This window comes from Candoia aspera, chromosome 1 (genome assembly GCF_035149785.1).
Source record: "Candoia aspera isolate rCanAsp1 chromosome 1, rCanAsp1.hap2, whole genome shotgun sequence".
In the NCBI taxonomy this organism is placed as follows: domain Eukaryota; kingdom Metazoa; phylum Chordata; class Lepidosauria; order Squamata; family Boidae; genus Candoia; species Candoia aspera.
The window spans coordinates 293,150,974-293,223,062 of NC_086153.1; the positions used below are offsets into that span (position 1 = coordinate 293,150,974).

At 41.9% G+C, this 72,089-nt stretch overlaps 1 protein-coding gene across 1 annotated transcript; it reads right to left on the bottom strand.

The window, feature by feature from the left end:
- Positions 1-31,791: 31,791 nt before the first annotated feature.
- NKX2-8 (NK2 homeobox 8) lies at positions 31,792-36,618 on the bottom strand. The gene is made up of 2 exons (XM_063293535.1): positions 36,456-36,618; positions 31,792-32,309 (listed from the first exon to the last, which is right to left on the bottom strand). Exons 1-2 carry the CDS (start codon positions 36,616-36,618, stop codon positions 31,792-31,794), a joined length of 681 nt encoding a protein of 226 aa, XP_063149605.1.
- Between the last annotated feature and the right edge of the window lie 35,471 nt (positions 36,619-72,089).

The window sequence follows — 72,089 nt, forward strand, 5'->3', positions numbered from 1 at the left end:
TCTCTGCCTCCTCCAATGTTGCTAGCCATATGACAAATTTTAAATTCAAACTTCTCCATATGATAAATGATGATATAAATAGTAATAACAGAATAACAAAAACATTTTGCTTTTATTTTTGCAAAATATGTGATAGCTTGACTTCAGACAATCTTTCTTGTGAGAAACAAAATTCACATACTATACACATTGGGGGTGTGTGTGCGTGTGTGTGTGTGTGTAACACACAATATCATTTTTCTTTGATGAAAATTAAGAAATTGTACAGAAGATTCATAGATGGTATTTAATCCAAGTAATGACTTGATATAGATTTGCTTTGCTTGAATAACTTTGTTACATCTTCATATTACACTTTAGAATATAAATTGGATATATTAACGAGCTCAGTTCATATTTGCTTTGTTTCATGTTTCATATATGATTATTTTAGGAGCATAATTAATATTTTTCTGTGTTTATTTGAGATCATAAATAGCAGAATACAAGTGTATTTATCAGCCAGCATGAAGAGAAGTTTGAAAAAGATTTTTTTTAACTAAAATGGGAAAGGAGCAGATGTTAATTGAGTGGTTTAGTTTAATTTAGGTCATGCTGCCCTCTAGGGGAATTAGTCATATATATCTTGTTTAATCATATATATCACCACACTATTTAGGAAAAAAGCAACACATATATCAAAAGTATTTTCAATACATTTAATGTATTATATATTTAATACATTTAATGTTTTATATAACTTCCATAAATAATTTTAAACTGTTGTTCATTTATTTATTTATTTATTTTAAGATACTGGGAATTGGTTCAAAACAGAAGCATTATGGTTCAAGATCCAGTGAGGTATCAATCACATGATTTCATTCTCAGCCTTAGTAACTGATGGGTATGCCTGGACATTTTTGGTTCATTTTTCCATTTGCAAAATGGGGGCAATAATTACTAGGGATGGTGGCTATATGTCATAAACTAACACACATTGTTATTTTGTAAGGCTGCGCAGAGATTGCCCATCCCTCCTCATCCCAAATTTATTTTTCCAATTTACCTCATATGGCGTCCCCCCAAAGGATCAGACATGACTCGGTGCTTGCACAGGGGACCTTTCACCTTCAGTCTAGTTATGGTCTGGAGCATCATTCGGGGGGGAAAAAAAGACCTTTTAATCCAATTTTCATTAGGGATTATTGCTACTCATAATATAGTACCTGAGGTGCTAGCTCAAAATCAAAACTGTTGCATGCTAATTAATGTAGGCTCAAATCAGCCATGTAGATGAAAGAATGCAAAAGGTCAGCTACCATCTCTTAGAAAGATGTCAAAAAAACCTAATGAGAGCTTAAGCCTATTGATGGAATGAAAGACTTTCAGCTATCTATACGATTTGATGACCCAGAATCTGTCTCTGTAGTCAGTGAGAGGTTTCAATGAAGGAATAAATTCTCTTTTCCGTTGCTGTCTCCTATGCTCTCCAAAGATTTGTGCCACAGAATTGGGGAGCATTTGGAAAAGTGAGAGGGTAGTTTTCAATCCTGCAGAGAAAGGGGGAAGTCAGCAATAATTGTCTAATCCCACCCCAAATTTTAGTAGCAAGTTATTTGGTGAGGAACTCTATTCAGGGAATACTCCCACCATAGAACCAGCATAGAAGCTGGCTCCAACCAGTTATATCAAATCCCTTTCAAATTGTATACTACTTATGTCTGACCTCTGCTATTCATCTGTCCACATCTGTTCCAATTTGGGAAAAATTCTGGAACCAGCAAAAATCTTTCCATCTATATTATCTGTGAACAATGCCAAGGCAAGGGATTGCCCTAGACCTGACACAAGGAGGGGAGAGGGCTATAAAGGATGCTTGAAATGATCCAATAGATTAATACTTTTCACTGAAAGTAGTTAAATTACACAGTTAACTATAGCCCTGGGTTATTTCAAGATTCTGGGCTTCCCCAAACAGTCCTATTTGTTAGACCATTGACATAAGCAAAAAACAATGGAGGTTATTTAAATTGACATAAGATGCAGTAAGAAGAAAGTGGGGAGGGGGGCTCTGGTAGGCACTCTGCCCTTAGGCTTCTCAATTGCCATTTTGTGGCTTAGTGTGGCTGATTCTACAAATCATGGATAAATGAATCCTGGTTTAGTGAGAGTGTACACCCAACCTTTAGAAAGTCCTATCAAATCAGAATTTGTTTTTGGAAGTGTTCCATTCTTTTGAATGAGGTTTTTTTTTGTTAAATCTGTGTGCTGTAACACAAACCTATTATTAAATGCCATAATAATTATTTGTGTTGGGGAGAACTGACATGCTCTCTATTGCTGTTTGTAATGGCAAATTTAAATTCTTGAGCTTCCAGCATGATTAAAGCTACAGAGGTTAGTTGTAGGTCTCTTCCTGCCAGCTCCTTCAAGAAAGCATTGATAAGAAGGGAAATTAGTGGAAGATAGTTCCTTGGTTCATGCAAAAGCTGCACTTAATTGCTTTTTACCTCTGTAATCATTAACATCATCCTGTCTTTCTGGTCAGGAAGATCTAGAGGCATATAAAAGTAAAAGTAGTAGGTATATCAGCATAGATATGACAAAGACACCCACACACATGCAATAGAAAATAGGCAAATAATATTTTGCAGAAAGGTTCAAAGCCTTTTTGATGAACAACAAAGTTCAATTTTTCCTGATGTATGTACATGTGGAGAAAAAGTCTGATGAGTGCATTTCCAGACCAAAACGTATCCTTGATTACAGTGTACCTACAGTTATTAATCCCTTATAGAAAATATTTTTCACTGTCCAAGACAACATGTGTTACAGACATTTTAAAAATTATTCTTACAGTACTGATTGATTTGGAATTGAACTGATAGACAGAGTGGCTTAAACTGACATCCGATACTTGGCAAATGCCTTGTGCGATGCTGTCTGCCGGTTGCAACTCTGGGTCTGCACTGGTAATGAATTGTGATGGTAGCATGAAGTTCTGAGACTTCTAGTCTGAGATCAGTGCATATTAAGAGGGTGCATGAAATGACATTTGTATTCCAGAAGTTCTGTCAGCCCATTCAGATCAGTGGAGGTTCAGGAAAAAACAAAATATGGAACAATTTCCTTGTTCTGGGCTGAGCTGAAACAGTATTTTAAACAAGTTCAGATGATCTGGCCATAGGAACAGTGGGATTCTGAAGAAGCCTCTTTGGCTACAAAAATCTGGACAACCACCAGAGAGCAGCAAAGAGATTCATAACACTTTAAATCTTTGCTCTAATCTAGACATTGCCCCGATGTTTGCAACCCAAATCTGGGTGGGTTCAGCCCTAACCTTTCTTGAACTTAGAGCAGTTCTTTGCTCTGCAGTAGAGGTACTGTAGTCTAAATGAAAGAAATATGAGAAGATACAGGTTGGCTGTATCATTTTGATCTTTCCCACAAGACGCAAGCCTTTCAGTCAATTACTTCTTTCAGGGCAAAAGGACATATGGCAGAAACTGTTAAATTAATTCCAGTCAGTCCATTAGTGGATCACTTTTTAAAAGTTTTAAAATAAACCTCCTCCTCTAAATCTGTGTTGTCTGTGCCTAAACCTAATCTTGCAGATGGTCAGAACATTGATTGTCTCCCTCCATCCCTCTGTTGAAAGGTTCACCTGCAGATTTTTTTCTGGCTGCCTGCCAAAAAAACCTTGTAAATTCTACCTAGTAGAATGAACAAACAAGCAAGCAAACAAGCAAGCAAGAGAAAGCTTGCTCAGGAAAAAGGCCCCACTATGTGAAACAAAAATTTCCCTCTGTCTTGCTGCTATTATTTGCATCTTAAATTCATATTAAATTACAGTTACACTCTTAGTTCACAGTAGCAAAGAGGACAAAAGAGTAATCATGGGTCACATACACATACCCTGTTCAGCAAAACAACACTTTTTTTCATCACTTTAACTGCTAAGGAAAAAATGCAGTGAGTTCAAACATGGCTTTGCTGCAAAATGCCTCATGGGCAGCATCATCAGTGCACAAGAGCATGAACGGAGTGTACCAACACTCATACCCATGAAAACAAAGTTAGCAGGCCAACCACACCATCTTTCTTTTGCATTTTTCAATACCTTCTAAACTCTCTGAATAAAAGGGAACTCAATATGCAGAGTGCAAATATGAATGAACAAAACTCAGGAACTCAGGAGCCAACCAAACCAGTGCAAAGCATCCGTACAGAATCTTTTGGGGGGGAAAGATAACATTAAAGAGTTTAGGTGTGTATGTGCACTCCATGCCTTGCTATAGCATGCATGGCCATCTGCTGCTTGGGAAGCCACTTGAAGAACAGGTAGGTGAAGTTCCATGTGAGGGGGGCATCCTGGCATTGGTCTAACATCCACCTCCCCTTTCACACTGTGGAAATAACCAGTGATCATATGGCACTTTCCAGTAAGAGCACTGGTGGCAACTTCAGTGCCAGCTGGAATGATCAGCATGTGAACAGTGCAGCTGATGCCAACATGCTGTTTGCCAGTTGGACTTATTTACTGACTACGGAGTCTAGGTTGATATTTGACTGCAAACATGGTTTGAAGCCAGGTTCACCTCATCTGTCTCGTAAGGCACATCCAGCACCTTGGCAGCATGTCCTGTGCCTCCTTCTCACCTCCACCAGCACACACTCCATTCCAGCTGGATCAAATGTCTGATGTGAAATGTCAGACTCTAGGGCTGAAAAAGAGGGAGCTTCAGGGCTGCATATGTCCCAGGGCCACAGGTTGTCCACCCCTGGTTAGAATAAGTTTCCATCTAGTCCAGATTTACAGATTAACCATGCTGTAGAAGAAGGCAAGAACTTATTAGCCATTCACTGCTGTTTTCCCTGTGAATAGAACATGAATGATATTACTAATATAAAGGTTAATTCCAGGTTATACAAAATTCAGGCACAGTAATATATTTAATACCATCATTCTCAACACTAGTTTATATCTTTTTGACATGTTTAGCTTGGATAGCTTAAGATGTTGCTCTTGAAAGCTCCTTTTATTATTTAACCCCAGTAATATGATTACTTTCATTTAAGAAAATGATATGCATCCCAATTACGATGTTTCCAGACAATTAATTTGCTTCTTGATTTCCATAATCGTCTCATTTATAAGATTTCTCCTTCCTGATTAGTCAGGTAGTGTATTCCCTTTCCTTTAGAAACATTTGGCATTCAGAAATTCCAAACAAATCTGCAGCAAGTATGTTTCTGCATTGTGCTTGGTTTGGCTGAGTACAACCCCAGCAAGCCACTTCTTGCGAGTGCACGTGTGTGACATAGCTTTGAGGTGGAGATCTGAATTCAGAAGGAGCTCATTATATGATGTGCTCCTGAACATATGCAGAGTGTGAAAAGAATACAAAGTAATTAAGTAACAGCAGTCCTACTTTAAAGATGCTAATAATATAATTGTCTTGGGTGTAGAGTGTTAGCTTTGTCCAGCTATCAATGAATGCTAACAGACATTCATTACTTTTCCAGTAAAAATAAGATTTTTAAAGAAATACTGTCCTAACAGTCAGGAATCACGCTGAGACGAGGAGTAGGTCTCTTGTGTTTATTACCGCTACATTAGACAGAAACTCCTAACACACTGAAGAAGCATGAGAAAAACCCAGACAGATAAACCCCAAAGGTTAAGGCGGGTCTGATCTGTGTCTCTTTGAATGGCTGCTTAACTCCTCAGTACTATGCATGCGTTTTCCCCCCTGGATAGGGGCCCCCTCCTGCTCACCATCAGTGCTCATGACAAATACATAGGATAGGAAAGCCTCACATTTATCCGAACTACACCTTGAAGGGAGAGAAGCACAAGAGAGGAGTAGGGGGAGAGGAAATCCCCTTTGTCTCCTAAACACAGAGACTCATGTAATCAATAGTAGGCTGGATGAGAGACCTTCATCTACTGTATCTCTTGCCATTTGCTCTAGTGGTCAAAAGGGTCCGGGGGACAAAGAGGTGATGCAGCCTCAACCCCTCCCCTTCTCATTGCTCAGGTACCTTCTTGTGACTCCCATCTTTCCTCAAAGCATCTGGAACTGATCTCAGGACAGTGGCCTGGTCGGTACATCAGTCGGCATTTATTCTGTAGGAGAGTTGTGCACGCTGATCAGTCCTTCTTCCTGTACATCCAGTCAGCATGCATTACTCTCAAATTAATCCTTCAGTTGTCTTTCTGGGACAGCTGAATACAACTTTCAGACACTACTAACATTACTTCAAACATTCAGGAACTGCAAAGTCCTCTAACAACTTGTTCATCCACACGACTTCACAAATAGCTCCACTAACTGAAAGATACTCAGACTTGGAGGAGGACAATGTCATGGTAGCTTGCTTTCTGCTGACCCAGTGATTGCTCCACCACTATAGAGGAACAGATAGCTGCTTGTAGACCTATGCTTAGCTCCACCTTTGGTCCAATCTGAATCCAGTTTGTTCAGGGTAACTGCTCACTGGCAGCTTTAAATTTTAAGTCAACAGTGCCCTTGAGGTATCTACCTAGCTTCTTGACTAAAGTCCAGTCACTGTGGGTTGGTGCCCTTACTTTTCTGCATAGGATTCTCATTGCTGTATCAAAGTCTTTTTTGCTTATCATGTGGCAGATAGTTCCATAAGTTGCCAAGTGTTATTTTGTAAAGAGACTTTGTCTCTTCCTTGCCATTTTTCCACTTCTCAGTTTTCTGCCTCTGGCTCTTTCCTCTTGACTATGAATGACAGTTTTATTGGGGGATCCCTTTGTTAGATCTCTGTGAATGCTTTCACTCAGGCTCAGCTGTGAATGCTTTCACTCAGGCTCAGCTGCTGCCTGCTGCAAATCCGTTTCTGCATCTTGCACCACCTCAGCAGGTGCTTGTGAGTCCCTCTTCTGAAACTGCCTATGATGCTGATTTGAAACTAGGAAATAGCTATGGTAGCATGGCCTGCTGGTGGTTGCTGGGTTCAAATAGCGATGCTTTATTCTCACCTGGCCTTATCCCCTCTTATGTCTCTGAAAGAAAGCCACATTCATTCCTTTAATCCATCCAATGGAAAGATCGAGGATCCTGTATTCCTTTGTGCCAACATGATACCCTGTTCAACTGTACAGTCCAGTTTCTTTCTTTTCTCTTTAGAAATACAAGGACATACTTTAGATCCAAAAATTCTAATGTGATTTAAACTGTGTTTTCTGTTTATAAATGTATAAGGAAAGCTTTTTATGGCTTTGGTGGGCAGCTGGTATTGAAAGTAGTTAGCTATTCAAATAATATCACCTTTGACCCAGGTTTGAGTTAACTAGCATACAACTACATATGTCCAGCAGAGAATGGTTATTTTTTCTGCTAATCCATTTTATTCGAGTATAAGGGAAAAAATATCTATGAATAATTCCATTTTCCTTTAAATAATCAGGCAAATGTGCCTTCACAAATTCTGTTCCATTATCTAAATGTAAGATCTGAGGTCTTTGCAAGGTAAATATCCTCCAATGACCTACTGTATATATGCACTCTCTAATATTAGTTTCACGTTTTGAAATGTATTTTAAAATTTTGTGATAATATTCTTGTTAATAATCATTTTATCTTTTTATGATTATTGTTTTTATTTATTCACTGTTTTTATCTCATTGTTGGACACTACCCAGAGTCGTCTTGTGTGAGATGGGCAGCCATATAAATGTGAGCAATAAACAAACAAACAAACAAGGATGTACAGTGCTATTTTTAAAGACCTTATATTGATTTAGAATGTTTAAAATGAGTTAAATATACTGGCTGGTGTTCTATCTCTCAGTATTTTTATGACTGTCTGTAATGGTATGGGGGAATGACCTTGGGAGACAGGAGGAAGAGCTGCAGCCTAGAAAATGGTGTGATAAACAAAATTTGAGATCGAAGGAGGAAGGCTGGCAAAAGCATCTCAGAAGGGACCCTCCCTAGTTTTCAGGAGAATAAAAATGAGGGATAGGAAGGGTACAAGATAGGAGGGGTGCAAGATTCTGTTAATCTAACCTTACAGTAAAGATATAGCTGGTACTCCTGGTTGTGCTTCTTGCCTGGGCTACCCCACTAAGCTAACACTGGCAGAATGTGGTCTTCCTTCTCTTCTGCCTCCCCAAGCCATCTGCACCAGGTAGATTATGTCCCACACTAGTCCCTATCTTTCTACAGTATACTTCTCCAGATCATGACCTGCTCCACTTCAGGAGTCCTCAGACTCTTCTCACTCCTGAATAGATCAAAACTGCTTGGTCCACCTCAGGATCACCAACTGACATTGCTCCTTAGAAAAACACAAATTGTCAACAGCCAGTACAATCCATCTTAGGTTGACAACGATTGCACCTTCATCACCCAAGTTCTTCTTCCCCTTCCCAGAGTTCCCTTTGTTTTTTACTCCATCTTCATTTGCCAGCTTATCAGCCCCCATTTCTTTCTCCTATGGGAAAATCTTTCTATGGGAAACTAAACTAACTCCTACTTTCAAGTACTATTTTATCAGCTCACCAGAACTGTTTGGTTGTCTGGGTTGCCTCCATGCCTCCATAACAGATTCTCTGAGAGGCATGGCCTCCTGTGGACTGTCACAGTTCCTTTCAACAACAGGTCTCCACCCTTAGTTGTTACTGAGCAACCTCCATCAACAAATTCAACTCTATGGCCCTTTCTGACAGGGTAATTAACACTTAGTAAATTGGAATCTGAGTCTAGAAAATACAGTGCATCCTTAACATGCAAAACAATGGACTCTTTATCATTCAGTATGCACTTTATTACAGCTACCTCAATCCTTTGTGAGCTTATTTGCTTTCCATTCACTCTATGATTTCCCTTTGCATCAAGTACAAAAAAAAGAGAATTCTTTACTTTTAAACATAGGAGTTGTTCTGCTGTCAAGATAAATTGAGTTCAAATTAGCACCACCTTCAGTGGGTAAGGCTTCTTTGAGTCATCCCCTTCTCTTCCTCAGAATGCAACATTTCCCAAACTTTGGGCTTAGCTTCGCCTTCTTCTCCAGCTTTTTCCTACCTTGGCCAATTTCTCTTTCCCTGCAGAGGAGAAACCATTATCTTGGCTAGCTCTCCTTCCATTTGCATCTCTAAAGTGCTGGCCTTTGTCCCCTTTGTAGGCAAGATACCCTCAGATGTGATCTGCTTTTTCAGATAAAGCAGGTTTTTATCTCTAGCTTTGAAAACAGAGGCTTCTCTTTGCACAGAGCATGTCTCTGTTCCCATTAAGGATTCCTGCTCATGTGTTTTGGATATTAACTGATCCAGAGTCAGGTTTTCCTGAAGCATTACTGCTTGTTCCAGCACATTAAAATGTTGGAGTAAGGACATCAGAAGGAAAGTAACTAAAACTTAATCTTGCCATTTTATCCTATTACGTTTAAGTAGCCTACTTCAATCAAGTATTTAATTCTCTATCCTGGGATGCTACTTTTGCCATCCTTCCTTCTGAAAGAGCATATTCTTTCATCAGACACATATTAAAACCTATATGGTCTTTATATGTAAGTTTTCTTTAATTTGTCTCAAACCTCTCTCACATTTCTCAGTTCCCTGATATAACCAAGCACATGGCTACTTATATATCACTGATAAGCACACCGACTTTGCCATTTTTGGCTTCCCAGGCTCTTTGCTCCTCCCTTCAAGAAAGTCTTTCTATTTCCAGAACCTGCCATAATCCAAGTGTTTCTAAGAACATCTTCATGCAGTAAGTCCATTGTTCCTAAGTTTCTCAAGGTACAGTAAAAAAGGTCTGGGGCACATGGCTTTGTGCAGTCTGCATCTTTGTTCCTTGAAGCTGCTTGCCAAAGGTCAAAAAGGGTTTTTTTTAATTCATCAAACAAACAAAAATCCAGCTGGCTGTCTTGCCTCTCTAGATTTAGATTGCTGCATAAATTGTTGTAACCTTTTATTCCTGGTTATCCAATAGCTCACAGTTTAGAAGCTATTCTGGGCCCATAAACCTGCTGGAGATCTGAATTCAGCACCGACACTTCTTAGAGTATGTGCTCTTGAGGATATATAGACTGCTTAAGGAATACTAAATAATTAAGTAGTAGCAGGTCCCATCTAAAAATAATAAAATGCTCATAATATAATTGTCTTGGATGTGGGCTTACTCCAGCTGTCAATGAATGCTAACAGACATTCCTTATATTTGAAGTAAGATTTATTAAGAATTACATAGGATAAGAAAACTTCACTTTAATTACATTTTGAAAACAGAGAAAGGAGGGAGGGAGAAAGAAGGAAGAAAGATAGTTCCCTTTGTTTCTTTAACATTGAGATTCAGTAGGCCAGATGAGAGAGAGAGACAAGGGCAGTGTGTGAAGACACTCAGGTACCTCTGCCATTAGCCCCAGTGGTCAAAAGGCTCTTAGATACAAAGAGACAATGCAATCTCCAACGTTTGAGCTGTAACAGAGCTCAAGATTATTTAAGAAAATATTCTGTGAGTATATTCTGAAATGGCCTTCAGGTATAAATGACAGGCATTCAAGTAAAACATCATCAGATCACTTAGATTTCTGGCAGGAAATCACCCATAAGATATGAGTTAAATTTGTATCAGGGTCTTAAAATCCATTCTGCTGGAGGATAGAAAAGATGAGTGAAACTGTAGATTAATGTTTATGTTATTTAAATTGTGGATTTTCAATTTTTTGTGAGCATGGTTGTGGCCATTTTTAAAAAAACGACTGGGAAAAAAAAACATTTTGCTATCCTGATTGCAGAGGAAGAAGATTTTAAGGCATATGATAAATAAGCATTTTTTCGTATTAGTCCATAAAAAAAATACTAAAATTTACAGTTGGGTGTAATAGAACATTAACTGACCCAATTTTAGCTTACTTTAATTGAACTTACCTGAACTGACATTTACCTAAAGGAGTATCCAGACTTACTTTCTGTAAAGACTGCAGTACATATTTCTATTCTCTGCTCAGCAGGCAGTCTGTAATCTTGCTCCAAGAACCAGAGACACTGTGAAGTACGCATGACATTTGGGTTTTCAGAGCTAAGGAGGGAAAGGAAACAATTTTCTGTCTCATAAATCCTAAAAGTAAACTGACATAAGTAACAATTACTAACACATTTATTTAGTCCACAGTACCCATGGGACAGATTTTAAACTGCACATCTCACACCTGAAATATGTGGCCCAATATTTGATATCCCCTGCTTCACCATCTGTTTTTGTATGAGCTTGCAAACGTTTTGGAGAAATTGAATGTTTGCATGTTCTTTTGTGCTGTTTTGGTTGCTCCTGGAGAAGGTTATAAATTATGGACAATTGCTCTTTCATTAAGATGGTTACTATATTCTAATATTCTAAAGCAAAAGCACGCTTCATCAGGCAAGGCATTCCAATTTATACTGAAGGCACTAGAAATGTTGAAAGTCCAAACGATGAAATTTATTCATTGTTTGTGAATATTCTGTTACCAAATGCTATGTGACGGCCAGTTTGGTGTAGTGGTTAAGGCACCAGGTTAGAAACCAGGAGACTGTGAGTTCTAGCCCCGCCTTAGGCACAAAGCAGCTGGGTGACCTTGGGCCAGTCATTCTCTCTCAGCCCTAGGAAGCAGGCAATGGCAAATCACTTCTGAAAACCCTTGCCAAGAAAATTGCAGGGACTTGTCCAGGCAGTCTCCAGGAGTCAGCACGGACTCGAAGGGGGAGAGCCAGTTTGGTGTAGTGGTTAAGGCATCAGGCTAGAAACCAGAAGACCAGGATTTCTAGTCCCATCTTGGGCACAAAGCCAGCTGGGTGACCTTGGGCCAGTCACTCTCTCTCAGCCCTAGGAAGGAGGCAAGGGCAAACCACTTCTGAAATCTTGCCAAGAAAACTGCAGGGACACTGATTCAAAGGAATTCAAAAAGAAAAAAAAGCCATGTATCCCCATAGTCTGAATTAAGTATTGATCAACTCAAAACATAATCTATATTTGCACTGACCTTCAAATCTGTTCATCCCCATTTGAGAATGAATACATGGAAAATAACTGTTAAGAGCATTATAACAATTACTGCATTTTGCCCCCTTCCTGTGACAACCGCTATCATTTCTACAGAATCCTAAACAGGACAATTACTGTACTCTGAAAAAGAAAATGCTTATGATCATAACTTCATAATACAGCATTCATTCCTCTCACATCCAGGATCTGCTTTACATTTGGTAAAGAGGAACTCAATTATCATTTGCTCTAATGCAATCCCATTGACTTTCATAGGTCTAAACCAGCACAAGTGGTGACTGAATTGCATCTCTTGACTCTCTTGTTGAACCCAACTTTGATCAGACAAAGGAAGTAACAGTATTGATGGAGCAAAATACTTCCCTCTTGCATTGCTGAGCAAACATTCTTTAGGAAACCTTGTAACCATAATCAGCTATCAAACACATGTACTGTATGAATGTTGTGAATTGAACCCATTGTTCCCTTTGATCTGCATTCTTGATATCTATGCTTACCAGATGCTCAGAACTTCAAAAAGTTTCTTCATCCTTTTGTTTGAATTTTTATGGGCCAAATGTTTGAAGTGGTCTTTTAACCAATCTCTAAATTTGTGACCCATGATTGAATGAATAATCCAAATGAAAGATAATGAAGTATTAGTGTTTTAAAGTAGATTTTTTTCAGCACAGTTTATGCAATCAAAAATTACAATGTTCTCCTCCCCACCTCCACCAATTATCCCAACTAAATGACTCTGCACTTTATTTTACCATCTAGAAAAGATCATTTATCATTTAATGTGAATATTTTTGTCTTTTGTTTACAAAGAATCATTTTAATTCTAATTGTATATTAAATAGAGGAGCATCAAATGCTTCATTTAAAGGTAAAATAATTTTCTGGATGTTTATAAGCAAAACAGATTGAGAGAAAATGTGGTTAATTATAAGCACAGGTGTAAAAACCAAAGGCATTTTACAGACTAAAATAATAGGATAAGTTATAGAAAACAGGATAATTAAAACAATAGCAATATAAAGCTGGGATGGGAAACATATGTCTCTTTATCTGGCACCCATTTATTATTTTTAAAAGTCCTCTGCACTGTTGTCTGTAATAAGGACCAGATTTACCCCAATACATACACATGCCTTAATATTCCTCTAAAGTGGCATTTCCTATGGATATCACATCAGCTGAAATAACAAAAGAGGACTTTTTCATCTTAATGAATTCTCTGTGCATGCTCTTGAGCTACTCACACACAGCAAGAACTAAAGCAAGATACAACACAGCCTATCTAAGAGGAGGCAGGGAAGAAATCAAGGATCATGAGAAATGCATATATATCAGTTAATAGAATAATATGCAAAATGAGCTAAATATTAACACACATTTTTACAATGGACATAAGGCTTTCTCCAGAAATTCCTCTTTTTTCCTGTTTTTGGCTGTTTGCTACAACGTTTGCAACAGTCCCAGTATTTCCTTGTGCACGGTAACAGTAGTAGTCATAGTGGTAATAGTAAGTTTTCCTTTTACTGACCAGTTCTAAACAATAAATGATCTTGTCAATCAAGAATAACTTAGCCAGTTGAATGATGTCATTAAAGCAACAATACTGCCATATAACTAACCAGGTTCGGCTATGTTAGGACAACATGGAGCCATTTTGAGGACAGTATAGCCCCATGTAGCTGTCAGGTCTGGCCATAGGACTATGTCATTCTTTTTGTCCCCCATTCTCAATAGCTGAACACATTTACCATTGCTTACAGCCCTCCCAGCTACTGACTGTTTGGATGGACATTCCACAGTCATTTCTATAACAACGTTGAATGCATAATATTGTGTTCAGAACTACTAGCACTTTCAGTTAGATAAAATACAGGTATTGAAGTGCTCTCATGGGTTGAAAAGATGAAGTATATTATCAGACTATATTTCAGCTCGACTATATATTTAGTGTGATCATCCATTACTTTCCCAGAGTCCAACCCTGCTACATGAAAACCTTTGCATGGGGATATCATAAAACCTTGGATCCTATGAGTCAAAAACATGACTATGGAATATTGCTTGGGGTCGTCTAACCCAGTTTCTATAAAGGCTCAGTATACCGTGAAATAAAACTCCACAGGATATCCACCCAACATGAATGGTACAATACTGGGAGCACATCCTGTAGCCAAATAATGAAAAATTTGGAGCTGCCTAACTCCAGAAGTAATAAAGCTATTGAGAAAGAGAGTTGTGGATTTGTCCAGCTTCATATAAAAGGAGTTGCCTTAATATTCTAGTAGAAATAGTTAATTATGAAGCCCTTTCCTCTCCATGCAGAAGTAATGTTCATCTGAGATTCTGCTGCCACCTCATCAAGGCTATCCACCCAATCAAATAAAAACAAATGACAGTTTTCAGATCCTTCCCTCTTTGCGGTTCCTACCTATAATTTAGAAAGCTGGAAGAGATGGTTAGAGGTATAACCATCCTCAGCAAACACAGAACATTTGGTCTTACATATTGATCAGAGTATACTGTATTTTGAGTACTGTATACTTTCTAAGCAACAAATATTCAGAAAGATGTTGACAAAGTGGAGAAAAGTGACCAGGCTGCTGAGGAAATGAAGCAAAGTCCCTACAAGGAATCATGAAAATAATGAATGTGTTTATCTTGAGAAGAAAAGATGAAGAAGAATCATGACCGCAGCTTCCTAAATTCTGAAGGGCTGCTATTCAGAAGATGAAGCAGAAATGTCCAGATGACAGGTTTAGACCAATAGACAGAAAGTGCAGGGAAGCAGAAAGAGTTGGTTAACACTGAAACAAAAGGTTTCAGATGGTGAAGCCTCTTTTGCTGTAGGTAGAACAGCAAACAGAAGGTGGAACTCATCTGTTGGAAATTCAGTGCTAAGATAAACAGTAGCGTAATGTTCATGAACACCAACATACCTACGGATACCTCCCTTGGCATTCAACAAGTCTCTTGCCCCACCTCTTTTCTTTTCTTTCTTTCTTTAGATTATCTAAAAATTAAATTGGAAAGTAGCATACTGTAAGCCTGTTGCGTTATTTTTATTTGCATGAATGTTTCTGGGCCTCATATATGCCCTATTGCTGTCCTTGAAAAGAAAAGTTGTGGGTGGCTTTGTCTAAGTACTTTGTTTACTGTTATGCTTATACTTGCTGGAAGGAAGGAAGGAAGGAAGGAAGGAAGGAAGGAAGGAAGGAAGGAAGGAAGGAAGGGAGCGAGCAAGCAAGCAAGCAAGCAAGCAAGCAAGCAAGCAAGCTGGAGTGGTGGAAGGTATCCAGGGTTTGGGGAGAAAGTTTTCTATTGGTCTATGGCCATACTTTCCTCATGGCAATATCTTTGTGAAAGCACCCATGGCACGCTTTTAAAATCTGAACCTTTTCTTGACTTCTACTATAGGAGCATCTTGCAATGCAAATCCTGCATTGAAGGATTGGCGTAGCATATCATCGATCAAGATTTTGATTAGATAAGAAAAATGAATGGCAACACTGAGATGGGCCTCCTGTACTGGGATAACTCAGAAGAGTTAAACATAGAAGCAATGAGCAGCAAAGAAGACATCTGGAGTCTGTACCTAATTGCAAATGGGAACAGTGAACTAAAGAGTCAGAAAAGGTATTCCATCCACCCAGGCAGCAGCAAACACACACCAAAATAGGACAGGTATCAAGAAAAGTATTGACTGGGGACATGCTCAACCAATTGGACTATGTACAATGCATCTTTCAGTTTCAGCAAACTGCATCCTTGCATCTTGTAACATTTGCTTTGCATTTCATCTTCATGCCCCCATAGCCAGGAGCCCACATTATTTGCAGCCCACATGAAAGACATCCCGTCATCACATTTATTTCATTAGATACTGTTTTTATCAGCCCACTTGCTATTTTCCATACTCTCCTAGTCATACATAGAGAGAATTACTGCCTCTGCTGCAGTTTACTACAAAGATGGTTTGATCTGATACTCATGTCTCAGCCAGCTACTCTTCTATCATAAATGATAAGTTCTAATGGAAAAAAAAGACAGGAAAAAAACCTATTAAAATAGCACTAACAAAGTAGCTATTCCTTTTATCATTAAGTATCACAAATCACTCCACCTCTTGAAGCAACAAGGCTCAATCAGCATGTGGTTAACCTACCAGCCTCCCTCCTGCTGTTGTTATTGCTGACAGTGAAGACAATATTTAAATGCTTTGAAGCATGGGCAATCCTTCCATAGATGACAGGTAGCTGACTCCAGCTGCAGGTGCATGATTTTCTGAAGAAATGATGACAGCATCATAAATGTCTAACAAGCGCTCCTGAAATCAGTCTGCTTTTCACTTTGTAAATGACCATATAAAATAGGGCTTCAAAAACTACAATAGAAAGTTATCATTTAATCATGGGCAAAATAGAAGTGCCTGTCAATTTGATGCAACATCTTCAGAAGAAAAGATGGGTGAGCATAATGGTTAAGAGAAGCTAATGGCCTATGCTTCCCACTAGGAAAAGGCAGAAGAAAATGAATCTGCATCTATAGCACTAGTACTCTGGCATTCCCTTTTCTACACCTTTGATTATAATATAACTGAAAGTATTTGTGCAGAGGTTTTAATTGTATTAAGAAAATTAACATTTTTAGAAACATTTTGCACTCTTAGTATTTCATCCAACTGCATGGAAATTCTCTGGGCAAGCTAGAAGTAAAGAATTTGTGCAACAGGAACAAAAGGGAAGAGTTTGAATTGGGAATGGTAGAATGCATGGGCCTGTCTATGTCCTTCCTTCTATGCATTTGTATTGCCCGCTCAACTTGTGCCTTTACAGATTAAGCATTAAGAGACTAGCAATGGCCTTGTTTTCTACATTAAGCAAGCAGTTCTTCAACCCAGGAAGCAGTGTTACATGGTTTTCAGATCCTTGACCCATCAGGCTTGTCTACATCATCTTTTCCCAAAATAGTGCCCTCCAGATATGATGGACTACGATTATTGTCATCTTCAGGAAATATTATCATGCCAGCTAGAAATGACAGGTGTTCTGGTCTAACATGCTTGGAAGGCATCCAGGTAGAGAAAGCAAGTGAGTCTACTATGGCAGCAGTTCCTAAGAGTTTGAAAAAGAGGTCTTTATCCAGCCTAAGTATTTTTTGCCCAAAAAATGTATATCTTGCTGAGCTCCAGGTTGCTTCCGTTTCATGGAGACCAAAATAGACACGCCTTTTTAATTTTTTTTCAAGTCATTTTATTAAAGATCATATTTACAATAATAAAAACTAATACAAACTAAAAGAAAGATAGAAAAATAGAGTAAAAGTTGCAAGGGGGGGGGGAAGGCATAAAGAATAGAAAGAAAAAAGAAAAGAAATAGAAGAAAGAATGTAGTAAAGAAAAAGAAAAGAAATATATGAAGAAGTGACTTCTGTTAATATGTTTTCTACTACAGATTATGGTTACTATGGTAACTAATCATTTTGGCCGGGTGAAGAGGTTGAATTTAATTGTCCTCTTTTCGGATGTTAATTTTTGCACCTGGGGAGAAGAACTTGCCTGGACTTGTTTTAGTTTCAGTTTCCCTTCTGTGTAGGCATGTAGAGAGTTAAGCAGCTCTCACTGAGAGCCTGTAAGGATGCAGAAGCTTTTAAATATGTTTTCTGTAAATAAAATTATTTTTATAGAAATGCCTGGTGTGTGACTTTTCTGATCTCTCCTGGGCCAAAGGCTTTCCTAGCAATCTGCTAACAACTTCCAACCTTCATCACAAGTATAAACAATTTTAATAATTTTTCACCTCCTCTTAGATTACAACAACTGATCTCTTCTTCCCATATCCTATTTCTTATCTATAAACAAATCCATAAAGCATCATCATTTCAGTCCTGATGTCAGCAAAAGTCCATTAAGGGTTACCAGAGATAACAACATCTCTATTTTAACCTTGATCAAATAAACCAACTTTATATTCCTCCCTTTTACTTCTAACAAACTTAATCTTTAGTCCATTTAAATAATGTCATAGAACTTGACTTCTTTTCATTTCTTCTTTGTACCTTCTCACAAGATTCTTCAAAGCTTTAACAAGTCTCCTTTGTAAATCAATATAGAAAAATTATCCAGGTCACTCTCTTGATTTATTGTTTGCATGTTCCTTTTAATTATTAAGACATCAGCTGGTTTCTTTTGTATATCCAGTGTAACATTTTTTTTCCATGTCATTCTTGTAGCCTGTCATTTATAAATCCACTTTCAACTCAGTTTCTGTCTTGTCAGGTAAACTGGTTCCTCTTCCATAACATCTTTTAGATGCAGTCTATCCATAGAGAGACCCCCAGGTCGGAAGATGGTCAAAATGCTACTGGGGAGGAACAGAGGATGAGTTCAACTAGCCCCAGACGTGATGACGCAGCTAGCTCAAAGCCGAAAGGATGGCTAGCAGCCGACGGTGCTGGTGGTGAACGGCAAATCCGATGTTCTAAGGATCAACACACCATTGGAACCTGGAATGTAAGATCTATGAGCCAGGGCAAATTGGATGTGGTTATTGGTGAGATGTCAAGATTAAAGATAGACATTTTGGGCGTCAGTGAACTGAAATGGGCTGGAATGGGCCACTTCACATCAAATGACCACCAGATCTACTACTGTGGACAAGAGGACGACAGAAGGAATGGAGTAGCCTTCATAATTAATAGTAAAGTGGCTAAAGCAGTGCTTGGATACAATCCAAAAAACGACAGAATGATCTCAATTCGAATTCAGGGCAAGCCATCTAACATCACAGTGATCCAAATATACACCCCAACCACAAATGCTGAAGAAGCTGAAGTAGAGCAGTTCTATGAGGATCTGCAGCACCTACTGGACAACACGCCTAAAAGAGATGTTGTTTTCATCACGGGAGACTGGAATGCTTAGGTGGGCAGTCAAATGACACCTCGAATTACAGGTAAGTATGGCCTGGGAGAACAAAATGAAGCAGGACATAGGCTGATAGAATTTTGCCAAGACAATTCAATCTGCATAACAAACACTCTCTTCCAACAACAAAAGAGACGGCTTTATACATGGACTTCACCAGATGGACAACACCGAAATCAGATTGATTACATCCTTTGCAGCCAAAAGTGGCGGACATCTATACAGTCGGTAAAAACAAGACCTGGAGCTGACTGTAGTTCCGATCACGAACTTCTTCTTGCACAATTTAGGATCAGACTAAAGAGATTAGGGAAGACCCACAGATCAGCTAGATATGAGCTCACTAATATTCCTAAGGAATATGCAGTGGAGGTGAAAAATAGATTTAAGGGACTGGACTTAGTAGATAGGGTCCCGGAAGAACTCTGGACAGAAGCTCGCAGCATTGTTCAGGAGGCGGCAACAAAATACATCCCAAAGAAAGAGAAAACCAAGAAGGCAAAATGGCTGTCTGCTGAGACACTAGAAGTAGCCCAAGAAAGAAGGAAAGCAAAAGGCAACAGTGATAGGGGGAGATATGCCCAATTAAATGCAAAATTCCAGAGGTTAGCCAGAAGAGATAAGGAATTATTTTTAAACAAGCAATGCGCGGAAGTGGAAGAAGACAATAGAATAGGAAGGACAAGAGACCTCTTCCAGAAAATTAGAAACATGGGAGGTAACTTCCAGGCAACAATGGGTATGATCAAAAACAAAGATGGCAAGGACCTAACAGAAGAAGAAGAGATCAAGAAAATGTGGCAAGAATATACAGAAGACCTGTATAGGAAGGATAACAATATCGGGGATAGCTTTGACGGTGTGGTCAGTGAGCTAGAGCCAGACATCCTGAAGAGTGAGGTTGAGTGGGCCTTAAGAAGCATTGCTAATAACAAGGCAGCAGGAGACGACGGCATCCCAGCTGAACTGTTCAAAATCTTGCGAGATGATGCTGTCAAGGTAATGCATGCTATATGCCAGCAAATTTGGAAAACACAAGAATGGCCATCAGACTGGAAAAAATCAACTTATATCCCTATACCAAAAAAGGGAAACACTAAAGAATGTTCAAACTATCGAACAGTGGCACTCATTTCACATGCCAGTAAGGTAATGCTCAAGATCCTGCAAGGTAGACTTCAGCAGTTCATGGAGCGAGAATTGCCAGATGTACAAGCTGGTTTTAGAAAAGGCAGAGGAACTAGAGACCAAATTGCCAATATCCGCTGGATAATGGAAAAAGCCAAGGAGTTTCAGAAATACATCTATTTCTGTTTTATTGACTATTCTAAAGCCTTTGACTGTGTGGAACATAACAAATTGTGGCAAGTTCTTAGTGGTATGGGGATACCAAGTCATCTTGTTTGCCTCCTGAAGAATCTGTATAACGACCAAGTAGCAACAGTAAGAACAGACCATGGAACAACGGACTGGTTTAAGATTGGGAAAGGAGTATGGCAGGGCTGTATACTCTCACCCTACCTATTCAACTTGTATGCAGAACACATCATGCGACAAGCTGGGCTTGAGGAATCCAAGGCTGGAGTTAAAATCTCTGGAAGAAACATTAACAATCTCAGATATGCAGATGATACCACTTTGATGGCTGAAAGCGACGAGGAACTGAGGAGCCTTATGATGAAGGTGAAAGAAGGAAGTGCAAAAGCTGGCTTGCAGCTAAACCTCAAAAAACCAAGATTATGGCAACCGGCTTGATTGATAACTGGCAAATAGAGGGAGAAAATGTAGAAGCAGTGAAAGACTTTGTATTCCTAGGTGCAAAGATTACTGCAGATGCTGACTGCAGTCAGGAAATCAGAAGACGCTTAATCCTTGGGGGAAGAGCAATGACAAATCTTGATAAAATAGTTAAGAGCGGAGACATCACACTGACAACAAAGGCCCGCATAGTTAAAGCAATGGTGTTCCCTGTAGTAACATATGGCTGCGAGAGCTGGACCATAAGGAAGGCTGAGCGAAGGAAGATCGATGCTTTTGAACTGTGGTGTTGGAGGAAAATTCTGAGAGTGCCTTGGACTGCAGGAAGATCAAACCAGTCCATACTCCAGGAAATAAAGCCAGACTGCTCACTTGAGGGAATGATATTAAAGGCAAAACTGAAATACTTTGGCCACATAATGAGAAGACAGGACACCCTGGAGAAGATGCTGATGCTAGGGAGAGTGGAAGGCAAAAGGAAGAGGGGCCGACCAAGGGCAAGATGGATGGATGATATTCTAGAGGTGACGGACCCGTCCCTGGGGGAGCTGGGGGTGTCGACGACCGACAGGAAGCTCTGGCGTGGGCTGGTCCATGAAGTCACGAAGAGTCGGAAGCGACTAAACGAATAAACAACAACATCCATAGAGGCAGATATCACTGTTGACATTGTTAATATTAACTTTTGACTCCATTTTTCAATATTGAAGTGTCCTTCAGTATTTCCAATGTTAGAATATTTTGCGCTATTCTGTACCTGTTAGTCAAATGTATGTGTTCTTCTCCTTTAATTGAACTCTTTAGTTCCGTCTAGTGTCCAATGTTTAAAATCTTATCTTACTATGTTTTTTAAAAAAAATTCAAAACAAAAGCATTTCCCTTAGTTTGTAGCTTTCTAAAATAAAATTTTAATCAACCTTTTGCCACTCATTTCAAAACAAATTTTAAGTTCTTAAGCTTATAGTTAAAACTTTCTTTCTTTAATTGAAGGCAAACTCACTGGGTGCTTTCAAACTTGTTGATCCAAAGGTTTCTAATAGGTGAAAAGTAGTTAAGCAATTTCCAAAAGTGATTAGAAAAGGAAGTATGCAAATTTAGTGTCCTTTCAAAGACACCAACCATGGTTTGAGCAAGATGACTATTCCCTCATCTCCCAGTGCTTAAAACCCACCAGAGACCACTGTCTTGCAGTCTCATCACAAGGAGCAACTGTCTGGAGCACTTGTGGGTGACCTCTCATCCTCTCCTTTGTCTGGAGAGGTTCAAAGAGCCAGTCTACTCACCAGCTCTTCATTCTTCTCCACAGACGTTGGCTCCACTTTTTGCAGAGCAGTCTTCAGTCTGCCATTCTTCCTCTGGGAGTCAACAAGCCTTTTTTCTACCACATTCCTTCAGGGATAACCTGTTAGAGATTGCTTCATGGGCAAGTATAAATTAAGAGGTGGTAGAACCAGGACCAAAAGAGAATGTAGCCACTCATTCTCTCCCTGCTATCATTTTTCAATCTTTTTGATAGTTTCCTTTTTGTCCCAAGCAGCAGGCTGCAGGGAAGAAAGGAATAATAGGGCCATGCAAAGAATTTTCAAATTGAATTGACTTTGCAATATCAAATAGATGATTCAGATCAAATTGTGAAATCAAATCAGATGCATTTTCTTTAAATCAATTTGGAAAAGTGAATTAACTTGATTTTCAGGTAGATCTTTTAAAACATTTAAACAGATTAAAACAAGAGACGAAACCAAATTCAGAATTCAGACTGGACTGGAACTGATTCACCCTTTTCTAACCAACAACTCTTACAAGAAGTTTAAATTGATTTCTTGAGGTGAGAGATTTATTCTGGGGGGGAAAAAACAGGGTAGCATTAAAGTGAGGATGTCAGAAAATAATAAGAATGGATGAATTATTTTTCATAAGATTTATGAAAATCCATGGAAAAATATATGGAGCAAAGGCCTGAAATTCACACTGAATTATAATTTGAAAGATAATTTTTATAAGATGATATATCATTGGTATTTACTGTAACTCCTGATAAATTGTTGAAGACGTATAAGGGAATGTCAAATATATGTTGGAAATTTTCTCAAGGCAAAAGTACTTTTTATCATCTTTGGTGGACTAGGGCGGCGTAGGACGGTGCTACAGAGTACCATATGTCAAAACATCTAGACATCGAAACAGTTTTTTCCCTTGTGCCTTTGCTCTGTTGAACTCCTAAGTAATGTATCCTGATATAATGATTGATAATGTATGGTAAGACATGACTGCTAAGATGTGACCGGTAATGCTCTGTTAAATGTGAACATATGTTAGACAACAGATGCAGTACATTGTCCCTTAATTCTCCCTTTAAATATGAGTGGGTGTTAGTTAATAGCCGTAGTATTATTTTCCTTCCATTTTTTTTCTTTCTTGATTGTATAGTTTTAGTAAATAACATTATTACTTTACTATTTGTTTACTTTTGATGTTATGTAAATATATTGAGAGCTCTTGCACCGAAGTCAAATTCCTTGTATGTCTAATCATACTTGGCCAATAAAGTATCTATTCCTATTCCTACCTGTAAGAAAGCTAAGAACTATTGAGATCATCTATGTACTTTAATTCAAAGGATTCTTAGGGTGAATGTACAATTGAAGCCAGAGGTTTTTCTTTTAGGCTTGATGTACAAACAGCTTGAAGGAAAATCTGGGACTGTGATAACAGCAGCAAGACTTTTGTATGCACAAAGGCAGAAGGACTTACAAAATCCTACTGTGGAAGAATGGATGGTGAAATTAATGGAATTGGCAGAGATGGTGAAACTGACTAAACTGATTAAAGAAAATAAGTTGTCTAACTTTGTTTCTACTTGGAAACCACTTCTGGACTTTTTGCTAGAAACTGAAAAAATAGGAAGTTTTGATTTTGGGATTTGATGAGTGTATAAGAATATAGAAATAATGTGTACCTTAGTTAAAAATAGTAAGAGGTTAATATAGTTTTATTTTTTTATCTATACCGAAGATGGTCAGAAAGCACTCCTTTTTCTATGTCTCTCTTTGTCATGTTCACCGTTCCAATGTTACCGTTGCATTGTAACGTTTCGCATGTCATTTGGCTGATGCGTGTTTCATCTGGGAGGGGAGGAGGATTCCATCTCGTGGGATGGTTATGTGTTAGCAGCTGGATTGGAATGTGTTTGGGTTATCTCGTGTGTTCAAGGTTCCTTTCCCAGGACATCAGCAGAAACGGTTACCAGCACCTGGGGGGGGGGGGGGAGTTTGCAACGGCAGGGCGAGGGGACGGATTACGTTTGTGCCGAGGGTTTTTAGTTTGTATTTGGCGCGCTTTTGCTCATTCTCCGCTTTCTCTGTATTTGCATACTATTCTTTAATAAATCAGATATCATTAAGTTCCTGCTTGTGAGTCTGAGTCTATTAAGGTAGGCAATCATTACACTCTTCATTTCTGCATTTTTAAGTTCTTTTTTATTTCTCCTTTCTTAAATCTCTTTCTATTTTTATATGTTTTACTTGTATTTTGAAATTTAATAAAGTTTCTTTTTAAAAAAGACTTATGAAAATCTGCAAAATTCTTCATAAATTGTATGGAAATAATGAGATTCAAAAAATGTGAATGTGAAAGAAAAAGAAATAGAAAATCACATCCCCCCAAGGCTTAGCCCTTGAAACACTGTTTGATTCTTTGCATATTCAACATAAGTTGTGGTGTTATATTAAAATCATCCCTCCCTCTCTTTCTCTTTCTCTTTCTCTCTCTCTCTTGAGAAGCTTCTCATTTTTATGGCTGTGTAGAAAGCAGGGTTCTTCATGCTGGAAATAGCTGTATCCATTGACCCTGCCAGAAAGTTGAGCATTTCAATTAGTTCATTTCTTCAAATTTCTTCATAAACAGGATGCACAGAACTTGGCATATATTTTTAAAAATATATCTGAATAAGAGAAAAGTAAAAGTGACAGATAGTCGATTCTAGAAATTGAGTACATAACTTGGAGGAGGTGAGTAGGATTCCCTCACTTCCAATCCGTTTGCATCACTTCGCTTCCCTAAGTTTCCAAAGTGTTTGTGATCCATTTTCAGGGAACCCACGGTTCTTTTTCACCAGGCAGCAAGGCAAGCATCTCCAGCTCTTCATTTATATGCTAGAATCTGTTCTAAAGCATAACAGTATGCACCAACACGAAAATTTACTTTGGATTGCCATATAATGTTATAACATAAGTTTTTTTTTTAAATCGTATGGCATAGCAGTTCGGTGTTCGTGCTGCTTTTTCTTGCTGGGAAATCCTTGTGAGGTCCAGCAGCCAGATGTGTAGACTATTGAGCCGTGACAAGTCTCGCTGCCGGGGGTGCACCACAAGGAGGCTAGTCTGCATGAATAAATATGGTTGCAAAAATTACTGAAAGAACAATGGGAAAATGTTGAACACTCTATAGATAAGACTTTTGAGGATGTGCCGATTTACTGTAATTACCTACATTCATACATACTTAAGAGAAGGTGGGAGTAATATTAGATTAAAGATGGGGGTAATATTGTATTAAAAACATACAGGTAAGGGAGCACAAAATAGATTTGAGGTCAAACACCTCCCATTTTACAAATTTAGCATCACATTTATTTCAGTGTTTTGGCTGAATTATAGCCTGGCCAAGACTCTTTAAAATCATTCAAATGTAACATTACCGTAAATGTAACAGGTAATCTAATTCTGCCATCTTCACTACTGTCTTTTTAAAGTGGTTTCCACAGATATATTTACATATTATTGCTTTAGTACAACATTCAGTGATTCTTGTGCACATGAATGATCAGCTGTCACAGAAAGAATACTCACTTCACAAACAAAGCTTTTCAGTGGCATTAGTGCATACATTTAGTTGAAAGTCTTCTCTTGCACTTAAAAAAGCAGTAGAGAAATCATGCATGTGTGGAACAGCTCTTCCAGAGGTAATTTCACTTCTTATGAGTATGATTATATGTATTCCAGTGTTACATTCTCCATTTGGCTGTATCCACAAAGGTGGTCTGTATACATTTCAGAAAATAGCATCACAACTGCCACTGCACACACTCCGTGTTAAGTAGTCTTCCCTAATCTGGTTCTTTCTTTGCAGCTCCCATCATACCCAGCCAACCGGTTGTTCACCATACTGGCTAAGCATGATGGGATTTGCAATCTCACCAGGTCAAGGAAAGCTAATGAAGTGCCAGGGTTTCCCTTCTTCCAAAGCAACTGCCTTGTGTTTGCTGTGTTAAATTATGTTACAGTGGATGGATGGATGGAGACACATTGTAGTGGTTTCTGTTGAAATAATAGCAGAGCTTTGTAAAGTCAACCAGCTTCCCTGAGAATCCTCCAAACTGCGGGGCAAGCATTAAAAAAAAACGGCACTGACTTGCAAAACTTTTCATGGAGGGAGAGAGCAATCTATTATAGAAGCCAATGCTGCACTTGATTTGGAGGGCCCTTTCTGCTATTTACCTTGGTGGCATGCGAATCAGTGCAGCAGATTCCATTTCTGCAGACTCCAGTGCCATGTGAAGAAGACCTATAATTTGGTTTCTTTCCATGGCAGCATGGCCCCATTGCACTGCTGTCACCTAATTTTGGGGGATCCTTTGAGAATAAACTTTCCTTCAGCAAGGACTCACTTTCTCCTCAGTGCCTTTGTTACGAGCTCTTCTGTTCCTCTTCATCACTGCTGCCTGTCTCCCAGTGTGAGATTTGACCATTGTGTGTCTCAGACGGGGATGCTAAATGAAGCCAATTTAGTGGCCTGCTAGAAACAGTGAAATGGAGCAGAGCTTATAACACAGCTGAGAAGCTGGCACAGAAAAATAATATTATCTTAAAATAGCTTTAATAAGCATGCCAGAGAAACACGGGTTATTGATCTTACACATTCATCCCTCCCAAGCATAATTACACACTTAGACAGATTAGGTTCAGATAAGTAAAAGAATATCTTACTGACTTTATTGTTGCTTCTGTTACATCCATCTTGGTGGAAAAGATGAAGTTCTTTTGTTCTTCTTTTCTTTCTAAATACTTAGTTTGCCCTAAACCCTCAGCCCTATTGGCTGCCAAGCGCTGTGTGAAAGAAAGGGGCAGAATGCTTCCTCAGGGCCCAAGCACATGGCCCTGATGAATGGAGAGCAGAGCAGCATGCTTGCTTCTCCCTGGGTGGAAGAAGGAGGAAGGAGAGGGAGAGGAAGTGGGTGTGGCAACAAACAGCTTCTTCAGAGTTGCATTTTGGGATGAACTCAATTTACATGCTAATGCACATGCTAATGAGGCAAGTTGGATTTGCCAGGACTTCCAACACTAAATAGCTAGGGGCAGTGCATTCCCCTTTAGAGTTGGGAATGCCTACCCTTTAGAGTTGTAGATCTAAGCAAATGCTCAGTATACCAACCTCAGACATCAGCAGAACATCTTTTTTCAGAGAACACATTCTGTTATGAGGATCATCCAAGCTGGATGAAGGAAAAAAGATGTCCTGTATCTTCTGTACAATGAGATAGTATCTTCGGCCCTGAACAGAGTGTGGAGAGCCACCAGAGAACCCAACCTGCTAGACAGAAATTGTATTTACTCTCTAGGTTCATACATCATGTTAAGCCATGATTTGCCTTAACTATGAATTGTTGACTAAGCCACATTAGCCTTGTTCACATATAACATATTAAGCCATAAAATCCACAAAGGATGCATTCACACATTGTACTAAATCAAAACTGAAGCACCTTTTATTTTTTTCCCCACAATACAACAAGTCTCCCTTCTCTCCTCCATATAGAAATCAGTATCTTTTCTTCACTTGGAGGACATTATTTTATGCAGAACGCAAAGTCATTTCTTTTCTTTCATGAGGTTCAGGTTGCTTACTGAACAAGCAGATCTGAAGAGGGAGGGGGAACATCCGTGGGCTGTGACCAAGCTGGCTATTCAGCTTATCAGGTTGAGCTTCCAGTCTATCTTCTTCACAGTCTTTCTGAAAATCACACCACTCTCTATCACACACACATACACATCCTTGCAATCATACGTTGGAGGGGTGTGTGAGCTTTATGATACAAATTTGATAATCTCCTCAGCCCACTGGTACAGTTCTAATGTAAGCCGTAAGCCCATAAAATTCGAGCTCTTTGTTTTCCTGAAGGCCACGAGGTTTTCAAAAGATACCATTGTACTGCCCAAAGCCCATAAAATTGTCACTAGGCGCTGATTAAACAGTCCTGAATTGAAACAGTGCGGATTTTGTCTAGGTCCTTTTCAGGCACCACAATGTCCTTTTCAACCTCCAAGACAAAGGGAGGTTTAAGGAGTGATTCTCTTAGAGATTCTTCTGAGATAACCCCAACCATATGGAAAGCAAGGTGGCCAGCAGCTGAGTCCAAAACAAGAAAAAAGGAGAAAAGGAGAAAGGAGGGGAAAAAAAGAAAAAGAAAAACAGGTGACAACAAGACTGTCTACCATCCCAACTGCTCGCACTCAAGGATCTTCCAGAGACACAGAATGGGCCCAACAACACAAGCATCCCAGTTCTTCCCAAGGATGGACTCAAAAGATACAGCCAAAGGTATCAGCAAAATCCTCCAGGCATAGGTATGAGGAAAGCATGCAAGGATCAGTAGAGGCAACACCCCGGGGGCCACTATGTGTCCTCCATCATCTCTAGCCAATATCTCCTTGCTAGCTGGGAATGTTCATACAGCCCAACACAGCTGGAAAGCACCAAGTTGGGGGAGGAAAATCTGGATGATACCTCTGAAGCAAGAGGAGCTATTGAAGACAGGCCTATTTCAAGTGGTGTGTTTCAGAAAGCGTGGGGTGGGAATGATGGCCTTCCAGGATTGGATGAACAATGAGTCCCAGCTCCCAGAATCTCACACCAATGTTCAGGGATGCCAGGACTTTTAGTTCAGCAATGTCCAAATGCCCATCATCCATCAGTTCCCCTACTCCTGAACTACTTGAAAGTAAACATCACACACATACACATACTTTCTTTTGGAGCTGTAAAGGAAAGTAGAGTCTTTCTAGAGTCTGTGGCTTCTTCTACCCATTTTCCTTAGCCTATAGCTGAATTCAGGTCTGAATTTCTGAGGGGCATGTGACAGGGCAAGGACCTAGGTGTAGTGCATACATATCAGAAAGAGAAAGGATAAAAGCATGTTCTTCATTTGATGGCCCAAAAACCAGTCTCTCCCCAGCCCAGGGTATCTGGCAGAAGGAAATGCAGGTTATCACCATTTGTGGTGGTGTTTGAATGCTTCCCAATGAAATTGTCAAGGGCCATGAGGTATCACTCCTCAAAACATTTTCAAAGTGGCCAGGGTCAGGCATACTCAAAGGAAAAGGGGCTTGAATATTAATGCCTTGGATTTTTTTTTAATGCTATGTTATTTTAATGAAATCATTTCAGTCAACAACATAAAATGCTTCAAACTTTTCATCTTCAGTTGAATCATGGTGGAGGAATAGAAAATATTAAATTGCAACATTTATTGTGGCATAAGGAAAGACATGTCTGGTTTCTTATTAGAATTCAGAAATAAGTCCCAAGGTGTTCAAATTTCTAAGGAAATCTGATTATTAGAAATTCCCAGGACAAAACTATATTTCACTCTGTGGTAGAGGAAACAGTCTCAAATTTCTGACAGAGCATTTTAATCATCATTATTTATTCTTAATGCATCTGGTGCACAATCCCTTCCAAGGATGTCATTTTCAGTGGGATATATTTAATTGCATGCTCAACTTTCCAAGTTAAATTGTCTGGATTTTTCTAACCTGTAGGTTCTTACAGACCTTGGGCCAGATTGGGCCAGGAGACTGCTTTACGAAGATGCAATAAAGATGCAATATTTACCAAAATTCCCAATACTAAGGCTGACCTACACCTTTTGTTAAACCCATTCTGCAGCTATATTTTTGAGAGTACTGATATCATCATCAATAATAAAATCACCCAGAACATTTCTCCTAAGCAGCAGTCTTGTCTGGATACATTCATATAGTAAACCCAATAGCAATCACATTTATTAATATTCACAGTACCAGGGACAGACAATGGGAAGGCGGAAGTCATTTTCTAAGGAAATGGTGGTGAGCTCAGGTCCCTGCCCTGCACTCATATAACAGACATGGGTTCAGCTATACAGACGGTTTTTAGGATCACCACATGGAGAAAACTGTTGGGACCAAAAAGGAAGCAGACAAGGCCGGATAAAGGACTGAGTATCCTTCCCCCAAATCCTGTCCTCCAATACTCCCTCCCTTTCCCCCTAGGGCAGTGTTTCTCAACCTGGGCAACTTCAAGATGTGTGGCTGGGGAATTTTGGGAGCTGAAGTCACTTTAAGAACATCTTAAAGTTGCCCAGGTTGAGAAACACTGCCCTAGTGTTTAAATATACATTTGTGAGCAACTATAATTTATCCTCAAATAAACAAAAGTCTTGGAATCTGCACTGCCTCCATTAGTGAATTCAGAATCCCAGAATTCTGAATCCCCTGGCAAATCAATTAAAAAAATGAAATCCTGATGGGGAAGAGGAACTTTCTGAAATACCTTTGGAAGGGTGGCAGCATTGCCCAGCCATCACGATAGTGAGGTCTGACTAATAAAGACAGGCTTCATCGGAGAGAATGCCTTCAATCACTAGTATGTAAATGACTCAGAACTGAGTTTCTTTGAATTAAACTACTGAAGACCATAGCTGACTTCATCAGATTTCCAACTGTATTTGTATTTGTAGTTTCCAGGAGTTGAACTTGATCTGAGTGAGTCTTTACCTTTTACTTATTTAAAATTTACTTTTTTGTCACAGCAGGTTGTACATTTGGCATTTATTTACCATTTAAACTGTTTATTCCACCACTGCCCTTGTAACATGTACTTGCCAATTGGACTTTAATCCACAAAATTTGTTCTGGAACACATGTTACAGCACATAATTATTCAGAAAGAAGCCCTTTAAGTTCAGTGAGGCTTACTTCTGAGAAGATGTATGACCTCATTGTATTAAACAAAATGCTACAAGGCACTTCCAAGGGGTTTGAACCAGTCATCAAATATGTTTTTTAAACCCCTTCTCTTCCACCCTGATTACACAAGCATCTTCTGATGGCAGCTTCTGAATCCCCAAAAGACACTATTTCCAGTGACCCTGTTTATTCAGTCATGGTTAGAACTACTCAGAAAGAAACTACATCTAGCACAGATTGCTCTCTATCTGCTGCAGTTCGAAGGAAATGCAAATGGTTCTTTATGTATGTTGTCCTAGATTCCTAAAACAAAAGGCCAAAAGGAAGGTTTATGGGGTAAATTAATCCACAGTTTTTGCTCCTTCCCATTGGGCTTCTGTTGAATTTATTCCCAAATCATTCTGGGTTCTAACTTCACTTTCTTCTATTCTGTACTAAGGAATCCAGGACAACTGCTCCTGGACTGCAGACCCCCACTTGTCCCATAAAAATATGCTTCTGAAAAGATGTGTGTATGTGTGAAGGAATTAACCTGAATGATCTTAAAGGTGCAACACTGAAATGCAATCCTCCACTGACTTCTCAGAAGTAACTGCCACGGAGCCCTACTCAAGGACAAGACTTACTCCTGGGTAAGCGTGCACAGGATTGCAGCCTCCTGTCTCCCTTCTGTACGTTTACATGGAGGCTCTCGCTTTTTGCAAGGAGGCTGAACCCGCAACGGGAGCGCAGATTGGCAGCCTTGTTGAAATGACCGTCTTATTTCCCCTTTCATTCTAAGCACTTACTTAGGCGTGACTTCCACGTAAGATAAACACAGTTGTGTGGAGACCGTTGGGCACACTCATTGGCAAGAAAATTGCAGTAGACCTTTTTTTTTTAAAACTGGCTGCAGTCCTCCAAACGTTTACTCTAAACTAGTCCTATTCGAGTCAAAGTCCCGAGAGCACCAAGCAAAAGTAGGCAGCGTCCCAGCCACAGCCAGGCCAGGCGAAGGCCAGGGTGCCTCCGCCAAGAAGGCAGCCGATCCAGATCTCCAGGGAGGCAGACGGCCCGCCAGTCGGTCAGCAGGCCGGCCCGCCGGCCGTCAGACCCTTCCTCAGCCCCAGTTCCAGGATACTAAGGAAGGCGGTGCTAAGTGCTGGTAGGCGGGGAAAAGGCCCAGGGAAGTGGCCTGGGGGAATGCCGAGTAGCCGGGGAGGTTGAACGCCGCCTGCGCCCCGCCGGGGCTTCGAGAGGCGGTCGCCGTGCTACAGCTTTGACAGGCCTTGCCGTCCCGCACCAGCACCGGCACCACCACCCGTCGCATGAGCGGCGGGCCACCCCCCGCGCCGCCCCGCTCCCCGCCCTTGGCGCGCTTCATCTTGTAGCGGTGGTTCTGGAACCAGATCTTGACCTGGGTGGGCGTCAGCCGCAGCAAGTGCGCCAGCTGCTCCCGCTCCGGCGCCGACAGGTAGCGCTGCTGCCTGAAGCGCCGCTCGAGAGCCAGCGTCTGGGCCTTGGAGAAGAGCACCCGCCGCTTCTTCTTCAGCTTCTCCTCGTCTTCCTCCGCCGCTGCCTCCCGGGTCGAGGCGGCGGCCGGGCGCGCTCGGCTCTCGGCGCCGCTGTCTTCTGAAGCTGCGGGAGAATGATCGGGACAGGGCGGTTAGCGTTAGTTTGCTTTTGAAAACCGCGCGGAGGGGAGGGAAGGGGAAAGGGAAGGAAGGGAAGGAAAAAGGATTCTCGCAACATGCTAAAACAATACCAAAGGAAACACGGTATGGTTTGGAGCGACGTGTGAACCCAGAGCCTGCGATTAGAAACCTAAACCCTTCAATAAATGCCCTCAAATTTTGAGCGAGGCAGAAAGAGAAGGGGAGGGGAGGAGAGAGAGAGAGAGAGAAGGCGGTTTCGACCGCACTTACTAGGTAGTGTGTGTATCCAGTGAAACATTTGAATTAACCCATAAATTGTTTTCTCTGAAAATTTCTCAAATTCACTACTTTTTGAGGGGTTAATAGAGTTTATTTCTCTCCCCCCCACTCTTTTTCCTAGTTTCTTTTATTTCTTCTTATTCAGATATCAAGCCATTTAAAATGTCGCTTAACGTCGTTGTCCCTCCGCGTCGTTGGAGACTATCAACACCCTACGGCAGTGTTTCTCAACCTCAGCAACTTTAAGACGGGTGGACTTCAACTCCCAGGATTCCTCAGCCAGTATGCCGGAGTTTTGTGTGTGCATGTGCCTTCGAGTCAGTGTTGATTCCTGGTGACTGGTGAATTCTGGGAGTTGAAGTCCCCACCACGACACTTAAAGTTGCTGAGGTTGAGAAACACTGCCCAACACTAAAATCAGATAATTATCCTATCTCCGACAAAAGCTGAAACCTTTTCGAATGGATGGGCTTGCTACAAAGTGGAAGCGACCACGCAACTCCGGATAGTGCGTGGAGGCTGGGATCCCAGTCCTAAATAGCTTTCGTGGAAATAAGATGGTTAAACTCAGCAGGGTTTAAAATCTAAATAAACATGCACGGGATTGCAGTATTAGCTCCTGAGAAGTTTAGCCGCTCTCTTTAATCCCGTAATATTCCTTATTATCGTTTCTGTCGACAGCTATGTGAAAATATAAATATACATGTGCGTACAGTTATAGATATATCTCGCATGTAAATAAAATACTGTGTGCCTGTATAACTGATGCCTAAAGGAAGAGGAGGAGGCATATCTACCTCGGTTTCCATTTCTGACGACTTTCCAAGCTAAAACAGTCAAGAGCCCTGCAGCACCTTCACAATGCCCCCCTATACCGGTACGCTCAAAACGAAGTCCTGTTGAACGTTCAGTGGGTTTACTCCATAGAGTAAGTTGAACACATTCATTGTAAACTGAGCGACCTCAAGGAAAGAAGTTGCCCGCAAGAATGAGCAAAATGGGAAAAATGTGGAGCCACAGAGGTGAGAGGGCTTCTGGTCTCCTTTGCGCTTCTAAGGGGGGTGGGGCGGAGGGGGATAGTTATGTTCTCCAGGAATACGCTTGAACGACCAAAGGGTGTGTGTTTGGGTTAGGAGATTCCTGTGTGTGACAGACGTCTTAAGAACCAATAGGTTTTTCTTTATCTGTAGACAGAAGAGAAAGGTAGCGCCCCACCCCGCAACATACCCAGTATCCCATATCCTCCCCCTCTAGCTTAGCTGGAAGGAATCGACGATGTGGAGGAAGAGGTACCAGTTGGGGGATTTCGTAGAAGACGCGTCCAAAGGGAAGGAGAGCTGGGTCCCCATATGTATTATGTGTGCGTGCGTGCGTGCGTGCGTTTTGGAAGGGTGGGCTACGAGATTCTGAGAATGGTAATCCGCGTTGTACTGATCCAAAAAGACTTTGTATTCCTAGGTGTGAAGATTACTGCAGATGCTGACTGCAGTCAGGAAATCAGAAGACGCTTAATCCTTGGGAGAAGAGCAATGACAAATCTCGATAAAATAGTTAAGAGCAGAGACATCACACTGACAACAAAGGTCCGCATAATTAAAGCAATGGTGTTCCCCGTAGTAACATATGGCTGCGAGAGCTGGACCATAAGGAAGGCTGAGAGAAGGAAGATCGATGCTTTGGAACTGTGGTGTTGGAGGAAACCTCTGAGAGTGCCTTGGACTGCAAGAAGATCCAACCAGTCCATCCTCCAGGAAATAAAGCCAGACTACTCACTTGAGGGAACGATATTAAAGGCAAAACTGAAATACTTTGGCCACATAATGAGAAGACAGGACACCCTAGAGAAGGTGCTGATGCTAGGGAGAGGGGAGGGCAAGAGGAAGAGGGGCCGATCAAGGGCAAGGTGGATGGATGATATTCTAGAGGTGACGGACTCGTCCCTGGGGGAGCTGGGGGTGTCGACGACCGACAGGAAGCTCTGGCGTGGGCTGGTCCATGAAGTCACGAAGAGTCAGAAGCGACTAAACGAATAAACAACAAATCTGCGTTAGGATTCAGCACATGTTACCGTGTCTGGATGGTCTTATTGTGTTGCGTGGGGGTAAGGTTGGAGATGAGATGAAGTGGCCAGCCTTATGGGTGCGATCTTCAACTCTCCACGAATTCCTACTTGCTTCATTTTTTGCACACCAAGGTTGACTCAAACAGGACAAGGGCCCGGCCTGAAAAGCAGGGCACTTTTTGGACGACTGAGGAACCGACCCAGGAGCCACCAGCAGCTGTGTGGAGCCGCGCTACTGAAAGGGAAACCTGCCGCTGCATTCACAACCCTGGGCTGATTGGCAAAAGGAGCCGGACCGCTTGTCTTGGATAGAAGCCCCCCTGTATCAGTAAAGCTAACTCCATTTTATTTGAGTCCTAACTTTTATCTCGATCGTAGGAAGTCGCCTCGCATCCACCACGGTGTCCTATAAAAACGGGGTTGAATTACCCCGAGGTTGTGCTCCAGCTATGCTGGAAATGGAGCGGACTCCGTTCCTTGAGCAGGTCCCAGCGGAAGAATTGCCCAGCCAAGAAGTTGGTTTGGAGGGAAACTTACAAGCGGCTTGACCACCTTTTGGAAGTGAAGGGTTTGCCACTTTCTAACAGGAATTAAGTGTAAATCGTCTTCTTTAATCACAGCTCCCGATCATTTTCAGTAACAGAAATAACTAATGTATATTCAAACATTACTGGGCATTTTAGGGAAATGTCACACAGGAGGAGAGAGTAAAACAAAGCTAATACACTGGACATGGTGTAATGATTACACTGTTGTAAGAATGTATTTGAAATATATTTTGTAATTTAAAAAGGGAAATTAAACCCTGGGGAGGGAATTTGCAGAAGAGAAAGAGCTGCACCCACGGATCTAATTGGCTCCCACAAATTTAAGCAGGGTCTATTCACAGTAACTAGAATTATGGTCACTGTGTGTTGGTGATGATGATGGTGATGGTTTTTCTCTCATATAAATACCTTAAGATAATATGAAAATCATCTTTAGCATTTATTGGTTCTCCTCCCTGCCCTCCCCAAAGCTAAATAAAAGAATTGAAAGAATCAGAATTAGAAGAGGAAATAGAATAAAATTATTTTTTCAAAATCTGTGACTATTTAATAAGCCAGGATACGGATAATTCAATAGAGTTTGATCCAGTCGGGTCAACCCTAAACTGGAGCTTTATGCATATATACTGTGACTGTTTATCAGTGTGTACCTATATATAAAGGCATATTTATTTATTGGTTCTATTAGCTTGCATGATATGATGTTCGTACATCATTCTGGACTCTGTCAGACTAGGCAAAACAGGCCTTTAACTTCACCATCTTAATAGTTCACCACACACACAAAAATTACAACACTTTTCCTATATAAAACATCAAGATTTAGAGTTCCTTTCTATCTTTGTGCCTGTTTGCCTCTGTATGCGGTGATATGTGTGTGAGCGCGAACAAAAAAAGGGAAAAAATGCATTTTGTATATACACTATCTCTAGCTTTACCTCTTTTCGTGTTCTTACATAATCCTGATCTATTTTCTTCTTTCTCTTCCAAGAGGCATAAACATTTCAAAGAAGTAGTTTTTGCTCTCCGTAGGATACCTTTCTTCAGTCAGGACCAGTTTCTCCGGGTTCACCTACTTCCTCAACCTGGAGCCCTCCAGATACCTTGGATTATGGGTCTTGAGGTTGGCAAGGATGCTCTACCTTCAGCTTCACGTTCCTCGCCTCTTTTTCCTCTCCCTCCCTCCCTCCCTCCCTCCCTCCCTCAAGCTCCATCGCCGGCCATCCCCGCACGAACTCACACAGATAGTGGCTTCTCTCGGTTTCCACCCACGCTCGGAACTGAGAGGCGGCGTAGCCTTCTGCCGGCTCCCGCCCCTCGCCGCCGCCGCCGCCTTCGCCTTCGGGTTCAGGTAAATCCAAGAGGCTCCGCACGGTGAAGCTGCCCCTGGCTAAGCTGGCCATGGCCGGATGCCCGCAGCTCCAGCTGGGGCTCCTCGGGCTGGCGGAGGAGAAGCTACTGGACACCGGCCAGGCTCGGAGAGAGGTTCATCCCGACTTCCCCTCGGGCGGGAGATTAGTGTTGCTTACCTCGGGGGCGCCCGTTTATATCAACAGTCCTCCACACCGTAAACACTGGTTGCTTTCAACCGTCCCTGTCTATGAGCTGCTAAGTACCTGAATTAGTCAAGTGCTAAAGCTCTAATGGGAGGCAAGGCAGCCTCTCCCTCCCCCCACCCACCCACCCGTCTGTCCTCTCCTCTCCCCCAGAGATTCACCCTTACCCTCCCAACAGAGAGAGAGAGAGAGAGAGAGAGAGAGAGAGAGAGAGAGAGAGAGACCCCTCCCTAGAGCCAGCAGGAAGCAGTCTTCAGTATTACAGATTCTGTCTGATTAGGCCAAAGTGGGGACAGATAATGGGGATTGTTCGCCCTGAATAACATCTTGGGTGGTATTTTGGTGGGGTGGGTGGGGGAAACCACAGCCGCCCTCAGCAGCCCCTCCACCCTTCTCCTCCCCACAAAGTGAATCCTCACAGGATATCCGCAGTTTTGGGGGGGGGGGGCTTGGAGATGCTTGGATTCCTCCCTGCCTCTTCATCCTTTTCACTGAACGGCCAGGGGTTTATTCCTCACCTATTTGTTTTTCTATTTGGAAAACACTCAAAGGGGGGTAGGGGGAGGTGCTGGTCCTAAGTACCTGGCATTCCTCCTCCTCAGCTTCTCTTCACACCTAGATATTGGGGGTTTAGCATCCCATTGTGCCTCCTCTCCCCCAGCCCACCCTATTCTGTACCAGCTTGTCCCAAATGGAGCAGTTTTCACCTCTCTTCACCTGGCCTGGGCTTTAGCAGCAAGCAATTGGTGGGACTCATTTCTTGAAAAGCCCTGTTGAACAGCAACTTAGCAGCTCCATCCACAATCCACCTACATGTGGATGCTGAGCTTTTGAGCCTGTGCTCTGGCTCACTCACCTACCTCTGAGTGAGTCCCTAACATTTGGGTAATCAAATAATCTGTGAGTGCTGCACCTTTTCCTTTAGGACTCAGAAGTGGGGCTCCATTTCCAAGCATGCTGATCTTAGTAGAAGGAAACCACTGGGCTTCCAGGAGTCATGAGCACTGCTGGTAGGCTTCAGTAGCTCAGGCACACTGACCCTATCCGGGAGGTGTGGCATGTGACACTGAGCAGCAAGCAAGCCTTGTCTATTGGACTGTCCTCCAGGTGTGGCGGGAGGATACCTCTCACAACTTCCAGCCTCCATGCTCAGGAAGTCCCAACACATTTGGAGAGCACCAGGCTGGGGAAAGCTGGTTTAGATGATCCAGAGATGGTCTCATTCTGGGGCCTACCAAGGAACAGAAAAATAATCCAGTTAGAATCCAATAATCCAGTCATAATCCATTTTCTCCCTCTCTTTCCTTCCCTAAAAATGACAAAAACAACAACACAGTTTTCACTGGTAGAGATGAAAATGTACTTGCTTGGAGCTATTCTGTTGCCTCATTTGGCCTGGACAGCACCATTTCTCTGTCTGAGCCCTCCCAATGGGAGAAGTGATGCCCCACCAAAACCGAAAAAAAAAACAAATCAATGGGATATACATGTCCTATTGATTTGGTTTTTTGGTTTTGGTGGGGCATCACTTCTCCCATTGGGAGGGCTCAGACAGAGAAATGGTGCTGTCCAGGCCAAATGAGGCAACAGAATAGCTCCAAGCAAGTACACCGCAAGAGTCACTTGCTGAGATGGGTGGCTATAGAAATCGAATGAATGAATGAATGAATGAATGAATGAATAAAAATGTATATCAATTCCTTTGGATACTATGATTTTCAAGTCAATAGACACCTCATATTATAACCAACAAAATATTCTGCTTTATATAATCCATGTAGGGACATTATTTTAAATGAGAACGCTTGACAATATCAAAAGTTCCAGATTGTTTACAACTATTGGGAACTAAAATCCATTAAAAGGCAAACAGAAGAGATTCCCCTGTATTGAAAACTTTTAGAACCTGACCTTTACAATACTTACATTTGTAAATGCTAGATGTTTTTATGATGGCATTAAGATGTTACTTCTTCTTGTACCATTGATTTCAATGGCATGATTCAGTTCCCACTGAAATGGATTTCAGACATACATTTGAATGGGAGCTGTAAAATTATTTTTGATGTGATTGGTACTACTGAAACAATTGTAGGTGAGTTTCAAACTTCATCACAATCACCATGACATATTTATCAACATGCCATTGCTGTAAGAATGAATATGTTAGTGATACATTATTACATTATATTATAAATATTATACTGCACATACACATACGGGTACTGTATGTAACAATCATATTATTACCATAGGAATGGAATAGCTAACTGCTTTTTTTACTGATCCTTGTTGGCTAATATATGCATTATCCAGTACTCTACTATATTACATTACATTGCATTATGATTTTAGGTACATTGTTAAAAATATTATTTGCAATTACATTTGGAATTTAGCCAATCAGTTGAGTAATGATTGATTGATTGGTTAGCAGATTGCAAAGTACTTTTAGGAAACCTCTGTTTTACTGTGTTTTTAAGAGCCCAAGAAATGATACTTCCTATTATTTCTTAGAATAGTAGCTTTTCAGAAAGCATTTCATGTGACTGACTGACCCTACTCACACTGTGATGAGTTGGATTACATGGGATATTTTAGCTTCTCAAAGATCTCAACAACCTGAAGCTCAGTGGTAAAGAATATTCTTAGCCAAATTGTATATCCAAGGGGTCAGCTTGCAAAATCTTCTTTGTTGTCTCCCTAAGAAACTGGAGATCCACCTGCCAGAGCCAGAAGCACAGGGCATAGGATGAGCATCCTGAGTCTTACCTTTAGTACCTGAGGGATGGACCATTTTTCCACATATAAGCCCATTGCTGAATAGCCCAGACTTTCTTAATTTCTGCAGTTAAAGGATGGGAGTACCTGTTCACAAGATGTCCTTTTAACCCTATGATTTGATTTTTAAAATCTTAATTAGGACAAGTTTCTCTCTCTCTCTCAACTAATACGCAAAAAAGCAAGCAAGCAGACAAACAAAAAACGTTTAGCTAGCCAGGAGCCTTTCAAATCGGCTGGTCTGCGGCTACTTGCCATCTTTACTTTGAATGCAACACAGAAATCTATTCAGGAATGGTTGGAAGCTGACATTTTCACACTATCGATACCCTCACAATTGTCTGGAAAAGAACAAAAAGTACAGGTTGGATCCTCTTGCACCTACATGTAAAGGGGATGCTTGGGGATGGCAGCAAAGAAATGGGCATAGAATTGGGTGCATCAGAAAATTGGGGAAGACAGAGACATGGAGCAGGAGAAATGGAATGGGATGTAGCGAATTCCACAGAATGGGAGGAAGACTCAAGAAGATCTGATTGGGAATGAAAAGGACGTAGAGACAGCTTTGGGCTACCCCCAATCATGTGCACACATGCTCAGGAGTGGGACTTTAATGAGATGAGACCGCATCTGGTTGGTACAAAGCTTTTTGTACATGTGCAGCAGCACCACTATCAACTCTAGAATTCTATGATTCCTCTCTATTGTTGTTAGTAAGACCCTATTGCACCATAAATATGTATGATATGTATTTGTTCTATGTGTAATATTAGGCATAACATTACATCATATTTGAGTTTACATTCATTTTATTGACTGTACTATCTTCTGAAGTTTCCAGAGGATGAAGAACTGGGAACACGTAAGTAATGTAAGCTTCATTACTACCACTTAACAGTTGAGTAGCTAGTGGACTCAGAATAAAGTGTACTAGAATGTTGAAGATTTGCTGGATGTAAAGTATAACCTAAATGATGTAGGAATCCTGCCAGGAGGATTCACAGTCCCCATTAGAAGATGACAATAAGAATGGTTGTTTATGGTCAGGCTTTAAGAATGGCTGAGTAGTGAGAAGTGGGGAGGGGAGAGAAAATCTGGATCAGCAGGTAAAGTAGAGCTTTAGTAAAGGGCTTTGAGAAGTCCTTCAAGAGATGGGCAGGATGACAAAAGGGTGGGGAGGAGTCATTCTCCCAGGCAGCATGAATGAATGAATGAATGAATGAATGAATGAATGAATGAATGAATCCTCAAGAAGAGAATGCACAAAAAAGAGAAAGGGTGAAGACAGTGAAGACAGTGAAGAGGAACAGGAAGGAGAGCAGCAACAACAGCAAAAGCAGCAGCAACAACAAAGGATATAAACAGAGGAGAAAAACCAGATGGCTGGTCAGGTGAAATGAAATACCTGAATATAAAATTCATTAAGTCCCACTGCTTAAACAGTGTTGGGTCATGGACCTTTTGGACAGTGGCAAAGAAACTGGGAGGCCTCTGTGGGATTTTGAGGCTGTTCTCATAGGAATGGGGCATCAGGACATGGAGAAGAATAAGGCTCTGCAATAAATCCACATCTATTCAGAAGTATGCCCAACTGTGCACCTCTAATTACATGGGCACTTTCCAGACCTGCTGGACTAGAGGACGGGGGAGATGATGGTTTGGAGACTATGATTTGCTGATTAAATCTCCCTCTCCTAAAATAAGGGAACTTCTTCCAGTTATTGGAAGCAGGTTCAGAGGGTAAGATGAAACAACTCTACACATTTTGTATCTTGGCTGGGTTAAGCAGAAAAAAAAAGATAATAAATATGGAATTTGAAGGCTTATCTTAAAATTGAAATGGAAATAAAGCCCATGGGAGAACACTGGGATTGCCAGAGCATTCTGGTGCCAGCAACGGAAGAAAAGGCCCTCCGGCAACTATCCACCAGGCACATTTCCAGATTGTACAAACAATGTTTCCCTCTCCTCTCCGTTGATATTATCCAGCTCAGGAAATTACCAAAACTATAATGTTCTGTATAACCCCCTACTTTTTATTTAAGGCTGCTTTAGAATTCTTCAGTAGCGATTGACAGCCTCATTCAAATGTATTTATAGCAATATAGATAGCAGCCTGTTCTTAGTGATCTGTTCTGGCAGCAACAAGTAATGCTCTAAAAAAATACAAGTTACAAATAAGTTAGCTGGTTTGATACCACTGAGTGGGCCAGAAGTACTGGACAAATATCCACCATCTTGATCTATTCCTGGTTATGAACTGCAGTTCTTCCAAGAACCTGGCAGAGATTTCCTTCATTTCACTGTACAGTAACCACTATCCTCCTCTTCTTTGACTTCTCTTCACCAAGAATAGTTGTCTTTTTGGTTCATCATCTGTTGGCATCCCATGCCCAAACCATGTTTAGGCAAAAATGTGTGATACCTATTCAGTTTGTTAACAACTAGAGCCTGAAGAGGTGGTGCTAAGAGATGACAGCAACAGATCATCATCATCTTTGTCATTTTTGAAGGATGTCTATTTAATTAATAAATTATGGAGGTGGGGGGCAAGGCCTTCTACCACGAGCATAGCCAGGTCACAGAGATCTGAAAGGTTTCTGCTCCCCTTGGTATGCCTGGATTTGAATCACGAATTAGAGCTTTAGAATGATCCAACCCACAAGACTGGAAGGGAGGGGGAAAGTAATAGAAATTAAAAAGCTGCCTGTGTTATTTAGCGCCTTTCATTGGGGGACGGTATTCTTTATCATCCCCGCCTGAATTGTTTCACAGGTCCCTGTGCAAACAGCCGCCTCCCCTCTTCAATTCTGCGCCGGGGGAGCTAAGCCGGACCCCGCTCCCCCCGCCCCCAACTTTTGCTTCGGGCCGGGCTGGAAACGTCAACAGAGGGCCAAGGAGCAGCTCCCCAAAGCTGCCGCCTCGCGAGCTGATTTGTGGCCCGGGAGGAGCAGGACGGGGCTCCAGTTGGCGTATTTCTTCGGGGCTGGACAGGATTCCTGTGAATCGGAGATTCCCAGGCCGAGATGAGCGGAGCCACCGACCAAGCGCGCCCAGGGACAGGCGCTCTCCTCCCCCCGGCCGCCGCCGCCCCAGTCCCCTCCGCTACTCGTCGATCAGCCTCCCCGGCGTCCTGGGTGGTCGGTCCGAAGGGAACACAAATACATGCCAACTGGTAGCCTGTGAACAAAGGGGAAATGTCGCCCTATGTCCTGAACCTGTTGGAAGCATTTGTTCCAGTCAAGATTTTGCATTTGTTCAGAGGAGGGAAGAATAGGTGATTGACGCCTCCTGACAATGTCCTTTAGTTCTCCGGGATAAATCGGAGCTTGTTTCTTGTTGTCATGGTTTTCAATTGGGTTCAATGGGATTTGAACCACTATCGACTCTGCTTTATGTCCACTGCAGCCTACTCCATACAAATTTATTAGTTATGTCTTTTTAAATGAGATTAAATGGGAACGACTTCAGGGAAACAACTCCTTCAGGGACAGAAGCCTCCTTGCGCCCACCGTGCCAGACAACTAGAAGTGTGTGTGTGTGCGAGAGAGAGAGAGATAAAGATCAACTCATTAAAACGCAAATATGGAAGAACATCCCCAAAACCAGTAAGCCAAATTCAGGAAAGAATATGATGGGCAAACATTTGTGCGTAGTCAATCAAAGACAGCATAGCCCAATCGTTAGCAGAGCACCAGTGCTAGGCTCATATTTTCATCCATTTATCGCCCCCTCCCCCAGGCAACCCATATCGAGGTCCTTGTATTAAAATCTTGGCCCTGGAGGCAAACGGCTCCTGCCTGTTGTTACGGGAGTTGGAGAGACGGGGAGATGAAATAAGCAGAGGCGGTTCTTAGAAGATATGCCAAGGACTCTCTCAAGAAAGCTGACGTGGGAGTCGTTTGTGAAACACTGCAAGAGGAGGAGAAAAAGTCAGCAGAGAAAGTCTCTACTTCAGTGACCTCTCTTAGCCTTTTAATCTATTGAATATCCTAAGCCCACACTGGTGTGTAGGAATAAGTAAATGGTCCTCATCAGCCTTTAAGAGCTCTTCAGCATCAAATATTTGCTCTTTCTCTTATAAATTCTCTCCAGTGGCACCCAAAAACACGCCTCTTCCAATTTCAAGCTAGCTAAGTACACCAGCCCCTTAACAGCTCTTTGGAACAGCTCACTGGTATGGGTGGAATGGCAGTTCTCTGGGTGGAGTTAGAACGAATCTGCTCTGAGCTACTAAAATCTCAGTAGCTGAGATTTAAACTCAGTCTCCCCACCCCCACCCTACATTTTCTCACCATGAGTCCTTCCTAACTCATATTTTAATCCTATGCTGCAAATCTTATCTGTGGGAGACTACCTTGTCACTTTTAGGGATGGTTTTTGACCTTTTCCTCCAAGGTGAACTTGTATTTGGACTGTACCACATCAGACTGTAGGTGGGTGAAATCTCCTTGCTTCAGACCAAACTTACTATTCCTTAGGTCAAGGGTGGGAAACATACAGTATGTAGTTCAGATATTGCTGAACTACAGCTCCCAGCAATCCAAGCCAACATGGCTAGAAATTAAGTACACTGGGTGTCCGTATACCCCATATATCTCTTAGATGATTAGAGGTGGGCAACTGTATGTTGGCTTACAAGATCATAGCCCCTAGGTTAGAATAGCATGAGCATGGTTAAGGTAAAACTGAGCTTTAGTTGCACTTGCGGCATGCAGATCAAAATGTGTCTTTAGCAGAGAGTGCTTCATCTGGCAGGGGTATGACTAAGGTTAGTAACTCAATCTACACCTCTATCTTATGAAAAAAAATTATGGGAAAGCTTTGATGTGAAAGCCATTAAGGGGACAGGGGGGCTGGAGGTCAATATCTATGGGCCCATCTGGTGATGATCGTAGTGTATGGAAGATTGTGACTTGGAAAATAAGAGGAGTAAAGGATGAAGAATACTGATTAATAGATGAAATGAAAGAAAAATGGGAATGTTGTGTATTGGTGAAATAAAAAGTAAGGGGAAGGTTGCAAAGATTTAAATGTAAGTAATCTGATATTGTGGAGTGGAGTTGAATACATGCAGGGAAGTGAAGGTATAGGTTTAGTTATAAACTATATGAACTGTTCTCACACAGGTTGTAGGTACTGTATGTATAAAAGTAGGAATTTAAGTATTGGTGATAATTATATATTGTCCTCTAGCAAGTAATGATAATGGAAGAACCAGTTATACATTCTGGGAAAAGGTGTGCAATATTTCAAATAAATGAAATGGGTGGTGGTGCGGAGGCTATTATTCTGTCAGGTGACATGAATAGATAATTGAGAATTGAAATGACAGAATATATTTTAGATTATTTGGCCATTTGGAGATTTGAGAATGAATGAGAATGATGATTATTTGGTGCGTACCTACTTAGCATCTACTTCTGCTTCATTGAATACAGTACATGATTCAAGTATAAATCTGTTACTGTACATGGCAAACCAATGAATGCAAATCTAAAAGCATGGTTGGTTTCACAGCTTATGATGAAAGATTGAGAGACTTCATGATGGGAGTGATCCCTGGCTAGGGACTATAGGCAATGAGCCCAGACACATCTGAAAGGCAGCAGATCTGGGAAGAATGAACTACTATATGGAATTCTTGGTGCACTCTGAGCTCTGTTGTTTGCTGGTGGTCATTTCATTACCCAACTAGGTAATATCTCACTGATGATGTACCTAATTGGGTAATGAAACATCAACAACCAAGCTCAGAGAGCACTAACCTGAGCTACAGATACTTTCTTCTATTGGAATTACTATATCACAGTGTTTTGATTTAGATTTTGGTGGTATACAGATTTCCATCAATGCTTGGCTTATTTCAGTGGAACTTGCAAATATATGAGTTATTATCAGTTCTGTAGAAGAGAAATCTTTAAACTCAGTGTTGCAAATGATAAGTTGCCCTTGATTCCAATGGGGTGAGTGTTGCATTTAATGAACACCAGCTTACAACCTGAAGATCTTTCCAGGAATGCTTATTTGGGAGTAAATCCCAAGTGAGCCAATGAATCTTACTTCTTCCAAAGATGGATGGATAGATAGATATCTAAGGCTACTGCGTGAATCGGATGGGGGCGAGGGATTTGATAAGCAACCTATTCCCCAGCTGAAACTCTGGTCCAGCATAAAAGGGCTTGATTTAGCAGCCTCGCTAGCTTATTCGGCTGAGTGCGAAGCCCCTTTGATTTCAAGATTGTAGCCTTTGGCTCGCGTTGTTCGGCTAACTGTTGGTGGCCTGCCCGAAGGTCAGTGAAAAGCGAAATTCAGATAAAGGATTTCCCTGATATTTGGCGGGCTGAACTGTAGTTTTTACTTGTAAGTTTCCTCGCAGTCGGCAAATGAATCGGGGCTTCCGTGGAACCTATTCTTAGCCAAAATCGTATATATATCCACCCCGATAAAATAAGCCGATGATTCTCTTTGCTTAAATTGTATCTTCTCGATTTAAATATCAGTGAATTGTGGTTGGGAAGGAACATGGAGGTCATCCAGGAGTCCGCGGTCCCCCTGCAGGAATATTTTTTTAATTATCATTTTTTTATTAAAGATCTTTTCAGGCAACCGCCGGTGCAGGAATATTTCAGCGCCAGCCTCCCTGACAGATGGGCGTCCTCCTGGCTGTGCTTGACCACGACCGGCGAAGATTTCTCAGCCTGTTGTGTCCGCTTTACGTTTCGGATCCTAGTGCCTAATCGGCGGTGCCCGTTTTGTTTAATGGAAACTGCAACCCCAACCGTCGGAAAGCTCCGCTTTGAGAAGAAGGAGAGAAAAATAGCCCTCGTTAGAGGGGGAATGGAAAAACCTCCCGACCAAGGAACCGGGAATTGAGTTGCTCGTTAAATCAGCCGGCCTTCTAGGTTAGGGGCTGCGTCCCGGTGCAAAACTTTCTAAATATGGCGGTGGGGGAGTTCACTTGCTCTCTTTTTCCTTCCACCCATCCCCGAAGATCCCGGGCCTTAGGAAGTTCTTCTCTTCTTGCCACCACTTCTTCCTCCGGACAAAAATATTCATCACCTGCATTTCTAATATGCTGGGGAAAGCTTTGGCCCTTCTAGTCGCCCGAGGTAGTGAGGCTGCGAGCAGGGTTTCTAAAGAAGAGATGCGGGAGCTCACTTTAAACTCGCGGCGTTTAAATCACGAGAGCCTGACGAAGCCACGAACTGGGCTTGGGACTCGCCCCTCTCCTCTTCCTGATCCGCAGGTCCCTTGGCTATTAAGGCAAAACAGCCCTCCGGCTGGAACTGGGGACGAGGGGGACTTTATGCCTCGGGGATAGGACCAGGACCTATATCAGCGTTTTTCAAACTTGGCAACTTTATGATGTGTGACTTCAACTCCCAGAATTCCCCAGCCAGCATCTTAAAGTTGCCAAGTTTGAAAAACACTAACCTGTACTGATTAAAATCCACTTCCTTGGTCCATTCCCTGAGTTCTTAGTTCACCCTTGTTCTTAAGTTGCTTGAGAGAGAAACCAACCAAGAGCAACTCTGTCTTGTTGGCAAAGAGCATCCCTCTTTTTTTTTAATGGGTTTTGGAGCCTGATCACACACCCCTTTTCTTTTTTAAAGAAAATGTCTCAGGATTCAGAAACCAAAAGACCATTCCAATGAACCCTTGTCTAGGAATAGGACTTAGAATAGGAATAGGATCAAAAAGGGATTCCCAGGGAAGGAAACAGCAAAGGACATTCAAACCCATTCATTCTTAGTAGATTTTGTGTTGCTTCACAGACCCTTCAAGGTTCATTTTCCTTCACTGTGTCACTCTATCTACACAAAAGTAAGACCTACTGAGTTCCAAGGGATTTATTTCCAGATGAGTAAGATATTGCCCTGAAGTTATGGTAATTGTAGTTTGGCATTTGGGGGCAAAGGGAAGCTCCTTCTGATAGCCAGAAAAAAGGATCATTTGTTGTGAAAAGCAGCAGCAGAAAAGTGGTTCAGTTATTTATGTTATGCTTATATCCTGCCTTTCTTCTGGAAGCTGAACGAAGCTTACATGAAAATCTTCCTTCAAGATTATCGACACAAAAGCAACCTTGTGAGGTAGGATAGACCCAAAGACACCAGTCCCTTTCCATGGTTTCTGTTTGCACTGAAACACTCTGGTGAAGGAAAATCCACCTCCAGAGACATTTCCGTTCTATTATGGATCAGCTGTTGCCATTGGGATTTTTTTTCTGATGTCCAACAAAAATCTATTTTCTTATACTTTAAGCCCATTACTTCTCATCCTGTCTTCTGGAACACCCCTGAATAAGTTCATGTTGTCTTCTAAATCAATGACAGCATTTCAGATCCTGGAGGACAGCTGTCAGGTCTCTCCATGGTCTTCTTTCTCCAGGATAAACATACCCAACACCTCCAACCCTTCTTTATAAGAGATTCCTCCTAGGCTCCTTACCATCTGGATTGCACTCCTCTGGACACCCTCCCAGTCAATGTCCTTCCTAAAATATGGCATCCAGAACTGGATGGGGAGTGGGTATGCTTTGTTCCCCTCTATGCAACAATGCCATCATCTGTCATGCACTATGGAAGCAAGAGTCAGTGACCTCACTGGGTTTTCTCAAGGCCTTGAAAACCTGGTTTTTCCCACCTGGGACCCTGGACCAATGAGTTGGATGAATTCATTTTGTAATGGTTAAGCTTAGGTTTGTGATTGGCCTCAATTGTGCTGGTTCTCTGTTGTTTTTATTTTTATTGCTTATTTTCTGTTTTCCTATTTTAATGCTATGTAAATCATCACAATTTGTGAATTGGTTGGTCTTATAAATTGATTAAATAAATAAATATTCTAGGGACAGTCTGACCAGGGCAGTATAGGAAGACATAATGCCTTCTCTTGCTCTTGACGTTGTATTCCCATTGATGCAGCCTAGGACCAGATTTGCTTTTCTTGCAGTTGCACCACACCTTTGGCTCAGGTTCAGTTTGTGATCCACCAAAATACTGGACCCTCTTAGTTTGCATCATTGCTCTGTATGGTTCCCCTTCCCATCCTACATGCATCATGCCTTTGATTTTTGTTACCCAAATATAGGACTCCTGAATCTTGATTCTGTCCTCTAAGGTGATTTTCTAACCTTTTATCTAGGTCATTTTTAAACAGTGCAAGGTCTGGTGTGGAGTCCACTGGGATGCCACATAGCACATCCCTTCAGCTTGATGCAAAGCCACTGATGTCCACTCACCAGGTAGGATTGTTCAACCAGCTCTGCATCCATTCAATAGCCATCTAGTCCAGCCCACATTCTGAAATCTTCTGATGGAACACTTTGCTAAACGATTTACTGAAATAAAGATACGCTCTGTTCACCACATTCCCCAACCGCATTAAAAAAAAAATCAGTTTGGTTTGGCAAGCTTTATTTTTTATAACCCCCTGCTGGCTCCTGTCAAGCAATGCATGCTTTGCTACATGCTCAGATACCAACTGCTTATTTTCCATGCCCAGATGACTGTACGTGTTTGATAAGAGCACAAAAGCGGCCTGCAGAGCAGTGCCTGGCCCACTGGGTCTCACTGTGCACCTGCCAGCTTTGGAATTAGTGCTGGACCCCTCCCTGTCACCTGCCTCTACCTGGTGAGTCATTTGGAGACTCCTGGAGCAGTCCTCATTTCAGTTCAAGGATACGAAAGCTCCTAATGCCATAGCTTGGCCTGGAAAATCAAACATTTGGAAGAAAGCAATGGCAAACATATTCCTAATATTGTTTTTTAAAACAAAGACACACCCACACAACCCTAGCCATTGAGCTGTAGCCTGGCCTTGAAGGAAATTGCTCCTCATTCGAGTGCCAGGGTGAGCAGCCTCTTAGCACTGATGCTCCCTGCTTAGCCTATGCTACTCTCAAGGCACACTGAGCAGAATTTGGACCCAGAGTTAGTCCTGTTTAAAACAGACCCACTGAAATCAGTGGAACAAGTCCTAGCTATTTTAAATCTCACTGGGTTTAATGGGCAGGATTAAGTCTGGAGGCAACCAACTTCCCACATCTTCCATTGGAAGCTCTGTGCTCCAGCTCCTGAGTTTAGCAAAGCCAGCTGAGGGAAACCAAGGCTACTCCCACAGGAAATGCCCTATCTCTTCTCCTGCCCCCCCCATCTTTAGTTTGAAGAGGAATGTTGACATTGCTGCAGGACAAAGAAGTGGCTAGGTAGCAATGGAAAGCTTTGTAGCTGTTGCATCTCTTTTAGGCTGGCCAGAGAATCTTGGTATGAAGGTGCAAGCACTCCATGAAAGTGCAAGTCCTGTGGAAGGACTTGGAAACAGATCCCTGGTGTGAGTGGCTGCCAGGTGCTTCTGAAAGAATGCACAGAGATGCAGAGCAAGGTCCCCCAATCCAGAACCTTCCATCACAATGCCCAGCATCTCTAATCAGCATGGCCACTGGCTCTGCTGATTTGGGATGATGGCAGTGATCGTACATCAGGCGTGAGCTTCCAAAAGAAGAAATGGATTAGAGAAGAGGATCAGTTTTAGTTTGTTGTGCATTATTACACTTCAGGTTTAGATTACTGGCAGTAGTTGCTATTAATCTGGCTACTTGTTAATGATGGTACATTCTTTTGGGGCAAGTAGGATGAAGAGTAGTTTTAAATACAGGCAACAATCAGTACTCCCAGTGCCAATATTATTCAGGACCTCTCAATTTTGCACAGCCCTTGGTAATCGCATCCTTTTGATTCATTCACAGAGAAACAATGAAATGCACTTTGCCCCATGGGACCACATTTTGGCTTGGAAGACAAGTATGTGTACACACACAGACACAGAGGCCCATATATGTTCCCTCTGATATTACTCAGCTAGTAAACTAAATTTTATACATCCCTATTCTGTTGAAGGCTGAAAGTTTCTACGCATTTTGCTGCCAGGAGGAAAACTCTGCTGAACAAGAGACCTACTTCTGAATAACCAAGCCGGTTTGGGATTATTTTGTTCAGATTTCAAAAGCCTTGCCCCCAAATCCAAATCAGGGATCATGAAAGTCCCAATGACTTCAATCTTTTAAGGAGCAGTTTTTTCTTGGTTCTTAAAGCCAGTTATTGCACCAAGAGCAAGAAGCTGGCAATATAAAATATTCTCCAGGAATACAGTAATGCATATAATCAACCAGCTACTATCTTGAACGTTCTTGATTTATTCCTTGGAAAAAAATCTGACGGAAAGCTTCTTCCTAAATTATAAGCAGGATCCAGCCCGAGAAGAACGTATTTCAGCAAAATACGTTCTAAACCCAACCGGCATATCCTTAAGTCTGCGGAAACGGGACTGACACGGTCTTACCCCGGGGATTCAGAGTGAAAAAGTAGGCTTGCTGTAAGTTTGCTTACCGAGGCTGCAATTTATTTTTCCATGGGTGGAAATAATAGGAAAGTTCATACCACGCATTTCTTCGCTTTTTCATGCGATAACCGTTTTCAATAAGTGTTGTTCTGTTTTGTTTTAAGGAGAATTTTCTAAACGTAGACATATTCTTCGACTTACTGCGCATTAATCAGCGTCAGCAGAAGCGGGGAGCGGGCACCGCAGCCTGCCGGCCAATGGCGCGGGGAGAGCCCAGAATCCTGGCCTTTGAATAAGGGGAAGGTGGGAGCCTGGGCTTGGCAGCGCCTTCCACGCACACAATGGCTGAAAGGGCGACCACCCAAAGAGACGGGTTGTGGCACGCAGGAGGACGCACGCACGCACGCACACACACACACACACAGCGCGGCCCGGAGTGGCTGACCTCCGCCGGGGACTAGCAGAGCAAAAGAAGAGCTGGCTCCGGAAGGCAGCTCGCTCGGATCTTGTTTGGAAACAAGCCTCCGGCCTCGGAGAACTGGGGCAAAAGGTCTTGCTAATATACCACAGGGGGCGGGGGAGGAATCCTAAATCCGTGGCTGATCAATAGCTTTATCAGGCCCCAGCTAAGAACGCGCTGGCCTGTGTGGTGGGAGAGTTTGCGCATCCAGATGAAGAAGAATTTGCCCAGCATTGGATTTTGATTTTCTTCCTCCCTCCTGGATGAGCATGAAATATGCTTTATTTCCTTAGGCACCCTGTGAAAGTCTGTGAGTGGGAGAAGATGGGTGACAAAAGCCAGGTTTTCCCAACTTCTTATCATCAAGGTCTCTTTCCTTCCCCATTTGTATAAGAATCAAGAGAATTCGAAGGGGAGGGGGATACACTAATAATTAATCTTAGCGACTACACAAAGAAACCGCACCTATCACTCAGTTTGGAGATATTCCTATGGAAATAAGGATCACTCTCTGACCATAACCGATGTCCATTTACCAAGGAAGAACACTTGCTGAATGTGGTAGGACTTCCTTCTAAGAACTAGTGGCCACCAAGAACCTATAGAGTTCCATTTATCTTTCCCTGATAGGTACAGTACTGCAAATTCTCCATATATAATCATATACATATTTACTAGACAATTTTGCTGCAGTTCTGGGAACCGCATTTTAAGAAGGCTGCTGACAAAAGGGGAGAATAACCAAGATTGTAAAGGCAGGAATGGTTGGAGGTATTGGCTCTGTTTAACCTGGAGAAGAGGATAATGCGGAAAGTCATGTAGGCTGTGGGGTAGTCTTGTCAATGACCCGTTCAGAAGACATGTCAAGAAACAAAAGCTTTGCATTACAAAAATCACAGGTTTCCACTGGACATCAGGAAGGATTTCCTACCAGTAAGAGCTTAGAAGGTGGTGAACTCTCCTTCAGTAGAAGCACTGCTAGCATTCCTGACAAGAGATGGGCTGCATCTCCCAAGAATTGGAAAGAATGTGTTAGGAAGGTGCCTTACACACCTGAGCTGAAGGGCTTGAAACTGGACATTGTGGGGGAGGGTGCCAGAAAATAACAACAGAACCTTGAATACTGAGAACAGGACTGGGAGGGGGATGCAGCAGAGGAAGGCACTTTCTCAGTGAAGCAGGTCAGACTTAGGAATATGCTGCTGAACATGCAAAATGGTTCTGTAAAAGAAAACACGCTCCATTCCCTGTGGAATGCTGGTTGGGAAGCTGAATATAGGAATCGCTTTTTCTCTCTCCCAGTAGGTGCTCAGCACCGTTAGAAATTAACATCTTTTCCACGACTCTGTAAGGAACCACATCGGTTATGCATGGAAAAGCTTGCATATGGCCTACAAGCATACACTAAAAAATAGAGAGGCTTGGATGGAATATATATGTTATCTGATTTCTGACTGCTTGATCATCTAGTGCAAGTGCCTCTCAACCTTGGCAGCTTTAAGCATAGGTTAAGCTGGGAGCATGCTGGCTGGGGAATTCTGGGAGTGGAAGCCCACATATCTTAAAGCTGCTAAGGCTGAGAAATACTGGTCTAGTGGATGAACTGAATGGATGGGGAAATTATGCTGAAAAGTAATAAAGGAACTATTACTATGGTTAGACAAAAAGGTAGCTCTGGTAAGAAAAATTCTGCAAGGACAATATCTTTATTTGCTCTTGTTATTTAGAACTAATATCTGATGAGATATCTGGCAGCAGGCTTGTTATGTGGGACTCCAACTCCAGGGAAGGAATTGTCTGGGTGTATTCCAGGACGCTTAATCCTTGGAAGAAGAGCAATGACAAATCTCGATAAAATAGTTAAGAGCAGAGACATCACACTGACAACAAAGGCCCGCATAGTTAAAGCAATGGTGTTCCCTGTAGTAACATATGGCTGCGAGAGCTGGACCATAAGGAAGGCTGAGAGAAGGAAGATGGATGCTTTGGAACTGTGGTGTTGGAGGAAAATTCTGAGAGTGCCTTGGACGGCAAGAAGATCAAACCAGTCCATCCTCCAGGAAATAAAGCCAGACTGCTCACTTGAGGGAATGATATTAAAGGCAAAACTGAAATACTTTGGCCACATAATGAGAAGACAGGACACCCTGGAGAAGATGCTGATGCTAGGGAGAGTGGAAGGCAAAAGGAAGAGGGGCCGACCAAGGGCAAGATGGATGGATGATATTCTAGAGGTGACGGACTCGTCCCTGGGGGAGCTGGGGGTGTTGACGACCGACAGGAAGCTCTGGCGTGGGCTGGTCCATGAAGTCACGAAGAGTCGGAAGCGACTAAACGAATAAACAATTCCAGGAAAAATTAATGGCATCAAGATTCAAAAAACATGACAAAACAACAGGGTAAGTATATTTTACACATATGCCTGCAAAACCTGTTGGCAGAGTTGAACAGAATTTCATCTCTGAAATTTGAATGCATTAAAATATGTGTCAGACAGAACCATTTTATCTAAACATGTTAGCTAAATATTGGGATGATTTTGCTTTGCTCAGTGCTAATAAGATAGAACCCAGGATCTATGCATGCAGAACTTCAACAGAGAAGTCCCAGCGGGGTAGACCCAACCCATATGCGATCATCATTGGTATGTTCTTGCTTAAATTCTCCATGACAATTCATTTCTTCAGTTTAGCCCGTACAGGTAGTCCTTCCTTAACGACAGTAATTGGGACCAGAATTTCTGTTCCTAAGTGATGCAGTTGTAAAGTGCAATCTCATCACTTAGCAACAGCAATCCCAGCAGTCCCTGTTGCTGTCGTTAAGTGAGGACTGTGGATCATTAAGCAAGGACCTCATATGACCACAACTTGTAACTTCCTGCCAGCTTCCAACAAGCAAAGTCAATGGGGAAGCCAGCTGGAAGTCGCAAGTCCTGGTCATGACAAGCCTTTCCTTAGGTGGCTTGCAAGCAGGCCAGCAGACAGGTGAGTGCTATGGAGTGCAGGTGGCCTGGGTGTGGGTGCTGCAGCCCGGCCCAAGGGTGGCCAGATGGAGGGATGCTGCAGCACAGCATGGGTGTGAACAGGCAGGGGGTGGGCACTGCGGCCCAGCGTGAACACGGGTGGGCAGGGGTTGCTGCAGCATGGCACAAGTGTTGGCAGGGCACTGTGGAATGGCATGAGCGGGGTCAGGTGGTGGGTTGCTGTGGCACAGTGTGAGCAGGGAGTAAGTGCTGCAGTCCAGTGCAAATGTGGCTGGGTGGGGGGGCATTATGGAGCGTGGCCAGGGGGTGCTGCAGGCAGGCTTGCTACAGAGTACGAGATCCCCACGATCTCATGCTCTGTAGCGGGACTCGTCAGGAGAAAAAGTGATGGGAGTGGGAGTGACTTGTGGCGTTATCTTCCGGGTTCCCCATTGACTTTGCTTGTGGGAAGCCAGCAGGGAAGGTTGCAAATGATTATCACATGACTGGGGGATGCTGCAACCGTTGTAAGTGTGAGCCAGTTGCCAAGTGCCCGAATCATGATCATGCGACTGTGGGGTGCTGCAATGGCCGCAACTTCAAGGACCAGTTGTGAGTACCACTTGTTCAGTGCTGTTGTAACTTCAAACAGTCACCGAATGAGTGGTCGTTAACCAAGGACTACCTGTGTGTTACATATTTCAAGACGAGCTTTATTTTCCATAAATGGAAAAAAACTTAAAGAATGTGTGCCATTTTAAAGTCATAATAAATGTACACGAAGTATAAACTAAACTTCTCAGTCTTTAAGTTGCCATGTGACTCCTTGCTGCTTGTATTGCAACAGATTAACATGCATTATACAATGTTAGTTTAAACACAGTACTAATTTTTACTATTCAGCAAGAATTTATGAAACCTTTCCTAGTATGTTCCAATACAAAATTGGGAGCAGAGAGAAAACTTACATCAATATAAGACTTACTTACGATTTCTGTAAAAAAATAATTTTCATTTCACATCCATGCTAATCATACATATATCAATAAACATAATGACTTTTGTTCTTATCTGTCAATAGTCTATCTTATCCAGATACTAAACGGATATATAGTATTTTATATCAGAATATATACAAGGTAGAGTTTATAACCAAGACTTTATAAACTTCTTAACAAGGAAACTGTTCACAAAGGGTTGTATAATAGTAATACTGTATTATATGAAATACCCTGAATGAACTATGGAATACCTACAAATTATTGTTAGCACTGGGAATCAGTGCTCACATGGCTCAAACTGTTCGGAAATCATATCAAAACATGACATGCTACATTTTCTGTGTGTTTCTTGAAATCAAAGGCTTCTGGAAGGGAAAACCAGGTTAGAGGTGTCATTTGATCTCAAGGCAGAAGATTGCTCAGCCTGTATTACCTGAAGGTACTTGAAACTAGTTTTTAGTTCTTAAAGTTATCTAAACCTAGAGAACAATATTTTCATAAATGAGGATTTGTGAGAACTGTAATATTTATGTACTAATTATGTTTTTATGCCTACTGTGGATGTTTTAAATTGTTTTTTATCTTGCAAGCAACCAAGAGTCTAATTGATTGTGGCAGGATATAAGTCAAATAAATAAATGAATCTGCACATTCCCAAATATTAAGGACACATTCCCAGCAGACAAACTTGTTTAACTTCTTGGATTTCAGTGGGAAAAATTGAAATCTAAGCCTTTCTCTAAAATGAATGGGACATAAGTGTTTAAAGTTGGTTGAACTGATTCCCAACTTTTTAATTCCCCAAATGTTCTACCTTCTTTTAAAATAGCCACAGAGCAAAAGAAAGATCTTACATCCCCCTCTAGAGGTAAACATCAAAATTAGCCTATCACTCAAGGTACTAAGTAATCAGAGAGAGAGAACCAGTTACCCACAGAGGTGGTGGGCGTGCCATCTGTCTGTGATGCTTTAATGTGAATTCCTGCCCTGAGCAGGAAGTTCGATCTCACCCTCAGTGCCTCTTTCAACTCTAGGAGTCAGTGATTCTATCTAATAAGTTTGGAAGGTTATAAGATATAGTCTAAATAATATCCCAAAAGCCGAAGCAATGATGATAGAAAAGCCATTATAATGAATAATACTCTGTTTTACCAGTATATGACAATTTATCACATAACTGGCCAAACTAAACATATTGTTCAAAATGCTCATTGTTTTAAAAATGCAGATGGATGGTAATTATCAGGATTACAGGCAGAATGTATTTCTTTTCTCCTCGGTTCACTTGCCTAATGAAAACATTCCTTTGAAGTCTCTCCTTGCATTGGGAGAAAACACTACATAGTAACTATGAAATATCCAAATAACTAAAAATTAAACATAACACATTTTAGAGAGTTCAATCAAAGGATTCCAATGTCTGTCTCTTATTTCTTGTTCTGTAATGAGATAATTTACTCATCCAAGCCAAATCCCCTATTTTATTACTTGAATTATAACTACTCCATTTCAGGTCAACTCTATGATGTAGAACACAGCCATTTTGGGGTCAGTTCTGTGATAAACACAGAACAGAAATATGATCAGGTTTTTATCATTTTAACGGGAAATTTCAATTATATGCAAAACAAAGTTCATTTACTAATCAGTTACAGGAAGAAAATAATCAGATTTATTAAGTTTCACATTTTTCCCTATGACCAGCAGCTAAATGAGGTCAAAGTTTAATAGTTTAAACTAAAGCTTATGACATTACATTAGGCCATGAGCTCTGATCGCATACTGTTGCCCAGAATGTTCTTTCCTTTTAAAGAAAAGAACTTGTTTCTGTACTTAAACGAATAAAGGTACAAACATGCCCACAAGACATAATTCACATGTTCTGGATAAACATTCATAGACATAGAACACACATAGACATGTTGACACAACTGTCTGAAGACTTTCATGTAGCAATTCAAGGGCCTGTTTTAAAAAAGAGAAATGGAAGAAGTAATTGGTAAGAGACCAGGGTGGTGGTGGGGATTTACCCCAAAGCAAAATGCTGTCTTTAAGGGAATAACCCCATGGGTGGAAACTGTTTCACATATGGACCATGCCTTTGTAGAACTTTTTGTGGCTGGTGAGGATGGGGAAACTGGGATTCCTTACTTAGAGCCTGAAAAGAATTCTTTAAGCATGTTTCCTGGCAAATGTTCCCCTGAAGAACTCTGTGGCTGGTTGATTGGCTTTAATTCTGTTCTAAACAAATGAATTCAAACCAGCAAAGCAGGAGAAAAAGCAAGAGAAGACATCAGAGGAACAGGTGAGAGACCTTTGTTTGTAACTTAACATTTTGCTTGCTGTTCATCTTCTTGGACTTAAGGGTAGGAGCTTCTCAGCCCTCCACCAGATAGGGACCCTGACTTCAGAGTATTCAGCATCCAGCTATTGGTCACCTTTCTAGGAAGGCTATATTCAAATGCTAGCTAATGCGGGTAATGATATTGAAGATGCCCTTCAGACATGATAAGGCAGTTTTAAGCCAGTTTGGTGTAGTGGTTAAGGCACCAGGCTAGAAACCAGGAGACCAGGAGTTCTAGTCCCGCCTTAGACACAAAGCCAGCTGGGTGACCATAGGCCAGTCACTTTCTCTCAGCCCTAGGAAGGAGACAATGGCAAACAACTTCTGAAAATCTTGCCAAGAAAACTGCAGGGATTGGTTCAGGCAGTCACCAGGAATCAACACTGACTTGAAGGCACATACACACACAAAAATCCAGCATGCTGGCTGGGGAATTCTGGGAGTTGAAGTTCACACCTCTTAGAGTTGCTAAGGTTGAGAAACACTGGTCTGATTGGTTTTCCAGCACGCTGCGGTGGGTTGGACTAAGGGAACCTTGTAGTCCCTTCCAACTCTACAATTATATGATTCAAGGTCAGAAGTTTTTATGAGGAAAGATGTGCAGCACGAAATAAGGTCTCTTTGTATCAAAGAGAACCAAAACCATAGAATGATTACTGAGACTTTATCTCAGGATTAAATAAAGAAACTTTTGTGAAAGGGATGTTGTTACAAGCTGAGAGGGGTAGAAATGTAAAACCTCACTAGCAGGAGTCTCATTCGAAGGGTTCCCCAGTAAAAAGGTAATTGTGATAGCTGTCACAAATCAGACTGAACTTCCTAACACAGGCAGGTCTGTCCAGCTAAGGAGTTCTTAAGCCCTTCTACCACAGAGGGCTCCCTTTGGTCCATTTTTTTGAAAAATGGAGAGCAAAGTGTTCAGATCTTCCTGTCTAAAGTCCAGAACATAACAAACCCGTGCCAATCCAGCTACAAAAGGGGTAGTCTTTCATATGAGAAAAGTTTAAATGAGAAATTCCTTTGGTAAACTAATAAAACAATTGATCTTGATACAAAAAAAGAAGTTTATTGGAAAAGAGAAATGCAGGAGAACAAGGAAAGGCAACAAGAGCACAGACAGAATTCTGGATAAAATCAGTACAGACCAACTGAACTGGTTACTTCCTATCTACTTGCATAAGATCCTGAGTTTCAGCACATGTTTGTTGGAGATATTATCTGGGCCTTCAGAATGGATATTGATAGGCAGGCTGTTGGTATGCCCTGAGTACTATCCTCAGTTTATGGAACACAGAGGGTAAGTAAAAGTCTTTGGTGAGTTTGATACTTTCTCTGCTCAATCAAACAAAAATGTTCCATCTCTGATGTCCTGGGATAGCAAATCAGAAAATTATCTAGCAGGTAAGCACCCCTTCCTAATGACTGTAGGATGAATGAGAAATGTACAGGATAGTTTTCACCATTTCCAAAAATGATTGTATATAAATGATTATGTGGAAAAAGCTTTTGGGGAAGGGGGAAGATGAATTCAGTCTTGTAAGTCTTTGAAGCATGGGGGTCAGCTTACCAGACAACTTAAAGAACACTGTCATGGAACATTCAGAAGAACAGAGCACAGCACCATGCAGAAAGAACCATGTTTATTGAAACAATTGTGGAATCCCAAGTTTACTGGAAAGAGGAACCCCAGAACGCAAAGATCTTTAATAGAAGTTGAGGGCTACAGGGTGGGAAATCCTAGGGAGCTGATTTGCTGGCCAGTTCGGGACAAGCTAGGCAGGTTCTTGTCTGTGTACCTGGGGTTATTTCTGTTATTGAAACAATTGTGGAATCCCAAGTTTACTGGAAAGAGGAACCCCAGAATGCCAGGGGCAGCAGCAGCAGAGCTGGGGAACCCCATCGTTAAGGAGATGGAATGTTGGGGTCATCAGGGGAGTGTCCCTGATGGAGGATGGAAGGGTGGGGCTTCCCTACATTGCAGTTTCCCTGTTGGGGCTGCCCTTGGGCTGTACCATGAGCAGGTGAGCAGGGCTTCTGTTCTTCGGTTCAGATGGGGTTGCAGCAGGCTTTATCTGAAGGCAAGAAGGGTCAATTTGGGTCTGATAGAGTTAGGCAAAGAGAGGAGCTGGGTTTGACTCTGGTCATATCTGAAAGACTGGGAGAAAAAAGAGCGTAGTCCCCATTTTGTTTGTTAGATCTATTTTCTCCACCACAGCACTGTTATGCCATAAGCAAAAGTAGGGACTTGTCTCAGATATAAATAAAATAGGTGTGCATTCTTCCAAAACATATATACTAAGAACACTTTCACTGCTTGTTTGTTTTACAGGATCTTGATTTGTATCGAAAAGCACTCAACTGAATTTTCTCTCCTTTGCTCCAACTTGGTGAATTGATAACATTTCTTCTGTTTCTTTGAGAATATGCCAGAATCATTACACAGAGAATGGTGTCCATTCATTATAGAAGTGCTTATCATAAATTTGATTCAATTATTTTTAAAATGCTTTAAAAGTCACTCTGTTTTGAAAGAAAAGGTGGAATATAGATTCTGGCTCAAGCAAATATATACAATGGAGTCTTTCCGAGGCTGATGGGGCTGCCTTTGGCAATTCAGTGGGGTGACTACACTTCCCAAAATTTGCATAGCCAGGGCAAGACTAAATTTGATATAAATTCAGTTAATTAAGGGCAATTAATATGATTAGGCCATACGCATTTAGCACTGTTTCCCTTGTCAATCACATTAACAGTTACCATTTGGTGGCAGCCTTTGGCTCTCAAGGCTTTAATGGGGTGCCTGCATGTAGCCCTGAACCTTCAGGTGGTGCACCTTTGCCACTGAGGTGGGCGCCATCTGGGCCAACCTTGGCTTAAATCTCTCTTCCTCTAATACAGCTACAGCCATTTCTTCCACTGGATCAGTTACTCCAGGATCTTTTATCAAAACCAGACTGGAATACTTGTTCCCAGTCAGGTGCCTGCCAGAGGCCTGGACTAAAATCTTATCATTACAAGTTACGATGTGACCTGCATTGCAGGCGATGAGAAGATGGTGCTAGAGCAGTTTTCTGTACAATGCAAGTGCTACGTGACGTGGCGCATGGAAGGGGGAAAAAAACTAAAGACAAATACTAGCAACCTGTCTGAATTTCTACTTCAAATAACGTAGTCAGTCAAAAAGCATGAAAACTTACAGCCCCAATTCTGCAGTCAGAATGAGTTTTGCCGAGGTCATACAAAAGGTAGAAAGAGAAAACTGGCCTTATTGTGAGAAACTGGTTTTGGCAGGCTCATACTTGGAATCTTAAACGTAACTTTTAAACAAGTACAGCTGAGTTCAGACAAAATAGGAAACCTTGCTTGGCCACTGTAAGAATGAGCACGTCTCTTCTCCCTTTTCCTCCTTTTACATGTTCCCAAGAAGGGATTTATAGCTTCCACATCCAATTGGAAAATAACTACAGTCCCTGTGATGTCTGAATGCAACTGCTGTTTGTTTCACTTATATTTTGAGATAAACAGAAGCTAGCTGTATAGCAAATAGAGAAGAAATCGACATTAAATGTATTGTTCTTCCTGTCTCACCCAGATTTATAAGATTCCTACGGCCCCCCCAGCCCCGTTTTCAGCTTACCCTTGGTCTCACCATAAATTATCCAGGGATGGTCCTGAGTTTTCTCTTTCAAAGAGATGGCACCAGGACAACCAGAAATGCCATAAACTTTGGAAGTAGAGAGCCTTCTGCATTTTCTCAGGAATATATCAGAAGCAGACAACAAAGGGTCTTTGTAACATTCATTGATCTACAGTGTATTCTTCATATGTAGCAGATGTTTACTACAGAAATTTGCGTACACCATCGGCAAATTACTAACAATTTCCAGTGGGTATCAGTGACAAAGGGTTACTTATATTGTGTAAACAGTAATTTTGCTTGCAACTTGGGCCCTAAGTTACAGGTCCTTTTACTATTAATCCATACAGAGCATCTCAAAAGATTTTCTGTAATGTTTTCTAAATAGGAAAGAACATAAAAATACCAAGTGGGAGCATTTTCAGCCTTATGGTACCTAAAACAACTTTTCTTAGAAAGGGGAGATGAATTATAAGTTTTGTAAATTACCCAAAGTACTTCACTCCAGTCCCTCCAATGTTTTTCAGAAATAGGCCTGCAATTGATGCTATTAATTCTTGACACTCACTGAGATGTAAATAGAGTGTCTTGCTTCACATTGTGAGTGGCAGAAGGAAAATAGCATTCAGGGTAGAATCTATTAAGTTAACTTAGAAGACGTATTATTGTGGAACTGATCTTCAGTTTCTTGAGGTTCCATCAAAAGAAGAGCTTTCAGAAGGAATGATAATCTCAAGCCAGCACTCAGGTTTTCACTGGCGTGGAGGTGTTTTCTTGCAAAGGTGATCATAGAGCAGGATCAAGCCACTCTGTAGCTTGTAAAGGAAGGGGAACATATTTTAGGATAAAGCCTGTGACTTGGCTGGGGGAACTACCTTTTAGTATTAGAGGATGCACTTTAAAAAGTCATGGGCAGGGATAGGACAAAAAAAGTAACAATAATGTGATTTAGTTCCATGGAAAGTTACTTAAAATTATGTACAGTTAATATGATTATATCCAGGTATATAATTAATAATTTTCTTCTTTTTTCACTTTAAAATTACTATCAGGTAACAACTCTCAGAAGCCTCTGGAAACTACAGTCCAGCTTTGGAGAGTTTTGGGTGGTCCTGGGGCTTCCAGTTCTCTACCTCTGCTTTACTTTAGTTCTCCTAATCTCTGCCATTCACACAACACAAAACAATTCATGGGTTCGGGTTTGGGTTGCTTTAATATATGGATGTTACTCTGCTCGATCTCTCTTTCTCCTTTAATGCCAGACTTTGTGTGGGTGCAGTGACAGACTGAATCTGAAGCAACAAACTGAAGCTCTGTCATACACACTGGAAGTCTATGGGTCAATAAGCCAGCTGATCCAGAACTGGGAATACAGCCTGAACAGAGGGTTAGATAATGGTCAAATCCTCCCTGGGGAGGAGAGTTGCAGCTGATGATCTGTGGTCTAAGCACCAACAACTGGACAACTTTCCTGAACTGTACTCCGAGATGCACATTGCATACAGGTGGGCCAGGATCTGCACTGTACTTCGTGGTCTATGTTGAAACAGAAGTATAAGCACCGATGTCCTTCTCCCATTGCCAGGTATATACCTTGCAAGAGCCTTTGTTTTAGTTACATCTGGTGCAAAACGCCCATGGGACGTTTCCCTGCACAGGATTAGGAATCTGCTTTTGTTTTGTTGTGTATGTTTATGTGGAATGATGCACAGAGATGGGAGAAAGTAACCCGCTTTCTAGAATCTGCTGCCCACATGGCTACATCAAATGCTTCATGGTCAGGTTGCATCTGTTAATTCATAAAAATACAGCCAGACTTCTCAGAATATGTCAGAGGCCATTTAGAATTGCCGTCACCTCAAAATGTATTTGGCAAGGAGGAATCCCATTTCCCAGTGGCTAAATTAAATCCAGCTTCGTCCTCATTCAAGAACTCCGTCTTTTTCCACCATACTGGAGGATGCATGTGGACTGAAAGCCTTGAATCAGTAGATGCCTGTTTTAGTTAAGTTCAAGAAAAGGTTTTCAAAGAGAAGCTGAGAAAAACAGTGGTTGCCCGATGCAGCCTGTCTGCCAGCAGAAAATTACTGCAAGGGAGTCAAATCCACAAAAGGCAGGGTAGGGTGGGAAGGGAGGAAGACACATTACTCGGTAGATAAAAACACAAACATGGCTCAGCTGGATGCCCCAGGACTAAGATTTTTTATTATTATTATTCCAAGTTTCCCTTCCTAATGAAGAACACAGTTATTGAATTAACCTGCCTTCTGGATTTGCACAGGACACTGAATCATAAACTAGTTAAACAGGGAACGAGTTTATCTGCATTGGTGTTTACTGAGTTGGCAGAGAAAATAGCACAACTGAAGGGGTATCTAAAGTATAAGGCGTCTCCAAATTCAATGCCACCCAAAAGGCCTCTGGGAACAGTTTTTTCTGCTGCTTGGGACCAACTTTTATGTACGGATTTATTTGACTACATTACTTTACTATTACCACACTTTCAATCCACTTCTGACAGTTTACAACATAAAATTACAATGGTATAACCAGATGACAAAACCACAAAACATGTTTTTTAAAAGTAATTTTATTATTAGGCATCCCCCAATTGTTACTTCATTTTCTTCTTACCACTGTGATGCAATGGAGGGGGAAAAGATTAGCTTCCAGTAGAGCAAGTCTCCTCTGTGCTTTTGCTCCTCTGCACTGGATCCACCCATGAAGTTTTTCTTTGCTAGGGTTATCAAATCCAGTGCAAAGAATCTGGAAAAGCAGGGGTCTCTGCAGAGTGTAGTCAACAAAGTCAAGTTGGTGGTCACAATGGTGTGATGCCCATTAAAAACTGGCAGAGACTCAGTCACACCATCATGGCCACCATGTTGACTTTTTTGACCATATTCTATGAACACCCCGGTGGAACAGATGACAGCAACAAGTTAAAGCAGTGTTTCTCAACCTTGGCAACTTCAAGCTGTGTGGACTTCAACTACCAGAATTCCCCAGCCAGCATGCACTGGCTGGGGAATTCTGAGAGTTGAAGTCTACACAGCCTGAAGTTGCCAACACTGAGAAACACTGAGTTAAAGGGTTTCTGTGATTCTTATTGCCATCTAGGAATGGTCTGGAATTTGCAGTCCTATTCACTGATACGACAGCTCTACTCACCATTTACTAACTACCACCTCAGTATTTCTATGTGTATTTATACTCCTAGCTCACAGTAGGCCTCTGACGAGTCTGGGGAACAGCGGTTTTCATATTTAAAGCGCAACAAGCCGTTTTTCTTTTCCTCACTGCTATCATCGCCGGGGTTCGGGGGCTGCTAGGAAAAACAGCCCTTTTTTTCAGCAGCGGGAAACAATTTCGCGGAGTTGTTTTGCATCTTGGTGAAAACTCACCGTGCGCGTTTGGTCGAAAGAGGGCGCCGCAGCCTCGCTAATCTTTAAAAAAAAGCGACGGAAAGAGAAATTCGTAACTATTTTCGGGGAAAATTGAGATCGGACGCGACCGCCGCCAGCGCTCCCCCGCTGCTGCGGGTGAAATGTCCAGATCAGAAGGAATAGTATACCAGGTTAAAATGGGGGACGGGGGGGGGGGGGACAAGATTTTTTTTCTTTTTAAAAGAGGAGAGAGTGCTGATGCATTTTAAAGCTGTTGACAGCTTTATTCATTTGTCAGAAACGTAATGGAGCTAATGATAGGTTGTGTGTGTGTTTTTTAGCATGGGGTTTTAAATGGTTTTTAGTAGAAACTGTGTGCACTACTGAATCAGTTTCTTTGCTAGTTCCTTAGAGGGCATGACTGAATCCTGACCAACGCCGAGACATTCTCGCCCCCCCCCCCCCGCCAATTGGATTATTGATTATAACAACTAACACAGAACCAGTAAAACAAATCAAGTGGATATATTTAGAGTGAAGGTTGCCTTGAGCAACACAAGTCCTGTAGTTCTGCATATAATTTTATGGTCTGCATCCTAAGCAGAATTAGAAATCCAGGATCTACTGGGAGGGCTAATCCATTTGAGCATGTTCATTTTACACAGGCACTTCTTCAAGGGTCAGGCAGGAGCAGGAATTAGACAGGAGAAAGTTATAGGACTTTTGCCCATTTCAGACATTCCTTCCGCTTAACAAGGGAGCATTCCAGTATTCCTCTAGAACGAGGCCTTTGCACATTGGGTTGCAACTGTGTGAAGGATTTTTACATGATCTGAATCATGCCTGTTGTAAAAGAACCCGATGAGACATTCTGATTCTGACTGAGATACATCTTCAGAAACAATCCCTGGGCCTTCTGGAGAGAGAGTTATCTGGATGTAAGTTCAGTTGTTGCATTATTTGCCCAGTCCACGAGAACACTTTGTAACTGACCTTTAATACACTCATCCACACACACACACACATGTGCCCACATGTTCTAGCCATTATTAGTTTTTATTATTTGATGTATATTTTGTGCAATGGCCTTTAAATGTCAAATGTAAATGATCGATTGGGCATTTGCTTGCCCTCAGAGTCGGAGGTTGGTCAAAGGCAAACAAGTTTCAGGATAGGAGGAGGAAGCACAAAAGGATAGGAGACAATTTTTTAGGACTGTAGCAGTGGCACAGAATGAAGTATCAGTAAGAAAATAGGTTCATGCAAAAAGAGAACATTTTATTACTAACTCACCACTACGACAGTTTTGTGATTTCTTTTTAAATTGGCATCTAATATTAAAATGCTCTTGAATATCTAAGAGTCCTGATGGGCAAGAGACCATCAGGGCAGAAATGAGAGAAAGGGGACATTTGTCAGCTCCTGCCTCTCTGGAAAAGGATGCTCCCGCCCCTTACAAGAAATATGCTCACTGGGTAGCTCCACCTTCTCGCAGGCTTAAAGGCATGGCAGCATGTTGGAATGGCTTGGGATCTTTGGGAACTAAAGTTCATCTTATCCCATCCACTCTGGCACTACCTACTGAGACTTTCTAATGTTCTAATTAGAAAGTGGTATCAGTAGAGATGGGGGGGGGGGGATGACTCTGAATGTTGGCCCTCTGAGCTCAGGGCCTCATCTCCCACCTTGTGCTGAAATCTGAAGACTATCATGGCCTCTGGGATGTTGTCCCAGAAGCCATTGGGTTGCAGTCTAAATTGCGTCCCTTCTTTCACCTTTTGAATGGGTTTGGTCGCTTCATAATTTTTTATCCATGCACTTACATTTTAAACATGTAGAATTATTTTGTGTGTCTGTGTGTGTTCTGTGCACGCTTCACAGTCCTTGTGGATATTTAGGATATTTAGTTGCAATCATTACAAGCCTGCTGGTTCATCTCAGCCTGTTGTATAAATCACCATATAAGTATCGTGCTTTAAACTTACATTTCCTCATGTGAACTGCAGCTGTGCCAGTTGATAAAGTTCAAAGCGTGCTGAAAGCTACTGAAATGTTATTGAACCGAGCCCCAGCCAAGCTCAAACCACTTTAGCTGCAGCTGAACTTGAACCAAACGCTCAATAGCTAAATTTTCAGGGCAAACTCCCAGGACAAATAGATACCATCCCAAGACAAATAGTCAAATTCTCAGGTCTGTCAGGAGAGTGAAGAAAACAAAATAAAAGCAAGAGTAGCTTGTATACCCCAAAGAACAAGAACAGTCTTGTTCTTTGATAGTGAAGGATCCGTGTAGCTGAGCATTCTGTAAAACTGTAATTCTGCAATCGTGTATCCTAGTCCAGCTTAAATCAGGAATGGAAAAGTGCCAATCCTGATGTAACAGCCTAACCTAGTCTGCCAGGAGAAAGTATAGGCTGATTTCTGCCAGTTCCCCACTTGGAGTAGTTGCTAAAAGTCTGCTCCAGGAGCTAGTCCTTACTCAGTCTGATATGCAGTACTCACTCCTCCTACAAAGAGGAATGGATAGTATTGTCACAGGCTTCCAACCCTTTCCTCCTGGCATCACCTATCTTGCTTGGGAGATGGAAGGCTGAATAATGTCTAAATAATGTCATAATTGCACTTGGTCACATGATCTTCTGTAATCAAATGCAGCCCTGTTTGCTTCAAGAGATGCCAGATACAGACTAAGAAGACTGAAGATGTGTGTGTTATCTCTAAGATGATCAAGGTGCAATTGCATAAATGGGTGCCTGTCCATTTCATGAGTAGGAAACCATAGCTCTTCACTTAATGCAACTGTCAGAAATTACAGTATGAAGGGTGTTTTTTTTATGATATAGACAAAAATCTCTGCCAATTTGCCACCATTTCTGACACTTGTATTAAGTGAAAAAAGTAGCCTTTTTAATGAAAACAATTGAAATTATGTGCAATGCAAATATGATTGTGCATTGTGCATTCACATTTTTTTTAATCCATTCAATCATGTCCCTCGGAGACTGCCTGGACATGTCCCTTTAGTTTTCTTGGCAAGATTTCAGAAGTGGTTTGCCATTGCCTGCTTCCTAGGGCTGAGAGAGGGGGACTGGCCCAAGGTCACCCAGCTGGCTTTGTGCCTAAGGCAGGACTAGAACTCACAGTCTCCCGGTTCCTAGCCTGGTGCCTTAACCAACACACCAAACTGGCTCTCAGCATTTACATTATGAAATGAATAAAAGTTTCTTCCCCATATACTGGCCAGTTTCACTCAAAGGATACAATATCTATATATCCAGGATAAAAAATTTAAGCCAAAACTGATGGATATAGAATGTAATTTTAGTACATATGCTTGAATATAAATGAGCATTTCAAGTATCTTTCCATCTTCCTCAGTCAAAAATTCATTCTCTAAAAAAAAAAGCTCAACATCAGTTTGATTTTTGTTTTATTTATTTTCCACATGAGAACCCAGAAGCTGCATTTTCCATTTCTTGTTTTCTACACCCAAAAGAAAACAGAATGAAGAAAACTACATTTTAAAGTTACAAATGGTTAGTTAATTAAAGAAGCTATCCAATGTGACCCTTTCTCCATGTGCACTGGTTATTTTTATTTTATTTTTATTTATTACTGTAAACATAATATGTGATTATGCCCTCTATGCAAAACTCCTTCCTGAAAATCCTTCTGTTGATCTAAACATGTATAAATCCCAAAACCTTAGGATTTAAGAAAGGTTTCTTAAAACATGGGCAACTGATTCAGTTGCTAATTCAGTTAACAGAAACTGTTAAGTTTCTGTTTTAAAATTCCTGATTTTTCAATTGATAGTGAAAGAGGAGCTTTTAATCACTGTTTATTTGCATAAATATATAAAGTGAAATAAACAGTAATGGTGGGTATAACAGAGATGAACAACCTGAGGCCCCAGAGTCTTCCCAAAGTCCACATCAAATTTCAAATGTTTGAGAAGGAAGTCTTCCTTTAATTGAAATTACGAAATAAATTAAATTAAGCTAACTTTGAGTTTTGTCCTGGCCTTGTTTTCTTTTGGCATTGCTGAATAATTCTCTACACATTCAGGGACAGTAACAAACAGAACTTACTTCTGAGCAAACACAATGGGGTCATAAGATTTCTTGTATTCGCTGTACCCATGGTTTCTTGAAGGTATGTCTGAACTCTACTTCAGAAGCAGACATTTTTAAAGAGGAAAATCCTATCGTTTTCCCTCAGCATCTTCACTCTTTCTGCCTGGAACTAACTTTGGTGGGATTTCGGCAGTTAATTGCTCGCCTCTTGAGAGTTATGGAGAGAGACGGCCGTAAGCGTCGAGAGCAGCTATTGGCTCGCAGCCTTCCTGCAGGCCCATTAGCGGGACACTCCTTAGGAACGCGCAGTGAGGGGGAACCCAGTTCCATTCAGAGGGATGGAGGCTTGCTGAGAGCAGAAATCCGCCCAATCTTACTAGCAAGAGACCTTCAGTCAGCTGGAGGCTTTTGCCTCCATTGATTTCAGCAGTTTGCTGGTGCAAGGGGAGAGGGCGTTTGTCCCCTGTGGTCTACGAGGTGGCCACCTCCGCCTCACTTAACAGCTGTTTGCCTGTAGACGTGGTGGCTGCTCCCTTTAAAGCTCTGGACAGGTGAGGGGGAGAGGAAGGGAGAGGGAGATCGCCCCCTCTCCCAGTCGCCCCCCAGTACCTTGACCGGGCCTGTCCGGGCAGCGGCGCTTTTCCGTTTGGGCCCGACAGCTTGAGGACAGCTTCGGGGGACTCGCCCCTGGGAAGTGCGCCTGGAAAGCGAGTCTTCCCGGACAGGGACACGCGGCCTCCGCCGTCTCGCCCGCCCGTTCCTCACCAACGCCTCGGTCCAGCAGCCAGCGCAGAAAAGGCGCCTCTGCAGGCCGGTTGGGCGCCTCCGGAACGGTCCTCCTTCATCCTCTGCGATTTGTTCTTTCAGCCACATTGGGAGATCACCATCCCAATTTTCTTACCAACAGCGAGGGGGAGAGTTAAGGCAAAAAAGGGAAAAAAAGAGAGTTAAGGGAAAAAACCCCATACTCCTCCGCGTTACAGTCTGTCATCTTTAACGGATTTTACATAAAAGCGAAGAAGGGCGAGCCTGGGGTCGCGCCATCCTCCGCCAGGTCTTTGCGATCCAGCTGTGATTGTCTCGCTTTCTCCCCTTTAACTTTATTGTGCAAAATGAAGCGGGGAGAGATCCGGGGATCCAAAAGGGACGAAGTATATTCGGCAGCGGCCATACAAATCCAGCACTGCGGAGGACAGACACCAGGGAAGAGGAGGAGGGTTGGAGCTTCCACCCAATTGCTCTGCCCCCCCGCCCCCCGCCTATGAAATCACGTTTTGGTGGGACGGAAGGTCCCAACTGACCAGAGCGACCCTGCGGCTTAGTGCCCGCCTCCTACAAGCCTGGGGCATCCTCCGCAGGAGCTATTGGTCCCTGCAGCCCGCCATCTCTGCGGCAGGACAACGCTTGTCCGCGTTGAGGACGTGTTGTCGGAGAGATGGCTGGGCATCGAAATCACTAATCCTATGTTTGAACATATCGAGGGAACCCAACCAGTGCCCTAACATGTGGGTTATAATCGCCATAAGCCATTAATGTGGTTTCTCTTTCCGGACCCGCTATGGAAACAGACCAACTGTGCTTCCTTAACCCGGGTTTAGGATGAAGAGTTCTGTGTGAATCCAGCCTAAGAGAGACCAGCAGAGAAGAGCACACAGTGCCGGTCGAGTTACTGAAAAGCACAGCCCTCAAGTCCCCGCGAAGTCGGCCAGTGGGGATGGACCCACTGTCATTCATTCAGCGGAGTGTGTGTGTGTGTGTGTGTGTGTGAACATTAATTGCCCCGCCCTCCCCACTCCCTGGGGTAGCAGCACCTGTAAAGTGCCGGTAGCACAGCCTCGATGGATGTTTTTAGGTTTCACTCTGTTAATAATCTGAAGCAGTTTAATCATCCTGTTTGACGGATCTCTCGGTCGGCTGAAATGATTCGTTCGTCCTTGAAGAGTTGAAAAAGTCGGCTTGAGAAGGACAAATGTGGATTCCCCTTCTTTTCTTTTCTTTTCCTTCCTAAAAAAAGGGGGGTGAGTGGGATGAATGCTCTGCAAATTAAAACCAGATCGTCCAGATCAAACGCTCCAGCCTAGCGAAGCGGGCATCGACGCGCAAGTTTCAAGTTTAAAACTTCTCGGTGTTTACTGTAACTGGAGCTACATACAAAGAGCTAAGCGTAACTCGCTCGTTTCCTGGGAGGGGAGGGGAATGAAACGCTTAGTCTGTGATTGATTTATGTTTGTTTGTTTTGATTTCAGAGACAGAGGGAGAGAGCGAGAAAGGGGCATTCTAGGCCTCAGAGATAAGCATTTTATCGACTGAATCACTGAGGAGGGGGGTGTCTCTGCTAATGTACTAACTGTTGAGAAAGATCTATTACAAGAACAGGGCAAAAACGCAAAGCGAATTTTTATTCAGCTTTTATTCAGCTTTATTATACTGTAAAGCAACAGGGATGTTCACATATACATTCCCATAGGTCAAATGATGTTTTTGAACTAAATCACTGAATTCTTGATGGCAACTGGCTGTCTATCCCAATTTCATAGAAAAGCAATGCTTGTAAGAAGATGTGGGTTCAGTTCAGGGACAGGAAAATGTAAGGTGTGAATCAAGAATGTGTAATTTTCAAGCTATGGGTGCACCAGCCCCTATTATCTAACTCAGTCTGGTCGCTGTATAGCAGCAACAGAATATTCCCATACAAATTATTTTGTACCATTTTACTAAAATGCTAACCAGATATGGGTCTTCCATGATAACTCTCCAGGTTTCTTGAAAACAGAACAAAGCTGAGCCCCTTGCTTCAGAAAAGGGTGCGGGCTCTCTGTCCACCTTGATTCATTCCAGCAGTCTTTATCACCTGATGAAAGATGCTTTAGGTATCATTAGGCCATCCTTGCCAACTCAGATTCTTCTTCTATTGGCTAGTGAGATCATCACACAGGCCTCCCTCAGCCAATGGCCTGGCTGTGTCATCGCTGAACTGGGGCACCGAAGGGAGACTCTCTCCCAGCTGCAAGAAAAAAGATCAAGTCATTCCACTTTTGGAGACTGAAATTTGCTGAGATTTGTAGAATGGCAGACTGAACTATGATGGCAGGGATAGAACCCTGAAACTGGACAAATGATTTTTCTTATAATATATGCTTACCTATACATATACATCTGCAGCTTGCTAGAGGTTAGGGAAAGTGGGAAATTCTCCCAAGGCAGCCCAAATGTGCACTGAATTCTCTCTCCATGGTGCACAACTCTTTTGCAAGGCACTGAGTGAGGTCCTGTTTTGACTGTCTGGGCTCCAGAGCCCTTGCAAAGGGGGACTATGGACTTTTTCCAGTCCGAG

Coding starts and splice junctions, on each gene's coding strand:
- NKX2-8 (XM_063293535.1), bottom strand. CDS start 36,618: ATGGCCAGCTTAGCCAGGGGCAGCTTCACCGTGCGGAGCCTCTTGGAT. Junction 32,310..36,455: donor CGAGAGAAGCCACTATCTGT/GTGAGTTCGTGC, acceptor ATTCTCCCGCAG/CTTCAGAAGACAGCGGCGCC.